The sequence below is a fragment of the Dipodomys ordii genome, unplaced genomic scaffold (assembly GCF_000151885.1).
Source record: "Dipodomys ordii isolate 6190 unplaced genomic scaffold, Dord_2.0 Scaffold39, whole genome shotgun sequence".
Lineage (NCBI taxonomy): Eukaryota > Metazoa > Chordata > Mammalia > Rodentia > Heteromyidae > Dipodomys > Dipodomys ordii.
The window spans coordinates 8642186-8703966 of NW_012267255.1; the positions used below are offsets into that span (position 1 = coordinate 8642186).

At 44.2% G+C, this 61781-nt stretch overlaps 2 protein-coding genes across 3 annotated transcripts; one reads left to right on the forward strand and one right to left on the reverse strand.

Annotated features, from left to right (window-relative positions):
- Window positions 1-5209: 5209 nt before the first annotated feature.
- LOC105987096 (dimethylaniline monooxygenase [N-oxide-forming] 5-like) lies at window positions 5210-18772 on the reverse strand. Its single transcript, XM_013018252.1, has 8 exons — window positions 18638-18772; window positions 17766-17954; window positions 16944-17106; window positions 15430-15572; window positions 12229-12428; window positions 10299-10654; window positions 7574-7646; window positions 5210-5683 (listed from the first exon to the last, which is right to left on the reverse strand). Exons 1-8 carry the CDS (start codon window positions 18770-18772, stop codon window positions 5338-5340), a joined length of 1605 nt encoding a protein of 534 aa, XP_012873706.1. The 3' UTR covers window positions 5210-5337.
- Window positions 18773-27678: 8906 nt separating this feature from the next.
- Window positions 27679-59140, forward strand: Chd1l (chromodomain helicase DNA binding protein 1-like). Of its 2 annotated transcripts, XM_013018357.1 has the most exons (23): window positions 27679-27787; window positions 28395-28507; window positions 31539-31645; window positions 32548-32662; window positions 33661-33692; window positions 34847-34928; window positions 36221-36383; window positions 36988-37143; window positions 37760-37849; window positions 39544-39640; window positions 41380-41453; window positions 42325-42435; window positions 44562-44676; window positions 45817-45970; window positions 46662-46827; window positions 49945-50096; window positions 51464-51627; window positions 52837-53042; window positions 54050-54148; window positions 55864-55934; window positions 57458-57572; window positions 58078-58186; window positions 58910-59140. In XM_013018357.1, exons 1-23 carry the CDS (start codon window positions 27679-27681, stop codon window positions 58986-58988), a joined length of 2679 nt encoding a protein of 892 aa, XP_012873811.1. In that variant the 3' UTR covers window positions 58989-59140. The 2 variants fall into 2 exon arrangements, with proteins under 2 accessions (XP_012873811.1, XP_012873812.1); XM_013018358.1 differs by lacking the exons at window positions 54050-54148; window positions 55864-55934.
- The last annotated feature ends 2641 nt before the right edge of the window (window positions 59141-61781 follow it).

Consider the following 61781-nt stretch of genomic DNA (forward strand, 5'->3'; position numbering starts at 1 on the left):
ACACACACAACCCTATTCACAGCTTACTTTCAGGTTGGTTTAAAACCAATAAATGATGATTTTTGTAACCTGACATGTTATAAGTAGAATAAAAGAGCTGAACTTACACACTAAACTATGTATCTTAATAAAGATATGTGTGTGTGTGTATGTGTGTGTTACACTCTATACAAGAACCAGGGCACTGAGAACAGATAAAGACCCTCACTGGCAGTGAGGGCAAAATCCCTTTGGACAGAGGTTATTCATCCCTCACCATGGCCTTGAGTAGTCACCCATAGGGCTATTAGGCACCATGTTGTGGCTCCTGGGCATCACTTCAGGGCCAACTGTCCCAGGAAGCATGCCTGTGAGCAGCAGATTTATGGAGCCCCACATGTGGGGAACAGGCACAGAGTTGGAGCAGCTAAAGGGTGAGTAAAGAACCCACTGTTTGTCAGTGTATTTGTACTAATAGAATGCTGTCTTTAGTTTGTTCAGATCTAATTTGTAGCTACGTAATTCAGTCATCCCCAAATGCACAAACACTGCATCAAAGTGATTTGCCATCACGCACCTGCCTGGCATGGTAGTAGTGCATTTCCTCCTGGGACTCAGTACACCTGGCATCCATGCTTCTTTAACTTCTCCACAAAGTAAGAGCAGAGTGAAACTTAATTGGACAAGAGAACAGAATCACACTGGACCTAAAGGCAAGACCCTGATGTCTCTTTCATGTGCTGTGTTTTATAGACATTCATGAAAATCCAGTACAAGCTGAACACCCTGCCATTCATTAATGTCAATTCTAAGAAGATCTTGTCATGTGGACTTTATTTCAGGAAGAATGGAAGAGAAATCACAGTGTAGACCTTACTACAATAGCTGACAGCTAAAATTTCCTGAGCTTATGTCTTGGGGAATACTCCTGTGAGGACTAAGAGATTACAATAAAATTTGGCTAACTAAAAAAAAGTCAAGTAGAGAGCCAAGCACTTGTAATCCTGACTACTCAGGAGAATGAGATCTGAAGATCAGGATTCAAACTCAGCCCAGGCAGAAATGCCAACGAGATTCTTCTTTCTAATTAACCACCAAAAGGCCAAAAGTGGAAGTATGGCTCAGTGGTAAAGCACTGGCCTTGAGCAAAAAGCCAAATGACAAGGTAAGATCTTGAGTTCAAACCCTAATACCAGCACACACAAAAAAGTAGAATGCAGTAGTAGGTGGTAGATTATCCAAATGACCCATTAGTCTAGAGTGCGGAAAACAGTTTCTTTATTAAGAGCATGAAGATAGCTGCTTAGAGAAAAGCAGTAAAAACTCACAAGTTCTTGGATATATCAGTGAAAAGCAAGTTAAAGGTCTTGAGTATCTACATGTCTTATCTGAAGTTACCTACAATTATTGTAAGATGATTATTTCTCTTATCTCTCGGCATACATACAATTAATTACAATATTAAAAACTACTAGAATAGAGCCTCTCATAGACAGTTATATTTTATAGGCACTGACTTAGGGTCCCCACTGAAACATTTGATGAACCATAACCATTTATTTATTCAGCACAAACCACATGTCAAACATGCTGGCTAGTACCTATAAAAGAAGACACAAAAAGAATCTGAGAGCAGATGCTAGAGGCTCACATTTATAATCAAAGCTATTCAGGAAGCTAATAGCTTAAGATCCTACTTAAAAGGCAGCCCACAGACAATTACTAGAGACTCTATCTCCAATTAACCAGCAACATCCCAGAAGTGGAGGTATAGTTACAATGGTAGAATGTCAGCCTTGAGTGCAAAAGCTAAAGGACAGCAGGCCATGAATTTAAACTCCAGCTCATGAAAGAAAAAGAAAGAAAGAAAGAAAGAAAAAAGAAAAGAAAGAAAGAAAAAAGAAAAGAAAGAAAGAGAGAGAGAAGGAAAGAAAGAGAGGAAGAAAGAGAGAAGAAGAGAGAGAAAGGAAAACAAGAGAAAGAAAGAAAGGAAAACAAGGAAGGAAGGAAGGAAGGAAAGAAGGGAAAGAGGGAAGGAGGAAGGGAGGAAGGGAAAGAGGTAAGGAAGGAGGGAGGGGAAGAGAAAGAAAAAGAAAACCTGATCTCACAGTCTAGAACCTGCCACAGGAAAAAGTGATAGATAAAAAGGAGAAGGGAGATGGGCTAGTAGAAATGAAAGATAGACTTCACTGTATGGGAAAAGGAAGAGGATTAATGCTTGTGGAAGAGAAATGAAGGTTGGTGTTTGGGCAATATGAAGCTGAGCGTTCAGTCTTGTCAGGGGACCTGAAGGCATCTCTGGTGAAGCTAGAACTTTGACCACAGTCCATCTAAAAATAAGCCATAATGACAGCAAAGAGAAGCACCGCTAGAATGAATCTGCTCATGGTTATCACTGAGGATGAAGAGTGACTCCTTTCCACTGCTCTGGTCATCAGAGGCTTTCGTACTCGATCGTCTGTGGTTAAGATCGTTTCTCGAGCTCGGTCCCACTTTCCAGGACCCTGGAGACGGTACTGGACAGGAGTGCAGGGTCCAAATAGGACCTTTAGTGCTAGCCTGGGGTCAGTGAAGGCCAGAGACCAAAGGTCAGGCCTGACACCCACACACTCAGCCATCTCTTCCATGGTATCTATGTAGTCTCCTTGAATGGTGTGGCGCTGGCTGTCCACATACCTGAAGGAGAGAAGACAGAAGCCTTGAACTATCAACAATTCAACCAACCAGCCAGCCAACCAACCAATCCATGCTCTTTGAGTATCTGCTGGTTGACTTGATTTTGGACAAGGAACTGTGGAAACTACAGAAGCCAGTTGTCACCACTTTTAAGGATCTTATGATGGACAAGAGGAGATAAGAGAGACAGATGAAACAGAGGAGGAAACAAGGCTTTTGGCCCATTCTATGGGTTTTGAATGCTATGTAGAAATGATAAAGAGAGTGTAGTTAAAAGAGAGCTGCCATAGGTCCTACAAGGATAAGACAAAAACAAGAGTATGCAAAGTCAGGTGAACAAAGCCAGGAGAGCTGCCTCATGCCTATAATACTAGCAACTTGGAAGGCTGAGATCTGAGGATTGCAGTTCAAAGCCAGACTGGGCAGGAAAGTTGGTGAGAATCATATCTCCAATTGACCACAAAACAGCCACAAGTGTAGAGCTCAAGTGTAGAGCACCAGCTTTGAGCAGACAAGACCAAGTGAGAGCCTGAGGCCCTGAGTTCAAGCCCCACTCCTGACCCCCATCAACTAAAAGTCAGGGGAGCTACAAAGTGAAAGGTGGGCAACATGGACATCGAATATGAGTGTAGACCATTTGTAGGTGTTGACTATGCACTGGACGGCAAAATCAAACACAGAAGAGCCAGCCCAGCACGTCCAGAGGCAGAAAGCTGGGCCAAAGGTTTTCTGGCATGAGATCTTGAATTGTTTTATGAGTCAATGACAGGGGCGGGAGTGTCCACAGAGCAGGCCCTCCAAGGCCAAGGTAAACTTGGAAGCCTGAAAGGAAGTGGGGGATGACTTATTCTACAAGCAGATGTAATAGTTATAATAGTTATATCAAGGCATAGTTATATAATAGTTATATCAAGTTATATCAGATATAATAGTTATATCAAGTGCAGATTTGTAGAGCTAAGAGGACATTTGATAGGTGGAAATGTGCTTAACAGTGAAGGAGTGTGATTTGGGAGATAATCAGAGACCTCCTTCCCTCCCTCCCTTGTTTCCTTCCTTACTTCCTTCCTTCCTTCCCTCCCTTCTCTTTCTCTCTTTCTCTCTCTCTCATATAGTACTGGGGTCTGAACTCAGGGCCTTATGCTCTCACTTAGCTTTTTCTATCAAGACTGGCACTTTGCCATTTGTGTCACATCTCTTTTTTGCATTTTCCTCATTAATTATCAAAAAGTAAGGAGACTAGGTCTATGTTTCCCCTAGATTATTGGCTCTTGATTCCCCAATTGTTTCACTTGATGATTTGCTTTCTATTAGGTTTAAGTGTCCTCATCTGGTTTGCTTTGCTTTTTTGTTAGGTTTGATTCCATACGCCTTGTGTGGTTTTAGCCTATATAAGTTTTGGGCTAGCTGCATTTATGGCTGCTGCTTTTTTTTTGTTTTTTTTGGGGGGGGGCCGGTTGTGGGGCCTGAACTGTGGGCCTGGGCGCTGTCCCTCAGCTCTTCAGCTCAAGGCTAGCCCTCTACCACTTGAGCCACAGCGCCACTTCCGGCTTTTTGCTTATGTGGTGCTGAGGAATTGAACCCAGGGCCTCATGCATGCAAGGCAAGCACTCTACCACTGAGCCACCTTTCCAGCCCAAAGTCTGTCATTTTATAGTCACTGACCGTAAGTCAGTGACTATAAAATGATGAACTATCATCATTATTTATTCAGCACAAATCACATGTCAAACATGCTAGACATGTAAAAGAAGATTCAAAGAGAACCTGAGAGCTGGATACTGGTGGCTCACATCTGTAATCAAAGCTATTCAGGAGGTTAGTATCTAAAGATTTCAGTTCGAAGACAGCCCATGAAGACAAATCCTAGAGACTCTATCACCAATTATCCAGCCAAGCCAGAGCAGAAATATATCTCAAGTAGTAGAACTGGTCAGCCTTGAGTGCAAAAGCTAAGGGACAGCACTCAGGCCCTGAGTTAAGCCCAAGTACCAGCACAAAATAGAAAGTGGGGAGGACGGAGGGGACGGAAGGGAGAAAGGAAGGGAGGGAGGGAGGGAAGGGAAAGAAAGGAAGGGAAAAAGGAAGGAAGAAAGACAGGGAAGAAAAGAAGGAAGATAGAGAGAGGAAAAAAGGAAAGAAGGAAGGAAGGAGGGAAGGAAGGAAGAAGAGAAGGAGGGCAAAGAAAGGAAGGATAAGATAAAAAAGAAAGAAAGACATCAGGAGACTGAGATCTTAGGATCACAGTTCAAAGCCAGCCCAGGCAGGAAAGTCTGTGAGACTCTTACCTCCAATTAACAACCAGAAGACCGGAAGTGGTGCTGTGGTTCAAATGGAAGAACATTTGCCTTGAGCTGCAGTAGAGCTCCGGGACAGTGCTCAAGCCCAGAGTTCAAGCCCCATGACCAACCAAAAAAAGAAAGAAAAGAAAAAAGAAAAGGAGAGAAAACCTGATCTCACAGTCTAGAACCTGCCACAGGAAAAAGTGATAGATAAAAAGGAGAAGGGAAATGGGCTAGTAGAAATGAAAGATAGATTTCACCGTATGGGAAAAGGAAGAGGATTAATGCTTGTGGAAGAGAAATGAAGGTTGGTGTTTGGGCAATATGAAGCTGAGCGTTCAGTCTTGTCAGGGGACCTGAAGGCATCTCTGGTGAAGCTAGAACTTTGACCACAGTCCATCTAAAAATAAGCCATAATGACAGCAAAGAGAAGCACCGCTAGAATGAATCTGCTCATGGTTATCACTGAGGATGAAGAGTGACTCCTTTCCACTGCTCTGGTCATCAGAGGCTTTCGTACTCGATCGTCTGTGGTTAAGATCGTTTCTCGAGCTCGGTCCCACTTTCCAGGACCCTGGAGACGGTACTGGACAGGAGTGCAGGGTCCAAATAGGACCTTTAGTGCTAGCCTGGGGTCAGTGAAGGCCAGAGACCAAAGGTCAGGCCTGACACCCACACACTCAGCCATCTCTTCCATGGTATCTATGTAGTCTCCTTGAATGGTGTGGCGCTGGCTGTCCACATACCTGAAGGAGAGAAGACAGAAGCCTTGAACTATCAACAATTCAACCAACCAGCCAGCCAACCAACCAATCCATGCTCTTTGAGTATCTGCTGGTTGACTTGATTTTGGACAAGGAACTGTGGAAACTACAGAAGCCAGTTGTCACCACTTTTAAGGATCTTATGATGGACAAGAGGAGATAAGAGAGACAGATGAAACAGAGGAGGAAACAAGGCTTTTGGCCCATTCTATGGGTTTTGAATGCTATGTAGAAATGATAAAGAGAGTGTAGTTAAAAGAGAGCTGCCATAGGTCCTACAAGGATAAGACAAAAACAAGAGTATGCAAAGTCAGGTGAACAAAGCCAGGAGAGCTGCCTCATGCCTATAATACTAGCAACTTGGAAGGCTGAGATCTGAGGATTGCAGTTCAAAGCCAGACTGGGCAGGAAAGTTGGTGAGAATCATATCTCCAATTGACCACAAAACAGCCACAAGTGTAGAGCTCAAGTGTAGAGCACCAGCTTTGAGCAGACAAGACCAAGTGAGAGCCTGAGGCCCTGAGTTCAAGCCCCACTCCTGACCCCCATCAACTAAAAGTCAGGGGAGCTACAAAGTGAAAGGTGGGCAACATGGACATCGAATATGAGTGTAGACCATTTGTAGGTGTTGACTATGCACTGGACGGCAAAATCAAACACAGAAGAGCCAGCCCAGCACGTCCAGAGGCAGAAAGCTGGGCCAAAGGTTTTCTGGCATGAGATCTTGAATTGTTTTATGAGTCAATGACAGGGGCGGGAGTGTCCACAGAGCAGGCCCTCCAAGGCCAAGGTAAACTTGGAAGCCTGAAAGGAAGTGGGGGATGACTTATTCTACAAGCAGATGTAATAGTTATAATAGTTATATCAAGGCATAGTTATATAATAGTTATATCAAGTTATATCAGATATAATAGTTATATCAAGTGCAGATTTGTAGAGCTAAGAGGACATTTGATAGGTGGAAATGTGCTTAACAGTGAAGGAGTGTGATTTGGGAGATAATCAGAGACCTCCTTCCCTCCCTCCCTTGTTTCCTTCCTTCCTTCCTTCCTTCCTTCCCTCCCTTCTCTTTCTCTCTTTCTCTCTCTCTCATATAGTACTGGGGTCTGAACTCAGGGCCTTATGCTCTCACTTAGCTTTTTCTATCAAGACTGGCACTTTGCCATTTGTGTCACATCTCTTTTTTGCATTTTCCTCATTAATTATCAAAAAGTAAGGAGACTAGGTCTATGTTTCCCCTAGATTATTGGCTCTTGATTCCCCAATTGTTTCACTTGATGATTTGCTTTTCTATTAGGTTTAAGTGTCCTCATCTGGTTTGCTTTGCTTTTTTGTTAGGTTTGATTCCATACGCCTTGTGTGGTTTTAGCCTATATAAGTTTTGGGCTAGCTGCATTTATGGCTGCTGCTTTTTTTTTGTTTTTTTTGGGGGGGGGCCGGTTGTGGGGCCTGAACTGTGGGCCTGGGCGCTGTCCCTCAGCTCTTCAGCTCAAGGCTAGCCCTCTACCACTTGAGCCACAGCGCCACTTCCGGCTTTTTTCTTATGTGGTGCTGAGGAATTGAACCCAGGGCCTCAGGCATGCAAGGCAAGCGCTCTACCACTGAGCCACCTTCCCAGCCCCAATGGCTGCTGTTTTTTGAGACAGAGTCTACCAGTAGTCCCCCGGCTCTCCAATAAAGGCTCATAATTCAGCCTTTTAAGTGGTGGCTTCTCTGTTTCTTTATAACACCAATAAAATGATCTCATGGACTTTTCTGCCCAGGCTTTGAACTGTGATCCTCAGATTTCAGTCTCCTGAGTAGCTAGAATTACAGACATGAGCCACCAGTACCTAACCTGTAATCCTACATTTTCCTCAGAAGTTTCTTTACCTTTTTGCCATTTCCACTTGAGTCTTAATTATTTCTGCCATCATTTCACTTTTGGGGGGCAATTTCTTTAGCCCTAAAGAGAAAGATGAAATTCTGACATATACAATTTCCTGGGGAGGAACAATGACCCTTTTAACAATTAGTACACTGTAGAAAATTCTAAAAATAACAGATACTTTTCTGTAATCAAAGAGATTATAGTTTACTTGATCACCTTATCCTATCAGGACTGAAATATGAGATAAGTTGAGCAATGATCCCAAATCTAAATTTCTTTCTGTGTGTGTGTGTGTGTGTGCGCGCACGCACGTACTCGTGCACATGTGCACGCATATGTCAGTACTGTAGTTTGAACTCATGGCCTTAAACTCTCACTTAGATTTTTCACTCTAGGCCTACCATTTGAACCAGAGCTCCACTTCCAGCTTTTTGCTGACTAAATGGAGATAAGAACTTTGTGTACTTTTCTGGCTGTACTTGTTTCAAACTTAGATCCTCAGATCTCCACATCGTGACTAGCCTGAGCTACAGGCCCAACAACAAGTGTTGTTGATTTTAACTATTGAGAAAGAAAATGAATTTATCAATCACGTTAGTACTAAGGTCAATGGAAGATAATCCTCCTCCTCTAACCCTTTTTACTTGATAAAAGTTGGAAAGTAAGATCAAGAACAACTCTTATTGACAATCTTCCCAGATAAATTCTAGCACTGACATACAAATGTAGGAATTTCCATGGTAGGAATTTTATGCCAAAGACACAACTAGACAAACAGCCAATTGTATTTCAGTAAAAATAAAACAACAATAACTACCTTACAGTTAGCCTTATAACCACATATGTACGCTCCATGTCATGCAGAAACCTTTAGAAACATCTGATGCATTTTTTTATTTTTTATTTTTTGGGTATGGTCGTGAGATCTCATTACCTGCGAAGGAAGTGATAGAATTGGCTGCTTTAGTTTTTGGAGCATTATTGTTCTCTGCTTTGCTGGTTGCCCTTTCTTAGGCACACCCAACCACCATGCTAGTGTGCTCTTCTAAACCACAGGACTCCAAACTAAACTCTCAGACAGAGCCTTTTGAGCTGGGTTCTGGTGGCTCATGGCTATAAACCTCAGGGTATGAGACTTGAGGTTCAAAGCTAGCTCAGGTGGATAAATCTGAGAGACACTTCTCTCAACTTGACCAATGAAAAGTCCAGTAACATTGGCTCACACCTATTATTAACTCTAACTACTCAGGATGCTGAGAGCTGAAGATCATGGTTCAAAGCATCCTAGACAGGAAAATCTATGAGACTCTTATCTCTAATAAACTACCAAAAAAAAAAAAAAGCTGGAAATGGCACTGTGGCTCTAGTGGCAGAGCGCTAGCCTTGATGAACACAGAGAAGCTCAGTGACAGAGCCCTGCCCTGAGTTCAAGCCCCAGGACTGGCAAATTAAAAAAAAAAAGCCAGTAGAGATATGGCTCAAATGAAAAAGCACTGAATTCAAGCCCAGCAAAAAAGTAAATCAATCAATCAATCAATAAATGCCTATGCATTTCTTCTTATCTTATCATTTTAGCCAAGGAAAATATTACTTATATTTATAAATCAGGGAGGAAATGGGGAAATTAGATTGAGATTCATCACTGAGAATGCTCAAGAAACCCACTTTGGGATTTGATTTCCAAATTACTTCTCAAGCCAGAATCATAAGCCATTACATTATGGAAGAAGTGGTCCATCTTCTAGTGGTCAGAGGCAGATAATTCATTTAAAAACCTACTGGGCACTGGAGGCTCATATCTGTAATCCTAGCAACTCAGGAGACTGAGCTCTGAGCACTATGGTTCAAAGCCAGCCAGGTCAGACAAATACACAAGACTAATCTCCAATTAACCAGCAAAAAGCTGGAAACGAAGGTACAACTCAAGTGGAAGATAGCCCTCTACTGTGAGCATAAAAAGCCAAGTGAGAACAAATGTGCATGGCCTTGAGTTCAAATCCAGTATTATCATAAAGTGAAATAAATGTGAAAAGTTAGATTTATTTGAAACTTTTAGAAGCCCAATCATTCTGCTGATGCACAGAGTCCACTATCCTAAACCTGTTTTCTTGTGTATTCCTAGCTTAAGGAAGGACCACAGAAGGCAGAGAAGTAAGGAATTGAGAGATGAAGAGTCCACATTCTGGAATAGTCTATACCCAGGTTTTTAATTTTTGGCTGAAATTAGTTCACATCATGTTTTAGTATTTGATGTTATCTATATTAAAAGACTGGGGGTTTTTTGCTTCATAAATAATACCAATTTTCTCCAATCTAGAATGTACATTGGAGTGATCCGGGTACCTCAGACTTAGGAAATGCACATTGCCAGGGATGGGATCCAATCATGCCTCCTTGGGAAAAATTTCCCAGCTGATGTGGGGATATGTACAAGTGATTGATATAAATTGCTACTCCATATTAATATAGGTTGTTGGTTAATGACACATTAACAATTTAAATGGTTAATGCTTGTGTTAATAAATTATTCCTATAAATTGTTAATATTACCTATGAATCTAATTGTTTACTAAATTTTAAACAAATTTTAAACATAAATTTTCAGTACTAATTTTGTGTCGAGTCTTAAAGTCATGTAGACTGCCTCTAGCCATTTAAAAGGAAGTACACCAACATAACTAAACACATCACCAAATAATGAAGTAGTCAGTTTGTGTCTCCACTTACCTTTGAACACTTGGGTGGCCCAGCGCGCTTGGAGTTCTGCAATGGGCATGATGGCTCCCCAGGGCTGGATCAAGCCTATGATTGCAAGTGTTGGTTTTTCCAGGTGAGGAGGAAAAACTTTCTTATACAGGAAGACCTTATTTTTGACCACTTTGATAGAATCATCCTTAAGAAAAGGAAAGGCAAAACTATAGCCTGTGGCAAAGATGACAACGTCAATGTCCTCCTCCCTGGAGCCATCCTCAAATATGGCTGCTGTCTCTGTGAATTCCTTCACATTTCCTTTCACTTTCACCAGGCCAGAAATGATACGACTTGGCAGCTCACCATTTACCGTGGCATCCTGACCCAGAGCTCTGTGAGTGGTAAGAAGGATAAAGGGAAGGAGAAATGAGTGACCAAGAGAGAGAAATGAGGGACACAGAAAAGGGGAGAGGAAAACAGAAATCAGTACCATGGCTGGTGCCATTGACTCATGCCTATAATCCTAGCTCGTCAAAAGGCTAAGATCTGAGGATCATGGTTTGAAGCCAGCCCAGCAGATATGCCTGTGAGACTGTTATGTCCAATTAACCAGCAAAAATCCAGAAGCAAGCCTGGTGCAGATGGCATATGCCTGGAATCCTAACTATTCAGGAGGCTGAGATTTGAGCACTGCAATTCAAAGCCAGCAAGAAAATCCATGAAACTCTTCCCTTCAATTAACTCTTGAAAAGCAGCACATGGTACAGTGCTAACATTAACATTGAGTATAAAAGCTCAGGAACAGTGCTCAGGTCCTGAGTTCAAGCCCCAGACCCAGCACACATACACACAAAAAAGCCAGAAGCAAAGGTTTAGCTCAAGTTCCTGAGCACTATTTTTGAGCAAAAAGACCAAGTGAGAGCTTGAGACCTTGTGTTCAAGCTCCAGTATTGGCGTGTACGCGTGTGCACACACACACACACACACAAGCACAAAATGAGTACCATGTCAACTCAATTCTGATTGGTGAAGGTGATTAAACGCCACTGGTTCCCCTCAATCTGTCATGGAATTTGGGAAACATCGACTTTATACAAACTTGGCACAGATCAGAATCTCAAGGCCAAAGCTGGAGTATGGAGACATGGAAAGGGAGGGCAGTAGAGGGGGTGAAGGAAGAGTTTTATTTGAGGAGTGGCCATTTGAAAAGGCCATACACCAGTAGCTTTCACCTGCATATCAACAAGTCTGGCAGAGCTAGGTGATCAAGCTTCTATACAGTCCCATTTCCAGTTTCTGTCTCATCTCTTCTCTCATGTTTAGGCATAGTAGATGCCTTGTTCGCAGCATGATAGTGAATGAATGATGGAATGCCCACTATCACTTTTTCAGTTGTTGTTGGACATCACAGAGGAACTGATATGTGAGGAAATGATGGATGCCAAGGAGGATGGCAGATTGAAAGCACAACCTCTAGAGGCGCACAGCTTAGCTTTCTGTGTGTTTGACATGGTAGAAATCTGAGTTCAGGTTCTGGGGGTTTCTTTTTCCATTTTTTGGTGGCACTAGGGTTTTGAACTCAGGGCCTCATGCTGGCTAGGCAAGTGCTCTACTGCTTGAGCCACTTCCCAGCCCTTTTTGCTTTAGACAGGGTGCATTTGCACGGGGCAGCCATGGACTGTGATCCACCTACTTACACCTCCCTGTAGTTGGGATGACAGGCTCATGCCACTATACCAAGCTACATGTTGAGATGGGGTTTTGCTAACATTTTGCTTGGGTTGGTCTTGAAATGTGATCCTCCTGATCTCAGACTCTTGAGTAGCTGGGATTATATGCATAAATTCCCATACCTGGATCTGTAGTTTTTCTGTTTTTCTTTTAAATATGGACATTGTAGTTCAATTGATCATCCTGTCTGCCCAGGCCATCACCATGTCTCCCTCCTCTTGTTCTGAGAGCTTACCTGTGTTTAGGTTTCAAGCCAAACATTTTGTGGTCAAATTGTTGGTTCATGCGCCTTTCCAAAAATGAATTTGCTACTGATAGACCCAAGATCTTTAACAAAAACACGTAAAATCGAGAGTTCAGTTGCATGTCAAAGGGATATCCATTTTTGCCTACACGACTGAAGATCCAAGCTCCTCTCCTGGTGCTGAGGAATACCTGCGACAGGGGAGCAAGATTTGTTCTGTTATTCAGGCTCATAGTCTACCTAGCACTCTGGATTTATTGAAGATTAAATTCAAACTCACTCATCTGGCTTCCATGATCTTTGAAAAATTGTTTTAGTATTTTCCATTTTAAGCATGAACCTTACAGTTAGAATGGTGGCTTGACTGTTCACAAATATGTTGTTGTTTTGTCTGTTAAGAGCTTTGAACTCAGAATTTTGGCACTCTCCTTGAGCTCTCCTGCTCAAGGCTAGCGATTTACCACTGTAAGTCATACTGCTACTTTTGGTTTTCTAGTGGTTAATTGGAGATAAGAGTCTCGTGGACTTTCCTGCCCTGGCTTGAAGCTGAGATCCTCAAGATCTCAGCCTCCTGAGTGGCTCAGATTACAGACCTGAGCAACTGGTACCTGACAATGAATATGTCTTCAAAAGATCTGCAAATTTGCCTCTTATACAACAATTCCTCTTGCTTCCTCATCCTTTTGTGATCCAGATCAAACCTTCTCCACCAGGGCACCAATGATCTTTCCAGGCTGACAAATGTCTCTACATTGTCTGAAACTCCCTAGCACTCACCGCTGATGGAACTCATTAAAAATCATGGAACCCTCTGGGTCCTAGCTGATCACATCTGTAATCCTTTCTATGCAGGAGCCTATGAGCTGAGATCTGAGATCTAGTTTGAAGCTAGCCCAGTAAGCAAAGTCCATGAGGACTCTTACACCAATTAACCAGCAAAATGTTAGAAGTAGAGGTATGGCTCAAGTGGTAGAGCCCAAGGCTGGAGTAAAAAAGCCAAGTAAGAGTGCAAATCCATGAGTTCCATCCCCAGGACCAGCATGAAACATTTTTTAAAAAATATTTTTTAAAATGTATAAAATAGTGACATAAAATAATACATCACAAGACTGTTGTGACAATTAGTGTGGTGTTAAAAAAAGTAAGTGTGGGGCTGGGAAGGTGGCTCAGTGGTAGAGTGCTTGCCTTGCATGCCTGAGGCCCTGGGTTCGATTCCTCAGCACCACATAAGCAAAAAGAAAAAGCCGGAAGTGGCGCTGTGGCTCAAGTAGTAGAGCGCTAGCCTTGAGCTGAAGAGCTGAGGGACAGCGCCCAGGCCGAGTTCAGGCCCCACAACTGGACCCCAACCCAAAAAAAAAAATAAGTGTGTTATATGGGAAGTACTGGCTCAATGCTAACTGGCTGTCATTCTTAGTCAGTTCCCATCTATGTCTTATTTAAAGCAAGGAATACCTGGGATGTTGTAAAAATCTATATAATCAATATAATCTTGGATGAAATGCATCTGAAAAGAGAGGGATATTTTCTCTTCCCAAAACTATTATTCTCCAAGAATTATACTAGAGTCCCCTGATACGCTGAGATGTATAGATCCACTGAAATTTATAAACAACTTCTCATATGACACAAAGAGGGACCCCAGCAACCAAGCCTCTCCGGCCTGCGCGGGCATTGATGGTGCTGTTCCTGCTACCTGGGGACAGCTCTGCCATGCATTTTCCTGGGCCTCTCACAGACAAGGCTGCCTGACCTCCATCCTCTTTGGATGCTTTCTTTCTTGGCAATCTACAGTACTTGGTGCTCAGTTGCTGTTCGTTTAGCACTGATCACTAACAAACCAGATATTAAAGTGATATTAAACCAGATATTAAACCAGATATTAAAGTGATATTAAAGAAGGCTCTTACATAGGTTCCCATACACAGTGCACAACCATCTAGCGGAACAACTATACACGTTTTTATTCTTTCTCGTTTATATAATTCTTTCCTATCAAATATGTCTAGAGTTAATTCATGAGGTAACATGTAATTGCTTTTATGGAAATAGATGCCATTATTGATGAGCAGTTGTTATTGGTGCACAGTTGCTATGTCTCCGTCATTTAAAAAGATTAGAGCATTTGCTTCTATTTGGAGAAAAAGGAGTAGTGGGGCTTCAGCACAAGGCCTCATGCTCTTTCCTGGCTTGAGTCTCATGCTTTATCACTGGAGTCATTTCTCCTCTTCTGTTTTTGACTAGTTAAGTTGGAGACAAGAGTCTTGTGGACTTTTCTATCCTACCAGGGTTGGCTTCAAACCACTATCCTCAGATCTCAGCCTCCTGAGTAGCTGGAGTTACCAGTTTAAGTATCATTGCTTTGCTTGCGCTTCTATTTAAAAAAGAAATAGTTTGAAGAATTTATCTTGTAGAGATGTACAGCATAATTCACGTAAGAACAATTTAACATTTACCTATTACTGTTAATCAAGTTAGAATTCAGTGAACACAAACCAAAATAAAATCATAGTGTGTCTTTGCCTAGCAATTTAGTGTGATGAGATTCTCTTTCCAGATGAAAATCTATGATACCGAAGCCAAGCCAAAATGAACAAAAAGAAACCCAAGGTGATAGAAATAGTTCTAGAATGAACGTCACACTGTGTTACCTAACTATATGCAAAGCCAGCACAATGATTGACTACAATGTGAATGCTCATCATGTTCTTGGAAATATCAGATTGCTTCCCTTTTCCCACTTTGAGAACCAGAGGAAAATTCCCCCTGACCTAGAAATGGAAAGTTCTCACTGAGACCTGTGTGCTGTCATTTACAGAACAGTGGGGCACTTCCGGGACCATTTAGCTGAACTGTGAAAATGACACCAGCCATTTCTCCCAGCCAGGGCATAGACCTCCACAGAGCCAAGCCTGACGGGACCATGAAAGCCCTCTGCAGACATCAAGGAATCCTTCAGCGTAAGGCTAGCTGAATGATAGAGAGAGACCTCCCTGGTAGTTAGGGCTCCACCATCAGACAATACCAATGTCAGAGTCAGAGAAGCCATACTCTGCCTGTTCTACTGGCACTGGGGTGGTAGGGAAGGGCTGTGTGCAGCTCTCCCTGCCCTTTGTGGGGTGCCCTTTGTGGGGTATGCTTCCCTTCCTTGATGAGGGTAAAGCAAAGTTAAGTCACACATTTCCTGATTCCAACCTGCTTGGCAGTGTGGCTGATCTCCACAGCCAGATCCCCTCCGGAATTTCCAATGCCAATGATGATGACTCTCTTTCCCTTGAACCCTGCGGGGTTCTTGTAGTCTCGACTGTGGAAGTATTGTCCCTGGAATCTCTCAATTCCTGCCAGACAAGGGAGAAGCATTATTGGGAGACATCCTATAGGATGGATGTTGTGTGTCATCTCAGGAAGCTTCAAGCTTGGGTTTTCCATGTTTTTCTCTCTTTGGCTACTCTCTTGCCTTCCTGAATATTTTTAAAGGTATTTTCTGCTCTCTTTTCAGAATTTTTTTTTATTTATTTCTGCTCTCAGAGGAAGTAATTTCCTTATTGCCAGTAGTTTGTATTTTGGCTTTTTAGGTCCACTGGCCACACAGCCTCAGAAATCCCCAGTCTCTCTGGTCTTTTCATTCCCTGAAATGTCTGTCCCCATTTCTCTTTTTTCCTTGCTTTCTTACTTTCTTTGTGGCTTAAGGCTGGTACTTTACCACTTGAGCCACAACTTTGTTTCTACTATTTTTCAGGTTAACTGGAGAGAAGAGTCTCATAGATTGGTCTGACTGGGCTGGGCCTGACCTATGATCCTCAAATCCCAGCCTCCTGAGAAACTTGGATGACAGCTGTGAGCTCCCAGAGCCCAACACTGGTCTCATCTAAATCCCAGAGCCCAACACTGGCTACTCTGTATTGCACACTCTGACTGTACATACAATATGTATTAGGGCTGGGAAGGTGGCTCAGTGGTAGAGCGCTTGCCTTGCATGCATGAGGCTGTGGCTTCAATTCCTCAGCACCAAATAAGCAAAAATAAAAAAGCCGGAAGTGACACTGTGGCTCAAGTGGTAGAGTACTAGCCTTGAGCTGAAGAGCTGAGGGACAGCGTCCAGGCCCAGAGTTCAGGCCCCACGATCAGACCAAACCAAACAAAACAAAACAAAAACAATATGTATTAAAAATGAGAATCCAAGCCAAAGACTATAATAATTCAATGCCTCAAGCTCTGATTTCATCCTAGAAACTCAATGGTTCTGGTTATTTTCTTCTACTGCTGAAAAATTCTTAATTTAAACTAATGTTGCTCCATAGTTTTGTTTAGTTTAGTTTTTACTAAAGCCAAAGCCAGATGCTGGCGGCTCATGCCTGACCTGAACTCCTAGTTACTCAGGAGGCTGAGATCTGAAGATCTTAGTTGGAATTCAGACTGGGAAGACAAAGCTAAGAAACTATTATCTCCAATTAACAACCAAAAAGCCAGAAGTGGAGCTGTGGCTCAAGTGGCAGAGCATTAACCTTGAACAAGAACACCAAGAAAGCCCTTAAGGCCCTAAGTTCACATCCCAGTACCAGCACACATACATCAATAGAACAAATGTCACAGGTTGCATTCAGTTTAAGACCTTTGCTGCCGAAGACAGGAATGAACACAACTCCTCAGCCCCTCTGTATTCAGGTCCGGGGTGGTTTCGAGCCTCCCTTCCCCGTCAGGTTACTCACCAGGAAAGCTGTCCAGGGGCAGGTGAGCATCAGTGTGGTGGCCTGTGCAAACCATCACTCCATCGAAGACCTCCACCTGCTCTGTCCCCTCACACTCGGTGACCACCTCCCATTGGCCCGACGTACAGAAGTCAGGCTGCCTCTTCACGCTGCACAGGGCCGTCTGCAAAGTGACAGTCATGGGGGACTGCTGCCCTGGCTGTACAGCAGTTCCCATACCCTTATAGCCCCTGCCACTCCCTCTCACACCTGCAGAAGGCTGCTGTCACAGCCACCATGACACCACAGGCCCCTGTGCAGACATTTGATTTGACAATCTGCAAGGAAACTGATTCGGGGCTGATAGTAAGAAAACCTCTATGAGGCTAAGTACATTAGCTGCCAGGAAATGGGCAAGTTGCTAGGTCTCTTGTCTACACCTGAAGGCACTGAGCACTTAAGGGAAACTTTGGCCACATTCCATGCCATCTCCACACTCACTGATATCTTCTTACTCAGTGGTGAGCGATCGTGGCCAAGTTAGACAACCAGGAGATCTTAAAGTTCTTGTTCTATTGGTTCTACTCATGCATTTCACTAACATCAAAATAGAATGCAACAGAAACACTCTAGCAGCTGGCGTTCTATGCCTGCACACAAAATATATGGAAGACCTTCCTGATTATTGTTCAGACACAGAGATGACAAAGAATAGAGCCTTAGCCTGGACAGGAGAGATCCAGGTGGGTTTCCAACCAATATCTACACAAAAGCCCTGGCCAATGGAGTCACAGTTTTCATTTGAGAAATAACTTGAGATGCCCCCCTAATTCCCTAGCTGACCTTGAACCGGATATACTTGAGAAGGTCGAATTCTTTGGCATACATCCGGAAGTACTCCAGGACTTGGGAGTTGTGCATGAAGTTGGGGAAGTAGTCTGGAATGGGGAAGTCGCTGAAGCACATCATCTCCTTAGAGGTGTTGATAACCACTGACTGGTAAATACTGGCCCTGCCTTGCTCAGGGTTTTCCTGCGTTAAACAAGAAGCAAACAGGCCAACTTGAGAATTCATGACTTATAAATAATGAGTAAACATTTGGAAAAGCTTCCTAAATAAAATGCCCAGCAAACAAGTAAACAAGTAATACACACACACACACACACACACACACACACACCCTACACATGTACAGAATGAATAAAACCATGAAAGGATATCAGGTGCTCTCTGCCATCTTCCAAAGACAAAGAACTTTGGATTTCTGGAGAGAATGAAAGTTCAGAGCAAACAAAACAATTGGATTTTATATTCTCTGACAATCCTCCAAGCTGTCAAGATGAGGAGGCCTGTCATGGAATCATCTAAAGTTAACATTTAATGGGAAAAACAATAATATCCAAGATTGAAAGAGAGGGATTCCTGGAAGGATGTTTGAACAAATAGAAAACAATCCTTGCACATTAAAACAAAAAAAGAATAGGGTTTATTTTAGTATCACAAGGCTCAAGTAGTAAGAAACACTTCAAGAAAAGGACAGAGAGAAGGGGAGGGAGGGGAGAGGGAGAAGAGAGAGAAATAGAGAGCTAAGGGTGGTTGATCCAGGCCCCCCGGGCTGAATTCTAACAGCTCCAGTTGTGAATCCTGGACCAGAAGAGATGATCTGTTTTCCCCAGGCCCTTGACCAGGCGCACGCAAGATTGGGTGCCCTGTACCTGGAACCTCCAGAGTCCCCCGAGGTCGCTTGTCCTCTCAAAGCAGACAGGGTCCAGTCCTGACTCCAGGCAGCTCTTGATGGAGACAAGCCCGCTGGCACCCGCGCCGATCACCGCAATTCTTTTCTGGGCCATGGTGCCCGGGTCTCTGTGGCCAGGCGCGGTCAGTCTCCCTGGAAGAAGACACACAGTGCACACACGGATGGATGGACACTTCTCAAGGCAGACGTTGGCCCTGGCAGCCCCGGTTAAGAGAAGAATTCTGGGGGTAACCTGGTCCAGGTCTCAGTGGCTGGGCTGGGGCAGAGGAGAGAGAGAGCACAGGGCGGGCAGGGGCAGTGTTAGTGAGGCACAGGTTCTCATTCAGGGGATCTGCACCTTGCATCTGTATGCAGGACTGGTCGCTCCTATAAAGAAACACCCGCCCACTTCTCGGCACCCTTCCCATTTCTGTGTTGGCTGAATCTGCACTGGAGAAAATAAGGTAATAAAATAAATCCTGCACCTCCCTGCAGTACATCCCGTGCTCGCAGAGACTCTCTCACCTTCCCCGTGACTGCCTGTGTGTGTGATGCCAGAATGAACTCCAGCAAGCTAGGATCACTGTCCAGGGAGCTGCTGCACCTGCCAGCCCCTTGGGGACAGTCCCTCTCCCTCTTCCCCTTCTTCCCTCCTCCCTTTTCTTCCCTCCTTTCCTCTTTCTTTTTTTTAAATTCTTTCTTTCTTCCTCCCTTCCCCCGCCTCACCCTCTTGTTGTACTATAACTTGAGCTTGAGCTCAAGGCCTTGGGTTCTTGCTTAGCTTTGTTGCTGCTCTACCCCTTGCGTTTTTAGCTAGCTAACTGGACCATAGGTGTGAGCCTCAGTACTTGGTCTATATCTAAGCTCTTCCCCCAAGGAGTATTCAGTGCTATCCCCTGCATGTGGGATGCTTTAGCCCCATGATGTGGCCCTACAAGATGTCCCAACCCAAGCTAACAATAAGATCTGGCCTTGCTTCCCAAGGCCAGGTTTCCAAAGGACATCTCAAACCATCCAGGGTAGAGAATGGAAGCCCTGGCATCATTGGCTTTCAACAGGAGTTAGGCCTCATTTTGGTTCCTTTCACTTAGGGTGAGGATATCCAGCCATGACCCATGTGTCCATCCTTTCACCAAGGGGGACATGTAGTGACTGTTCATTAGGAAACTGAGTCATGAGGGTATTTGTGTAAAGAAAGAGCAGGAAATGACCCAAACAAACCAGATCAACTTTAATGGGGGAGTTAAGAGGGATGCCATGGTGACTGAGAGTCAGGAGACACAATGCATGCTGGGAGGCAGGAGGAGGGACTTATGTAGGGTCCTGGGTGAAGGTGGATGGAGGGCACAAAAAATTTTGGGATGGGCTTTGCAGGTTTGTGGTTTTGGCCTGAAGTAATTTTTTTAAATTTTTATTGTGATTAAGAGGTTACATAATTCCCCAAATTTCACAGTATTGTGGGATAGTGATGCTTAGTTAAAGTCACAAACACATTCTAACTTCCATGGAGCAAATTGTCTATCATGGTCTATAACAATTATGAGTTCTATGAGCTATGCAATACACATTGCAAAATAACATACATTTGCAATACACATTGGGTGGTATGTACATTGCTTTTGTTTTGCATAGCGTCAGCTGTTCCCTCTTTCCCACTTGTTCCCTCCCATCACTGCCATTGAGTTGCTTAGTTCATTTTGATCAATGGTCAGTGCAGCTGATGCGTCCCACTGTTGAATGTTTTCCCCTGATTCCTTCTAATTCTGTGTCGTCCTCCTGGTTTCCCTCTGGTGTGCACATATATACCATATATGTGATCAGCATCATGGGGTTATTTAGTAGTGATTCGACCAGATGAATGGAAGTCCTTTGTTTCTTGAGTCTTGTTAATTTTGTTGTATCACCTAACATTTTGGATTTAACATCCACTTATCAGGGAGACGATGTGCCGTTTGTCTTTTTGCTCTTGGCTTACCTTGCTCAACATGATTTCTTCTAGCTCCATCCATTTCCCTGCAAATGCCATTATTTTGTCATTTCTAATGGCTGCATAATATTCCATTGTGTATAGATACCACAATTTTTGTATCCATTCATCTATGGTGGGACATATGGGTTGTTTCCATATCCTGGCTATTGTGAACAGTGCTGCAATAAACATGGAGGTTCATGTGTTCTTGTATACTGGTTCCTGTTGTTCAGGATGGATGCCTAGAAGTGGTATGACTGGGTCATAAGGGAGGTCAATATTTAGCTTTCTAAGGACCCTCCAGACTGCTTTCCAAAGTGGTTGTATAAGTGTACATTCCCACCAGCAGTGTAATAGGGTTCCTCTTTCTCCACATCCCCTCCAGCATTTGTCATTGGCTGACTTGAGGATGTGGGACATTCTGACTGGGGTAAGGTGGTATCTCAGGGTTGTCTTTATTTGCATTTCCTTCACCACCAGGGATGGTGAACATTTCCTCATGTGTTTCTTTGCCATTTTTATCTCTTCTTCTGAGAAGTCTCTCTTTAGTTCCCTTGACCATTTAGTAATTGGTTTGTTAGGTTTGGGAGGGATTGGTTTCTTGAGTTCCCTGTATATACAGGATATTAACACCTTGTCTGATATATTGCTGGTAAATATTTTTTCCCCAGTTAGTTGGTTGTCTTTCTAGCTTGGTTGCTATAGCTTTAGCTGTGCAGAAACTTTTTATATTTAGGTAGTCCCATTTGTCGAGTTTCTCTCCAATTTGTTGTGATCCTGGGACTCTGTTCAGGAAGTTCCTTCCTGTGCCTATAAGTTCAAGTGTCTCTCCTACTCTGTCCTGCAGTAGTTTCAGAGATTCAGGTTTAATATTAAGGTCTTTAATCCATTTTGAGTTGATGTTGGTGCATGGTGATAGGCTGGGATCCACTTTTAGTCTTCTGCATGTAGCCACCCAGTTTTCCCAGCGCCAGTAGTTGAAGAGGCTGTGTTTCTTCCGCTGTATGTCTTTGGCTCCTTTGTCAAATATCAACTGACTGTAGGCGTGTGGTTTTATTTCTGGATCTTCTATTCTATTCCATTGGTCTTTGGGTCTGTTTTTGTGCCAGTACCATGCTGTCTTTGTTATTGTGGCTCTATAGTAGAGTTTGAGGTTCAGCATCAAGATCCCTCCCATGTTGTCTTTTTTGTTTTGGCTATTCTAGGTCTTTTGTTGTTCCATATGAATTTTTGGACGGTTTTCTATATTTCAGAAATATACATCATTGGGATTTTAATAGGAATTGCATTGAATTTGTATATTAATTTTGGCAGTATTGCCATTTTCACTATATTGTGTGCCTATCCAAGAGCATGGAATGTCTTTTCATTTCTTAGTGTCTTCTATAATTTCTTTCTTTAAGGTTCTATAGTTTTTGTTCAATAGTTCTTTTACATCTTTGGTTAGGTTAATTCCTAAATATTTTACTTTTTTGGGGGGGGTTATTGTGAATGGTGTTGCTTCCTTTATTTCCCTCTCTGCTTGTACATTGTCAGTGTACAAGAAGGCCACTAATTTTTGTGGGTTGGTTTTGTATCCTGCTACTTTGCCGAAGTTATTTATAATTTCTAAGAATTTGGGGATGGAGTTTTTTTTTTGGTCCGGTCGTGGGGTCTGAACTCTGGGCCTGGGCACTGTCCTTCAGCTCTTCAGCTCAAGGCTAGCACCCTACCACTTGAGCCACAGCACCACTTCCAGCTTTTTTCTTTTTGCTTATGTGGTGCTGAGGAATTGAACCCAGGGTCTCATGCATGCAAGACAAGCGCTCTACCACTGAGGCACCTTCCTAGCCCCGGGGATGGAGTTTTGGGGATCATGAAGGTATAGTATCATGACATCTGCAAAAAAGGATAGTTTAACTTCTTCTTTCCCTATGCAGATCCCTTTAATGTATTTTTCTTGCCTTATTGCCCTGGCTTAGAGTTCCAGGACTATATTGAAGAGTAGTGGAGACAGTGGGCATCCTTGCCTTGTTCCTGATTTTAGGAAAATTGGTTGTAGTTTTCCCCCATTAAATATAATATTGGCTATCGGTCTGTTGTATATGGCTTTTATTGTTTTAAGGACTGTTCCTTCTATTCCTATTTTCTCCAGAGCTTTTAACATGCATAAATGTTACATTTTATCAAAAGCCTTTTCTGCATCTATGGTGATAATCATGTGATTCTTGACCTTGGCTCTGTTGATGTGTTGGATTACATTTATTGATTTCCATATATTAAATTATCCCTACATCTCTGGGATGAAGTCTACCTGGTCATAGTGTATGATTTTTTTTAATGTGTTTCTGGATTCTGTTAGCTAGAACTTTGCTAAGGATCTTTGCATCTGTGTTCATCAAGGAGATTGGTCTGTAGTTCTTTTTTTTGGTTGGGTCTTTGCCTGGTTTGGGGATGAGTGTGATGCTGGCATCGTAGAATGAGTTTGGGATACCTCCCTCCTTCTTTACTTCTTTGAAGAGCTTGACGAGTATGGGTATTAGTTCTTCTTTAAAGGTCTTATAGAATTCTGTTGTGACTCCATCTGGGCTTTTCCTTGTTGGAAGACTTCTGATTGCTTCCCGTATCTCGTTGTAAGATATTGGCTTATTTAATTGATTTACTTCTTTGCTCAGTTTGGACAACTTGTATTTCTTTTTCTTTTCTTTTTGGTTGGTCGTGGGGCTTGATCTCTGGGCTTGGGTGCTGTCCCTGCACTCTTCAGTGAGCACTCTACCGCTTGAGCCACAGCGCCACTTTCAGCTTTCTAGTGGTTTATTGGAGATAAGAGTCTCATGGACTTTCCTGCCTGAGCTGGCTTTGAACTTCAATCCTCAGATCTCAGCCTCCTGAGTAGCTAGGATTACAGGCGTGAGCCACTGGCGCCCAGCCAACTTGTATTTCTCTAAACATGCATCCATTTCTGCTAGGTTTTCTTTCTTTAGAGAGTATAACTTTTGAAAATAGTCCTTTATAATTGTTTGGATATCTTGGGTGGCATCCCTGATCTTGTTACTTTGGGTTTTCTCTCTTCTTTTCTTAATTAATCTTGCTAAAGGTCTATCAATTTTATTTATTTATTCAAAGAAACAGCTTTTTGTTTTATTAATTTTATTTATAATTTTCTTATTCTCTATCTCATTAATTTCCACTCTTAATTTGATTATCTGGCTCCATCTAGTAACTTTAGGTTCCATTTTTTCATGTTTTTCTAGCTGTTTTAATTGCAACATGAGATTATTTACTTGGTCTGTCTCTATTTTCTTGATGTGGGCACTGAGGGCGATAAATTTGCTGCTCAGGACTGCTTTTTCTGTGTCCCACAAGTTTCTTTGTGATGTGTCCTCATTTTCATTGAATTATAGGAAGTTTTTAATTTCTTCTCTAATTTCTTCTGTTACCCAGGTATTGCTTGGCCTGAAGTAATTTATGCAGGCCTGGTTCTGGGAATCTGTTTTGCAAACCCACTGAGCAGGCCGGGTCTCAGTCAGGTGTGGTTGGCTTCAGGGTATTCATCCCCTAGTTGCCTGGGTTGGATGGAAGGGAGGGTTTCCACATTGTGAGGTTTCAGATTCCAATCACTGTCATCCTTGTTTCCACAATTCATTAAATTCTCCTCTCAGCCCTGCTGCCTGACAGGCACGGCCATGCTATGAAATTTCCACTCACTTGCTTCGCCCATTCTTGCGAAGTGCGTCTCCCAGTCATTTTATATCATCAGGGTTACTCATAGGCCCATAGACCCATGGCCAGGCTGGACTATACAGTAAGATCACTTCACACACACACACACACACACACACACACACACACACACACACACACACACACACACCAGTGGCTAGCTAGTCAGGAGGCTGAGATCTGATGACTGTGACTTGAAGCCAGTCCAAGAAGAAAAGTTGTGGACTCTTATCTCCAGTTAACCAGTAAAATGCTGGAAAGTGGAGCTGTGGCTCAAGTGTAGAATGCCAGAGAAAGCTAAGCAAGAAAGCAAGGGCTCAAGTTCAAGCCTGAGTACCAGCAATAAAACAAACAAGCAAACAAAACCAAAAAGCCACAAAATAAAACACACACATACATACATCTATATCCATCTATATTATTTTTTTCCCTTCCTTCCTTCCTTTCCTTCCTTCTTTTCTTTCTTTACCTCTGCCACATTTTCCTTATCTAGTTGTCCACTGATAAGAGATCTACACAGATTCCATGTTTTAGATATTGTAAACAGTACTGCAAAGTGCATGGTAGTACAGGTGTCTCTTTGATATATTGATCTCCTTCTTTTTGGATATATACAGAGTGCTGAAATTGCTGATAGATTTATTTCTAGTTTGGAAGAACCACCATTTTTTAATTAATTTTTTATTGTGAAAATACAGTGCAGAGGGGTTACAATTACATGAGCAAGGTAATGAGTACATTTCTTTTTTTTATTATTATTCTTTCTTTCTTTCTTTCTTTTCTTTGTTGGTCGTGGGGCCTGAACTCTGGGTCCGGGCACTATCCCTGAGCTTTTCAGCTTGAGACACAGTGACAGTTCCGGCTTTTTCTGCTTATGTGGTGCTGAGGAATCGAACCCAGAGCCTCATGCATGCAAGGCAAGCATTCTTACCACCAAGCCACCTTCCCAGCCATGAGTACATTTCTTATCAAGCATTGTTGCCTCCTCCTTTGTTTCCCCTTACCATCCCTGCACCATTTTGTTTTCTGTAATAACTATACTATTTTACTTATCTCTATACATTTAAAATCCTGTGTGTATGTGTGTGTGTGCGCGCACATGTGCACGTGCGTGCACACATGCGCGTGTGTGCGAGTACTAAGAGTTGAACTCAGAGCCTCAAATGCTCACTTGGCTTTTTCTGCTTAAGGCTGGCACTTTACCACTTGAGCCACACCTCTACTTCTGGCTTTTTGGTAGATAGTTGGAGATAAGAGTAACAGAGGAGGGTCACATACTGAAAATTCTGAAGGTCCTTTATTGAAGCCAGTGGTCAAGAATGGCTACCATCCAACACAGAACTCCTGGCTCTGAGGGGAAATTAAGTGGGATTTTTAAAGGCAGAAACTGCAAAATTTACATATGTTTAGTTAGTACCAGGGAGATTAGGTACTGACTAGGTAAGGCTCAGTCTACAAGGAGATGGCAGCATGTATCTCTTAATTTAAACAAAAATGACAGTTAAGAGGTTTGTGACCTAGGTAGGGTGCAAAACAGGACATCACAATTTAACAGTTTACTCTCGAGATGTATTTACTCTCTCACTCCAGATTTTCCCTTATCATGCAACTCTGCATGGCCCTTTGCTATAAAACTGGGGTCAGGGGAAGGCTAGGCATTTCACTGGGGCTAGATTAGGTATTCCAGAGTCTCACAGACCTTTTTGCCTGGCTAGCTTTGAACCTCAAACCTCAGCTCTCAACCTCCTGAGTGGCTAGGATTAAGACATGAGCTACTAATGCCCTGCTTCAAGTAAAAGTTTTATGTTACTTTATTTGCATACTTGAAGTCTCTCAGCTACTTTTCTTAGCTTTATTTTTTATTTTAAAAAAATTAACTGAGCTGGGTGCTGGTGGCTCATCTCTCTAATTCTAGCCACTCAGGAGGCTGAGAGATGAGGATGGTGGTTTGAAGCCACTCCAGGGACTCTTTCATGAGACTCTTATCTCCAATAAACTACAGAAAAAGCCAGAAGTGACTCTGTAGCTCAAGTGGTAGAGTGCTAGCCTTGAGCAAAAGCTCAGAGACAGCGCCTAGGCCCTGTGTTCAAGACCCAGGAATAAATACTAAGTAAATAAAAATTATCTGTATATAGTTATACAAAGATTTTTTTTTTGGTCGGTCATGGGGCTTGAACTCGGCCTGAGCGCTGTCCCTCAGCTCTTCATCTCAAGGTAAGCACTCTACCACTTGAGCCACAGTGCCACTTCTGGTTTTCTGGTGGTTTACTGGAGATAAGAGTTTCAGGGCCTTTCCTGTCCAGGCTGGCTTTGAATCACGATCCTCAGATCTCAGTCTCCTGAGTAGCTAGGATGACAGGCTTGAGCCACCAGCGCCCGGCTCAGGCTCGCTTTGAATCATGATCCTCAGAACTCAGCCTCCTGAGTAGCTAGGATGATAGGCTTGAGCCACCAGTGTGGCACAAAGGGGTTTTAATCCAATATGCCAAAGCATCTTTATCAATGGCACCTGTTCCATCACTCTCCCATCTCTCCCAGTCTCACCCATTCCCTAAAGTTGCCTGGGTCCATTTTCACGTATGTATATTGAATATTATGTCTGCATTCATTTATTTGTCCAATTTGTCTGGTTCCTTCGGAGTCACCCCTTATGTCTCAGCTTCCTGGAACTTCGTGAAACTGTAAGTTAGTTGCTCAATGGAGATACACTGTTGGACTCCTCCCTGTGTATACCATAATTCTTAGCTATATTCTAGATTCCAGATAATAATAATGACAATAAATCAACTGTCTACTAACCTTGTAGCTAAGATCCTATCTCAGATATATATGTGAAGTTAAGAAATATAAAAGAACTGCTATATTTCAGTAGCAGGTTGCTGACACTGTTGCTTTAGCAGGTCTGTTCAGCAGATTAGCATCTAGAGCATAAGAAATAGGTCACACTGGAGACCAGAAACCCAGTCCACTCACAGGAGGTCCCAGGCCAGGGGTCTTGAAGAATGGCATCAAGTGTTCCTATCTATCAGAAAACACCTAGTAGGAAAACTGCAGCGTGAACGTCCGTGCGGATCCCTGTGCATTCCACAAAACCATCAGTGCATTTAGGGAAAACATCCGTTTAAGTGCTCGTTAGAGCAGAAAAAGAACCCCTTCCAGCATCTGTCCTCCATGAAGTCCTGAACGCGCCTGCCCCCCATTCAGGGCAGAGAAACTCCACTGGCAGCGGCCCAGGGAAAGGGCAGGAGAGTGGGGACAGGGAGGGGGCGTGGCCTGAGCGGGAGGGGGCGTGGCCGGACGAAGCGGGAGCCGCGAGGGGCGTGGCCGGGCGCGTAGCCTCTCGCAACCGGATGGCGGGCGAGCAGCCGGGCTTCCTTCGGGCTCTGCCGGCTGAGGGCCGGTCGGTGACGGTGCGGACGCGGGTGCGGGCGCCGGACTTGGAGCAGTGGGGCCTGGCCGGTGAGTTGCCCGTCCCGGCTAGGGCAGGCGTGGAGAAGCGTGGCAGGACCCCGGACGAGAGGCCCGGGAGTGCCCGCGGCTGCCGGCGGGAAGGAGCCTCCGGGGAGAGGGGACGGCGGGGATCCCGCGGGGGGAGGGCGTTCGCTGCGGGCCCCCCTCGGCCTCCTGGCTGCGCGGGTGAAACTTCCCCAACTCCTCTCCCACTTTTTGGCGCGTCCCCTAGGGCCGAGCACGCGCAGGGACCCCCGAAAGGCCGGGAGGGGCGCTGTGGCTCTAGTGGTGGAGCGCCAGCCATGAGTGAGAAAGCCGGAAGAGGGCTGAAGAGGGCTGAAGCCGGGCGCAGGGGGGCGCGCGCGTGCGCACACGCACTCGCGCGCGCGCACACCCACCATTATAAGAAAAGCAAAGCTGCAGGGCTGTGATCACGGGCGGCCTTCAGTAAATGTTTACATACCTCGAACTTTCCAACAAAACATCCATGTGGTCAGTGAGGTTGAGAGTTTTGGGGGACACTGAGGCCCGGTTCTCGTCCAGCCTTACAACCAACCTAGTTTGTGAATCTGTGGCTCCACCTTGCACCTTGACAAGCTGTGTCTTTTATTTCTAGGGATTCATCTCCGACCTTACCAACTGGAGGGGGTCAACTGGCTGGCCCAGTGCTTCCACTGTCAGAATGGCTGCATCCTGGGGGATGAGATGGGTCTGGGTAAGACCTGCCAGGTACGGCACTGCAGAATGGGCACGCTTGGTTTCCACTGAAATACCTCCTGGCCAACTCCTTACTGTCTGTAGCTACTATCTGCGACACCTGTTTTGTTTTTAATAGAAAACAGTTATATTTGCTATAGAAAATAACATATGTGAAATGCCTATAGGTTTTTTATTAGCCACATCCTTTTTTGGGGGGAGGGAGAGGTTGGTCATGGGGTTTGAACTCTGGGCCTGAGCACTGTTCCTGAGCTCTTCAGCTCAAGGCTAGTGCTGTACCACTTTGAGCCACAGCACCACTAAGCCTGTAAGTTTTTGAAAGATCAAACCTTCGGGAATGAAATTTTTAAGTATCTCTTCTTGTTCCACCCAGGCTGCTTCCTTCTTTTTTCAGACTGCTTCTGTTTCTTAGCAGCAAAATTTGTGTCAGTGAGAAAAAGCAAAATAGGGATTCCCACCTCCATTTCCTTTCCCTCCTCTCTCTTGCCTCTCTCTCTCTCATATGTGTGTGTACTGGTCCTAGGGCTTGAACTCTGCCTGGGTATTGTCCATTAGCTTTTTTGCTCAAGGATAGCATTCTCCTACTTGAACCACAACTGCAGTTCTTGCTGTTTTGATGGTTAGAGATAAGAGTATTATGGGATTTTCTGCCTGGGCTGCCTTTGAATCTTCATCTTCTAGGTCTCAACCTCCTGAGTAGCATGGCCACTGATGCCAAGCTTTAGTTTGGGGGTGTTTTTGAGTTGTATATCTAACCTGCAGAAGATGTGCCTAGTTAGAAGCATAGTAGAAGAGTGGAAGTATAGCCTGGCCCAGGATTTTTCTGTCTCTTGACAATAAAATATATAAAAAGAAAATACTAAATATATATATAAAGTATATAAAAATAAAAGTAAAATATATCTGCACAAAGATCAAATTGACTTTGATCTCCTTAGTGATGCTATGGGGTTTTTGTTTTGGTGTGTGTGTGTATATGCTTGAACTCAGGGCTTTGTACTTTCTTAAAAATTTTTATTGTATTTATAAAGGTGATGTACAGAGGTGTTATGTTACATAAGTCGGGTAAAGAATGCATTTCTTTTTGAACAATGTCACCCCTTTCCTCTGTTTCTCCCAGTTTTTCCCTCCCATCCCTACCCACAAGTTTTATAGTTCATTTTCAACATAGTGTCTGGTGCATAAGGGTACTTTTGCTTTTTGCTTGGCTCTTTTGCTTAAGGCTGGTGCTCTACCATTTGAGCCATACCTCCACTTCCAGCTTTTTGCTGGTTAATCAGAGATAAGAGTCTCATAGACTTTTTCTGCCCTGTCTGTCTTTGAACCACATCCTCAGATCTCAGCATGCTGAGTAACTGAGTGTGAGCCACCGGCTCCTAGCAATGCTATATTTTGTTAACTGGATTACTTCTAATATGAATCTTCTTCCTCAATAGGAGGTGAGCTGCTTCCCATTTCTCTATTGTGGTAAAGACTTGCAGAGAAATTGCCCTATGTTTTCCAAAATGTCTTGGCATCTGTTGGCTTTACATATTTATAATTTAGATCTAACTTCCCCATATGAGAAAAAACATACACATGACTTACTTCATTTAACACTTTTTTTTTCCAGGTCCTTCCCATTTCCCTGCACCTTACATAATATTATCCTTCCTAATTTAGGATGAATAAAATTCCATTGTGTGTATCTCTCTCTCATATTTTCTTGGTCTTCTTACCCATTGTAGGGCATCTGGGCTGTTTCTATAACTTGGTTGTGGTGTATAGTGCAACATTGAAGATGGTTGTGCAAGTGTCTTTTCTGTATCCTGACTTGTAATCTTTTGGTTAAAAACCAAGAGTGGGATCACTGTATCATAGTTCTATGTATGGTTTTTTTCCTCTTTTATTTCTTTCTTTCTTGGCCCTATCACTTTTTTTTTTTTTTGCCTCAGGGCTAGTGCTCTGCCTCTTTGGCCAGAACTCCTCTTCCAACTTTTTGGTTGTCACCTGGCCATCTCTGAGGCTCATCAGCTTTCCAGCTTGGATTGGGTTTGAACTTAAATTTTAAGCTCTCAGGCTTCTAAGTAGCTAGGAATTTAGGAGGAATAATGAGCAGACAGAATGTTGCATATTTTTGATTTCAAGAAAATGATTCTCCTTTCCTCAAAATGAAGGGGCTTCACATCTGGATGCCTCAGAAATCCCATGCTGGAGTTAGGGAGATGTTTCATTTATTTAAGAGTCCTAGCACTTCAAGTGTCATAGGTTGATTCAATAGTAGTGATAAGGAAAGGACCCCAAAGTCAATGCTGTGTGCATAAGTGCTCTTTTCCCATGCAATAGGAGATGCCCAGGAGGAAGGGATTATAAAATCCCTTCAAAACCCAAACCATGACGGAAAACTAATGGAGTCAGAGAAGGCTGAGGCTGTGGAAACATTGGTAGAGACACTGAGACTTTCTCCTGCTACATTGTCACAGAACAAAATTGGGAGCCTGTGTCTGGTTTTTATCTATGAGTTACATTGCTATCCTGAGTTCTATTCCTTCGTGACTCTTTTCATTGCATTAGAGGTTCCATTACATAAATATTGAGCCTCATTGCTTGCTAACTACTGAAGTAATTGCACACTGTGCATTGCTTTGGCAAGTTTATTGAGGCAGGAATGGATTACTCTCCTAACGTTCAGGAGACTGTGTAACTCCCTTACAAAGCAGATTGTGTGTAGGAATCTGTGTTCCTTGTGGTTGTGGGGACTTTGTGGTTGTTCCTCCTGGGAAGATGTGGTCAAAATGGATGCATTGCTAGGCCGTGAAGGTTCACATCTGTAATCTTAGCTGCCCAGGAGTCTGAGTTCTGAGGTTTGTAGTTGAACGTCAGGTTGGGCAGGACAGTCCATGTGACTCTTATCTCTAATTAACCATCAAAAACTGGAAGTGGAGCTGTGGCTCAAGTGGTAGAATTGTTAACCTTGAGTGAAAAAGCTAAGGGACAGTGCTCCATACCATGACCTCCAAGAAAATCAAGCTGAAAAGAATTTTGATGTCTTCTTTTCTTCCAGACGATTGCTCTCTTCCTGTACCTGGCAGGAAGGTTAAATGATGAAGGACCATTTCTCATTCTTTGTCCCTTGTCTGTCTTGAACAACTGGAAGGAAGAGTTGGAAAGGTAAAGAGTAGACGTAGCTCGAACTTTATGGATGATATTTTCCTGGATGATGTATACAATATGATGAAACAGTACCTTACCATAATCAGTGAGGTTATGTATGCCAGAAAGCTCTGGACTAATACATGGTAGGTAACACTGAGGATCTGACAGAGGTGGAACAGTGTCTTTTATGATTACTATTCAGTTTTTGTATGTATATATTCATGTAGTCACTGATTCAATTCATTCATTCAGTCCAAGGACAGAACCTAGGGTTTACCATTTGATTTTGTTTGCATATTGTTTTGTGATAGTGTCTTGCTAACTGCCCAGCCCGACCTGGAACTCATGATCCTCCTGTTTTTTCTACTGAGTAGTTGTGATTACAGATTTGTTACCACCATACCTGTTACTATTTGGCAATTTAAAGATCAGTACCCATTTTTAGTAGGATAAACAAAGCCTGGCATGGTGGTGCAAACTTGTCATCTCAGCGCCCCAGGAGGACTGGGAAAAGTGTGTAAGACACTAGCTCAAATAAAAACACACAATGTAAAAGGGCTGGGGCTGTAGCTTGAGTGGTAGCGCACTTAGCTATTGAGTGCAAGGCCCTAGATTCAAGCTGCAACTCCAGTACTTCCAAATTGGGTGTGTTGGAGGGGGGTGGGTTAAACATTTTTTTCTAATGACAGATGAAATAACTGACAAAATGAGCTTCACTTTCAGCGTCAGCACTAGGCCCTCTCAGACCTCATCCTCCTACCTGCTGTGCTGGGGCCTTTCCTTGGGTTTAGGTTTTACTCTAGTTGGGAATCCAGGACTCTGTGTACAGGACCTCATGAGCTTGGCACATTGCAAAAACTTCCATGAAAGGTACCCTACCCCTGCCCTGGGAGTCACTCACCATTTCTTGCATCTAGATTGGCTCCCGATCTTTCCTGCATCACCTACGCAGGTGCTAAGGAGGAGAGAGCCCACCTTCAGCATGGCCTGAAAGAAGAGTCGCATTTTCATGTGCTGCTGACCACCTATGAGGTACCTACTCCAGGCCCTCAGAAGCTTGAAGTTTGACTTTCAATAATATACATCCTTTGGGAATAGAGCCTGCTGAGTCTCGTTCTCAGAGAGGGAAGAGAAGGACTCGTGTTTTCCCCCTTGTTCTCCTGATGGCTCTTGCGGGCACCCCAGGGTGGGGGCCCTGGAGTGCCTCTTGGCCGAGGGGGAGGAGGGCAGGCAAATAGGGATGGGATGGGGGCACTCTTAGCTCTCCTCACCTTTCTTTAAATTTTATTTTTCTAGTCATATTTTAAATCCTTTTCTTTCTTTCTTTCTTTTTTTTTTTTGTGTGTGAGTATGTGTCAGTACTGGGGTTTAAACCTCTTACTCTCACTTAACTTTTTTTGCTTAAGAGTGGTGATCTATTATTTGTACCACACCTCCACTTTTGGCTTTTTGGTGGCTAATTAGAGTCTCACAGACTTTGCTGACTGGGCTGGCTTGGAACTGCAGTCCTCGGAGCTCAGCCTCCTGAGGAGCTAGGATGACAGACATGAGGCACTGGTGCCTGGCTTTAAAATCCTGCTATTTAAGCTGAGACTGGATCATTATAAACAAGACTTTCCACTTAATTGTGCCTCAGTTCTATTCATAGACTTAGCTACTTAAAAATTATGAAAAATTTTGTTTTTCTATGAACAGGAAAGACTTGGTTGAATACCATAAGTTAAGTTCGACAGGAAACAAGAAGCTAGCTTACTTACCAGAATTAATTAATACCAGCACTGTGCCAGCAGCTCATACCTATAATCCTAGCTATTCAAGGAGCTGATATCTAAGGACTGAAGGTTGAAGCCAGCCTGGGCAGGAAGAGAGACTCATCTCTAATTAACCAGCAAAAAGGCAGAAATTGAGCTGTGGCTCAAGTGGTAGAGCATCAGCCTTGAATGAAGCCCCACATTCAAGCCTCAGGACCAACACACACACACACACACACACTGATTAATATTATCCTTAAATTGTCTTTAATTTTTCAGATTTGCTTGAAAGATGCCTCATTTCTGAAATCGTGAGTAGGTTGTGCTACCTCAGAAACTTGAATCTTTATTTCCTGCTCTGATACTTTGTGTCTTCTATGTCCACACTGTATGGTCAATGAGGTCCTGTGGGGCAAGGCCAGAGTCTCAGTTTCCAGATTCTTATCTTTTGCTCTGTGGTTATGTACTTGTTTTATGTCCTTGTTATGTACTTGATTTCTGCAAACTTCAGCTTTATCTAGCCAATGGGGAACTATTAAATTTCTTATTAGGAATGGCTGGCTTAGAGGTTGAGATTAAACGGAAGGGCTGGTGGTTAAAAAGCTACAAGATTTTCTTTTCTTTTTTTGTTTTACTGGGGCTTGAACTTTAGGCTTAGGTGCTGTACTTTAGCTTTTTCTGCTCAGGGTTGGCACCCTACCACACTTGAACAACATGCCTTCAGCCCCGTTTTTTGGTGGTTAATTGGAGAATTGAGGCTCATGGACTTTTCCTGCCTGCCCTGATTACAGGTGTGAACCACTGGTGCCCACTGGTTTCTGCATTTTTTTTAATACCGTTTTTACCTCTTTTAAAAACGGATGTACAAGCCGAGTGCTGGTGACTCACGCCTGTAATCCTAGCTACTCAGGAGGCTGAGATATGAGCATTACAGTTCAAAGCCAGCCTGAGCAGGAAAGTCCGTGAGACTCTTATCTGCAATTAACCACCAGAAAACCAGAAGTGGCTCTGTGGCTTAAGTGGTAGAGCACTTGCCTTGAAGAGCTGAGGGACAGCGCCTGGGCCCAGAGTTTAAGCCCCACAACTGAACCCTTCCCCAAAAAAGGGTGTACAATGTTCAAAGCTTTTTTTTTTTTCTTTTTCTTTTTTTAATTTTATTTTATTTGTGAACATACTGTACAGAGGGGTTACACTTGCATGGGCAGGATAATGCGTACATTTCTTACCAAGCATTGCCACCTCCTCCTTTGTTTACCCTTCCCTTCCCATCCCTTCCCAGCCTCCCCCCTCCCCCCATCCCAATCCTTCTCCTTCCCCCCTCCCCCCCCCCCCCCCCCCCTTCCCCCCCCCCCCCCCCGCACCGACGTTGTAAATCTCGTTTTGGACATGACAACTTGTTCAAAGCTTTTTTATTACGATTATAAATGTTTTATTTCCAACTGAAAGCTTGGATTTTCTCTCCCAGCTTTCCTTGGAGTGTTCTTGTTGTGGATGAAGCTCACAGACTGAAGAACCAAAACTCCCAGCTGCACAAGACACTCACAGAGGTAACGTTGTAGGATATTGTTTCTTGGATTTTTCAATCAAGGCTAGCACTCTACCACTTGAGCCACACCTCCATTTGTGGCTTTTTGGTGCTTAATTGGTGATAAGAGTCTCAGACTATCCTACCTAGGTATCTTCATACTTTGATCTTCAGATCTCAGCCTCCTGTGTAGCTAGGATAACAGGTGTGAGCCACCAGCACCTGGCTGTTTTTCCTAAATTTTTAATTCTGACTAAATTTTTATACTAATGAGTATTTCATTACGTACCAATAAAAGTCTTATTCTTTTTGGGGGGGGGTCTGTCATGGGGCTCAAACTCTGAGTCTGGGTGCTGGACATGAGCTCTTAAGCTCAAGGCGAGCGCTCTATCACTTGAGCCACAACTCCACTTTTGGTTTTCTGGTGGTTAATTGGAGATAAGAGTCTCATGGACTTTCCTCCTGGGCTGGCTTTGAATTGCAATGTTCAGATATCAGCCTCCTGAGTAGCTAAGATTACAGACATGAGCCACCTTTGCCCAGCTAGTCTTCTTATTCTTACTGTCCTTATTTCTTTCTCAAAATTCTAAGGAATCCATCCATTTTTGACTGTGTATGGCACAGTGTCCAGAAACTTCAAGAAGTCTTGATGTCTTACATCTGATGTATCATAAAGTTTTGCAAAAGGGAGTAGGTAGGGTCTAGCTCTTGCTTGTCATTCTAAGGCTGTAGTGCTAGCTTCTTAAACACCAGGTGTGCATGCCTGTGTCTTAGGTGCTTGTTAACAGTTTGAATCCCCACATAGACTGAATAGTAGTAACCGTATTGAATACCATGTGAACATGCCCAGGTTCACAAATTGGACATCCTTCCATCCTTATAGCAGCACCTTCTTGACCCGATTGTTCTCCCTTCTTAACTTTGAAACCATAGAAGATAATTTCTACATTAAATAGAGCATTGCTGGGCACCGGTGGCTCATGCCTGTAATCCTAGCTGCTCAGGAGGATGAGATCTAAGGATCATAGTTTCCCACCACAGGTGGGAAAGTCCATGAGATTCTCATCTCCCAGTTAACTAGCAAAAAGTGATAATGGAGGTAAGGCTCAAATGGTCAAGTGCCATCCTTGAATGTGAAAGCTTAGGGAAGCTCCAGGAGTCCAAGCCTCAGTACCAGCATTGAAAAAATAAAATTACATCAGGCAACTTGAACTTGAGCCTCCAGATTCCATTGTTCCATGTGGCTCTTTGTTGGATCTCTCAGTCTTGCTTGCCTGTCAGGGACTTCTCATTTTGTTTATTTGTGTCATTGAGTTCTCAGTGGTCTTCAGGATCCTATTGACCGGAACACCCATCCAGAACAGCCTCTCGGAACTCTACTCCCTCCTCAGTTTTGTGGAGCCTGAACTCTTTTCCAGAGAGCAGGTGGAAGATTTTGTTCAGCGTTACCAGGATATTGAGAAAGAGTCCACATCAGGCAAGTTTCTTTTTCATTGTTTTGTTTTGTTTTGTCAGTCACGGGGCTTGAACTGGGTATTGTCCCTGAGCTCTTTTTCTACCACTTTGAGCCACAGCACCACTTCTGGTTTTCTGGTGGTTCATTAGAGATAAGCATCTCACAGACTTTCCTGCCCTGGCTGGCTTGGAACTGTGATCCTCATTCTCAGCCTCCTGAGTAGCTAGGATTATAGGCATAAGCCACCAGTGCCTAGCTGCAAGTTTCTTTTCTACAAATCATCTCCAGAGGGTCTCAGCAGAGAAACTGCCCTGATTTATAAGAATTACTGATAGAGTAAATAGAACTGGTAACCAAGGGTGTCTGCCTGAAACAAGGCAGGTGCTAGAGCTCCAGTTGTCTGTTCTCCTTCCCTCCCTCCTTCTCTTCCCTCCTTCCTTCCTCTCTCCTTCTAATGCTTTTTCAACTTGAATTAGCTTTATAGGGATATAACTAACAGGTGCATGGGTACTATGAAAAATAACTATCCAGCATGCAGAATGAGTGTGAAAATGAGACACTAGCTAAATAATAAACTGCTGTATGTTCTCTAAGTAGTTCATGAGCTTGTGTTTTTATTACACAGCAAGTGAACTACACAGACTCCTGCAGCCATTTCTGCTGAGACGAGTGAAAGCTGAGGTCGCTGCTGAACTTCCCAGGAAAACAGAAGTAGTGATTTACCATGGCCTGTCAGCCCTGCAGAAAAAATACTACAAGGCCATTTTGATGAAAGACTTGGGTAATCAGAAGGCCTTCTTCCTGTTGTTTTTGTAGGGGTGGGCAGTGCTGGGGCTTGAACTCAGGGCATTGTCATTGTCCCTGAGTTTTTGTTTTGTTCAAGGATAACACCCTACCACTTGAGTGCTACTTCTGGCTTTTTGGTGATTAATTGGAGATTTGAGTCTCACTGACTCCTGCCTGCGGTGGCTTTGAACCACGATCCTTAGATCTCAGCCTCCTGAGTAGCTAGGATTACAGGCATTAGCCACTGGCACCAGCCATTATTAAAACAATTTTGTGTATGTGCTGGTACTAGGGCTTGAACTCAGGACCTGAGCACTGTCCCTAAGCTTTTTTACTCAAAGGCTAGCAATCCAATTGAGCCATACTTCCACTTCTGGTTTTTGCTGGTTAATTGGAGGTAAGAGTCACAAGAGACTTTCCTGTCCAGGCTGGCATCTAAACGTGATCCTCCAGTCTCAGCCTCCTGAGTAGCTAGGATTACAGGGGTGAACCACCAGTTCTGACCAGTGGCAAAGTATTTTAAAAATTACTGAGACTTGGTTGTCAGTTATGGGTAGTTTGATTTACCTATCTTTTTGTCTGTCTGCCTCCCTCTCTGTTTAAAATGGAAGATGCATTTGAAAATGAGATGGCAAAGAAAAAACTCCAGAACGTCTTGTCCCAGCTTCGAAAGTGTGTGGATCATCCGTACTTGTTTGATGGTGAGTGGTGCCCTTTCCCCACCATTTGTTGAGAAAGTTCTGTGGCCAGAATTGTAGTACAATTCTTCAAAAAAGTTGCAAGAGCCAGGCATCAGTGGCTCACACCTGCAATCCTTGCTTCTCAGGAGGTTGTGATCTGAGGATCATGGTTTGAAGCCAGCCTTAGCTGGAAAATCCAATCTTTTCTCCAGTTAACCACCAGAAAAGCAGAAGTGGAGCTATGGCTCAAGTGGTAAAGCAGTAGTCTTGAGCACAAAGAACTAGGGATAGTGCTCAGACCCCGAGTTCAAGCCCTGTAACTTTAAAAAAGAGTTGCTTGAGCCAGGAACTGGCACTTTTTTGAGCTCCACACCTCTACTTTCAGCTTTTTGCTATAGCTAATTGGAGATAAGAATCTCACAGACTTTCCCGCTCCAGCTGACTTTGAACCCTGATCCTTAGATTTCAGCCTCCTAAGTAGATAGGATTACAGTTATGAATCACTGGCACCATCTCTGAGTCTGCTTCTCAGTTATTTTTTTGTTCCTTTTTTTGTGTTGGCCTTATTGAGGTCTAAACTCAGGCCTCACATTTCCTAGGCTACTTCAGAGTCATACATCAGCCCCTTTTGCTTTAGTTATTTCTCAGATAAGGTTTTGGGCTTTTGCCCAGGCTGGCCTTGGACCAGAAGTACAGGCAACTGCCAACACTACTGGCTTTCAGTTTTGTTTTGTTTCATTTTTTTGTCAGTGCTGGAGTTTGAACTCAGGGCCTGGGAACTGTCCCTGAGCTAGTGCTCTACCACTTGAGCCACAGCTCTACTTCCAGCTTTTTCTGAGTAGTTCATTGGAGATAAGAGATTCACAGATTTTCCTGCCTACGCTGGCTTCAAACTGCAACCTTTTGATCTCGGCCTCCTGCGTGGTTAGGATTATAGGTGTAAGCCACTGTTTCCCTGGCCTACTGGCTTTGTTTTTTGAAATAGGGTGTCACTAACTTTTGTCTAAACTTTGTCTTAAGACAAGAGCTTCCTGTCTTCAACTTCCAAGTAGCTGGAATTACAAGTGTGAACTCTCATACTCAGCCCCTTGGATTTATTTTTTTAGAATGAGAAGCTCAAGATTTCATTTCTGAATATATTGGCTGTTAGCATCTTCCTGTGCCTCAGTTTCCTGAAGAATGAATTTGGGTTGGGTTTGTTCTTTAGATTAATATTTATTAGGCTCTTTTGGTTAAGCTCTGTGGTTGGTATCAAGCAACAGATGATCATGCATATAATTATCAAATGCCTCCAGTGAAAGAGACTGGAGCATATTATGCATCAGAAAGGGGTATGGATGATGCTGTAGCCTGAATATTGACATGGGTGAGTGTGTGTGTGTGTGAATGAGTGTGTGTATGTATACACATGCATGCACTGGTTCTGGGACTTGAATTCAGGTGTGGGCACTCTCCCTTAGCTTTTTTGCCCAAGGTTCCCACTCTACCACTTGAGCCACAGCTTCACTTCTAGCTTTTGGGTGGTTAATAGGAGACAAGAGTCTTATAGATTTGTTTGCCTGGGCTGGCTTTGAACCTGGCTCCTCACATCTCAGCCTCCTGAGTAGCTGGGATTACAGGCATGAGCCACCAGAGCCTGGTAAATAGTGGCTTTTCTATTTGAGGAGTCTGGCCTGACCTATGGTACATTATTGAGACTGGGTTCTCTTCCCCAGGTGTGGAACCAGAGCCTTTTGAAATTGGAGAACACCTGGTTGAAGTTAGTGGAAAACTTCACCTACTGGACAAGCTGCTGGCATTCCTGTATTCCAGGTCATCATTAGGTTTCTGAGCTAGTGACTGTCCAGACTTGAATCATGAGAAACTTAATGATTTCTTCCTTTCTGTTTTTGTTGTTGTTTTTGGTACTTAGCTCTGGAGCTCACACTCTTGCTTGATTTTTTTCAATCAAGGTTGGAGCTTTACTGTTTGAGCCATACCTAAAGTTCCAGCTTTTTGCTGGTTAATTGGAGATAAAGGTCTCTTGGATTTTTCAGGCAGGGATCTTCAGATTTCAGCCTCCTGAGTAGCTCGGATTACAGGTGTGAACCACCCACCACAAGGTGTATTTAATGATTTCTTGGGATTGACTGAGTCTTCCTTTTTACAAGAGCCTGACCAAAAGCCGGGCGCTGGTAATCCTAGCTAGTCAGGAGGCTGAGATCTGAGGATCGCAGTTCAAAGCCAGCCCGGGCAGGAGAGACCGTGAGACTCCTATCTCCAATAAACCACCAGAAAACCAGAAGTGGCGCTGTAGCTCAAGTGGTAGAGCGCTTGCCTTGAGCTGAAGAGCTGAGGGACAGTGCCCAGGCCCAGAGTTCAAGCCCCACGACCGACAAAAAAAAAAAAAAAGAGCCTGACCAAGGTTCTTCCTTCTTTACCACTTTTCTCCCACACTTTCCATGATCACCCTGTTCTTTTCCTGAATTCATACAGGACTTGGGGTTCTGATCCAGCACTGGCAACACCTGCCTCTCTTGGCTACCTAGTTAACTGGAGTGTGTTGACCTCAGCACTCCAGCTTATCATTTAGCTCCACAGGGATGGTGTCTTTTGTGACTAACTGCTGGCAGCTTGCAGTGAATCAGCAGACAGGCTCCCAAAACAGCCTTTTTGTTAGCCTTCGGGGATTGATTTAAACGTAAGGGGAACTTGGGAGTCTCTTTCCCAGAGACTTGAATTGGGCACCAAAAGACCAAGTTTAGCCAGGCAGTGGTGGCTCACATCTGTGATTTAACTACTCAGGGGGCTAAGATCTGAGGACCAAGGTTCAAAGCCAGCCCAGACAGAAAACTTCATGAGACTTTTTAATCTCCAATTAACCAGCAACAAAAAAATACAAGTAGAGATATGGCTCAAGTGGTAGAGCACCAGCCTTGAGAGAAAAAGCCAAGCGAGAATGCTCAGGCTCTGAGTTCAAGCCCCAGTACTGGCACCAAAACAAACCCCCCTTCCCTCCCCCCAAAAAAGAAGCCCAGATTTAGTGTTTGGTGATTGGGTGTCATGGTCTTGCTAGTCACTGGCGGGAAAACTGCATTTAGGAAAACGCTCGAGGATTGTACACTACCAGTTATGGCCTCAGACACCTAAACTTCAGAATTGGCAACAATTTCCAACTTTCAGGATGTACAAGTTCAATGATCACATGTTGACTGTATTTTATTGGTCTTATATATCTATATAGCTATCCTAAGAATTAAGTATTGAAGAGTTTGAAGCCAGGCACTGGTGGCTCACACCTGTAATCTTAGCAACTCAAGAGGCTGAGATCTGAGGATCACAGTTTGAAGGCAGCCCCGGCAGGAAAGTCCGTGAGGCTCATATCTCCAATACATTAGATTAAAAACAAAAAACACAACCAGAGTAAAGCCCCAAGTTTAAGGTATGGCTCACCTCCACCTCTGAGTTAATAGTGTAAACGCTTGGCTCACCACCGCCTCTGTGTTAGTAGTGTAAGGTGTGGCTTGCTTCTGCCTCTGAGTTATTAGTTCCTACTTTGTTTTTCTTCCCAGGGGCCATCGGGTTCTGCTTTTCTCTCAGATGACCCAGATGTTGGATATTCTCCAAGACTATATGGATTACAGAGGTAACTCCCCTTAGATACTCATTTCCTAAACTTTTTTTAGGCAGCTCTATGAAGAATAACATGGGATGGGTAGGAATTTTACAAAAGTAAGCAGCTCACAAACACTGTTCAAAACTAAAAAGAGGAGTCTGAGGTGGTGGCTTACGCCTGTATCCTAGCTACTTTGGAGGCAGAGATCTGAGGATCAACATTCAAAGCTTGCCTAGGCAGAAAAGTCTGCAAGACTCCATCACCAATAAACCAGCAAAATGTCAGACTGGAGGCATGGTTCAAGTGGTAGACCATCAGTGAGGGGCAAGAAGGCCAAGTGAGAATGGGAGGTCTGATACAGAAGCACACATAAAAAGAACTCTCGATGCCAGTTGCTGGTTGTTCATGCTCCTAGATACTTAGGAGTCTGAGATCTAAGGATTGCGGTTTGAAGACAACTTAGTCAGACAAACCTGAGAGACTTTTAACTACCAAAAAGCTGGGAGTGGGGAATGTGGCTCAAGTGGTTAGAGCACCCGCCCCGAATAAAAGAGGTAACTAAGAGCAGCAGGCCCTGAGTAGTAGCCTCTGTAGCATCACAAAGAAAAAATGCAAGCTGCTGTAGCATATGGACAATCAGGGCTGGGAAGAGCGGCAGCTGAGTGTTCGCTTCATAAGTGCCCATGACTAACTGCGCGTCATTTACAAAAACAAACCCTGAGTTTGCTTATAAGATGAAGTCTCCCTCTCAATCTTTTCCATAGGCTTTATTAAAAGTAGAGGCTTGCATGTCAATGGGGTGTTTGGTTTTGACAACGTTTTCTTTTTAATTCCCCAAGGAGTTCTTAAAGAGTTAAGATTTCTCTCTTATTTTCACACACCTCCTCCCCTTTGTATAAAGGCTATAGCTATGAGCGTGTGGATGGCTCAGTGAGAGGAGAAGAGAGACACCTGGCCATTAAGAACTTCGGACAACAGCCCATTTTCACTTTCCTCCTGAGCACAAGGGCAGGTAGGTTACTGGCAGTGGGACAGCAGGTAGTACCCTTAACATTCCCAACAGTCCGTGTATTTTCCTGTCAACCTCCTCATGGTGAGATAATGGGAATTTATGATTCTTCTAACCAAATAACTACCAAAAAGGAAGGGACTGAGGGTCATTGCTGTAGTTTGTCAAGGTTCTGGCATTCGGCATGGCGGCTTTTCTTTTATCAACCCATCGAGGCTCGTCTCATCTGAGAAGTGGGTCTTGAGGCGTGGAGTGAGTAGTTGGAAGGGAGATTGGTCTGCTGTGACACTGGCCTAGCTGTATCCTAGAAGACTCCTGGGATTTTGTGTCATTTTCATCCACATTCAGAGTAGCCATGAATCTAATTGGGATATTTTTTGGTTGCTTTTCCTCCAGGAATACCTTGCAGGTGTGTTGTCTACATTTCCAATCTTATTTACCAACAACTATAATGAAACCACCGGCTCTGTAGAAGAGTCACATGTCTCCATACAACATGCATCACAGATAATACGCATGGCATTGGTAGTGCTTTAGTATGTATGTACAGTGCCATGTATAAGCAAGTCAGCCAAAGTCAGTCTGGGGAGATGAGGAGCTTGGATCCGGCAGACCAGAAGTTACATAAGCTTGGTTTCTCTATCTCAAATCCTGTGGAATAGATGTGGAGCACAAAAGGGATAGGTGTCCTTCCTAAAAGCAACCAAGCCAGGCCCCTCACGCTTCTGATCCTTACTCCTCAGGAGACTGAGATCTGAGGATCACTGTTCACAGCCAGCACAGCTGAACTGGCCTGTTGGCTATTCCTTTTTTGCTATAGTTTTGCACATTTTCCTGTTTAACAGGTTTTCCCCCACTTTCAAGTGTTTTTCTGTGATTGACTCCTATTGCCACTAGGTGGCAGTGATTGCTTATGAATCTTTCCCAAATGGCTGCCTAGAGCTTGTTGATGAAAGTACCAATGCCAGGTGCTGGTGAATCAGGCCTGTAATCCTAGCTACTCAGAGGCTCAAATCTAAGGACTGCAGTTTGAAGCCAGCCCAGGCAGAAACGGCCATGAGACTTTTATCTATCTCCAGTTAACCACCAAAATCTAGAAGTGTGTGTGTGGCTCAAACAGTAGAGCTCACGCCTTAAACAAAAAAGCCAAGCAAGAGCATGAGGCCCTGAGTTTAAATCCCAGTATTAGCACAAAAGAAAGTATTCTGAGGGAGATAACTTGATTTTATTGCCTAGCTGTAATTTGCAAGTGTGATCAAACGCTCTAGTATTACTAATGACCCAGTAGGCATCTTACATTTGGAGCTGTTTTCTGAAAGAACATGTCATTTGTTTGTTTATTTTTGTGTCAGTATTGGAGCTTGAACTCAGAACCTTGCACTCTCGCTTGGCTTTTTGCTTGAGTCTGGTGCTCTACCACTTGAGCCATACTTCTACTTCCAGCTTTTTTTTTGGTTAATTAGGGATAAGAGTTTCACAGACTTGGGCTGGGAAGGTGGCTCAGTGGTAGAGCACTTGCCTTGCATCCTTGAGGCTCTGGATTCGATTCCTCATAAGCAAAAAGAGAAAAAAGCCGGAAGTGGCGCTCTGGCTCAAGTGGTAGAGCGTTAGCCTTGAGCTGAAGAGCTGAGGGACAGAGCCTAGGCCCAGAGCTCAGGCCCCACGACCAGACCCAAAAAAAAAAAAAAAGAGTTTCACAGACTTTACTGCCAGCTTTGCTCAAAAATCATACTGATCCTCAGATCTCAGCTTCCCGAGTAGCTAGGATCACAGGTGTGAGCCACCAGCAGTTGGCCTTTATTTTATTTTTTTGCAAACTGATCTAGCAAAATTCAACCAAAGTTCTCAGGCAAAAGAGATTTTAAGAGTTTCTCGGTACTAACTTACAAATCCTCCTTGCTCCTTTCTCCTGATGCCCACATTCTGTTAGATTTAATAATGATATTGTCCCGGGTCCTACAGTGTGAGGCCACACATACCACACTGGGCTCTGGAGTAGGATGGGCACCACCGTGAAGCCAGTCCGCTTGACTGATGGCAGTTCATCCATGTGGCCCAGCCCAGCCCACACCTTTCTTCCAGTTCCTCCTCTCTGTGCCCAAGTATACTCCTTTATCCTTTGCTTCCAGGCGGAGTTGGCATGAACTTAACAGCAGCAGATACCGTGATTTTTGTTGACAGCGACTTTAACCCTCACAACGACTTGCAGGCAGCTGCCAGGGCTCACCGGATTGGCCAGGACAAGTGAGTGAGCTGAGCATGGGCATTTCCCCGCTGGCGTGGCTTGCCTGGGAAGGAGGGTGAGGAGCACAGTCCCGGTGTCAGGAGATGAGAGGCCTCCAGGCTCAGCCCAGAGTTGCTTCCAACCCCTGGGCTTGAGTCAGGAGTCAGCTTGTCCATCCACACTTACTTTCCTAAAAATAAAAAGGTGCAGTTACAACAGGATTGGAGAGAACCTTTAAGTCAGGACCTAGCTCAGGTTTAAAATGGGCTGAGAGCCAAGTGTCAGTGGCTCACATCTATAATCCTAATTACTCAGGAGGCTCAGATCTGAGGATCCAGGTAGGAAGCTAGCTTAGGCAGACATCTGTGAGACTTGAATTAAACAGCAAAAAATTGGAAGTGGAGGCATGGCTCAAATGGTAGAATACCAGCCTTAAGTAGACAAGCCAAGACCTTAATTTTAGACCCAAGTACAGTGCAAAAAGAAAAGGAAGGGAGGGAGGGAAGGAGGGGATGAGAAAGAAAGGAAGGACGGAAAGAAAAGAGAAGAGAAGGTAGGGGGTGAGGGGTCATGAAACTTTGTTAGAAAGATGGCTGTGACGTGCAGACGCTGTGTATCCCCCTGCCAGATCTCTGTGGCCACAGAGGCAATAGCTCAATGCCAGCCACCCTTTCATCCTTCTTCTGACCTCGAGAACCTGAGGACAGGTCCTTTCCGCATGCTCAGTGCAAATGGATTGTGGCCTTGCATCTGCTGTGTACTGTGCTGTACCCCCAGCCAAACCACGTTCTTCTTTTTGTGTATGTGCCACTACTGGGACTTGAACTCAGGGCCTCATGCTCTTGTGTAGCTTTTTGGGCCAGGGTGCTTTTCCACTTGAACTCCACCACCACTTACTGGCTTTTTGCTGGTTAGTTGGAGATAAGAGTTTCATGGACTTTCCTGCATGGGCTGGCTTCAAGTGAGATTCTCAGAATTCAGCCTCCTGGGTAGCTAGGATTACAGGTGGCAGCCATTGTCACCCGGCGATCTTGTCCTTTTAATTGTTCCCTGTATACGCATGGTGTTTGGTTTTGCTTCCTTTTATGTATACTTATCTGGCTCATTTTTCTCCAATTTGTAGATGCTCATCTTATCCACTATCACTGACTTCCGTGCAGGTCTGTTAAAGTTATTCGACTGATTGGCCGAGACACTGTGGAAGAAATTGTCTACAGGAAGGCAGCCTCCAAACTGCAGCTCACCAACAAGGTCACAGAAGGAGGCCATTTGACTCTAGGAACCCAGAAAGCTTCCGCAGATGCAGACCTCCAGGTAGGAGTCAACCAGGAGCACACACCTGTGGGTGCTCCCTGTAATCCTAGCTACTCAGAAGGCTGAGAGTGGGGATCATGGTTTGAAGCTAGCCCAGGCAGGAAAGTCTGTGAAACTCTTGTGTCCAATTAACCACCAAAATAGAGCTGTGGGTTAAGTGGTAGAGTGCCATCCTTGAGCAAAAAAAGCTTAGGGACAATGCCCAGGCCCTGAGGGCAAGCCCCAGGATCAGTACAAAAGGAAGGGAGGAGAGAGGAAGGAAAGGGCAAATGCCAAAGGGAATGAGGTAGAGTACTGGGAGCAGCCTTCTCATTTGAGGAGGTTTAGCAGTGAAAAAGCTAGGATAGAGTCTCTAACTGTGGCTTTTGGGGAGGCCTGTGAGAAAGAATTGTTATTAAGAAGTGTTGTTATTCTTAATTGCTGTTATTCTTACATAAAAAAACGGAGGCTTATAAATTAGTGTTGTGTTGTTATGGAGACTTGTCAAAGCCACAGCTCTGGTCATTCATCACCTCTGCTTCTGCATGGTCGAGTGATTAAAGTGATTGGTGCCATCTTGCTGGAGGAGGGGAAAGGCGGGCTGCCCAGAGAAGGACCGTACCTGGGTTCTTTCAGCCACTTAGCAGATCACTCATAAGCTGGTGCTTTTTGTTCTTAAGAACTAACTGGACTCTTGTTTTCTCCATTGAAGTTAAGTGAGATTCTCAAGTTCGGCTTGGATAAACTTCTGTCCTCTGAGGGGAGCACCATGAGTGACATGGACCTGGAGTCCATCCTAGGAGAAACCAAGGATGGCCAGTGGGTCCCAGATGCCCTGTCTGCTGAAGGAGGAGAGGCCAGAGAGCAAGAGGAAGGAAGTGAGTTGCGACCAGACAGAGTAAATGGCACAACCTAGGCATGAGCTAGGGCGCGAGACCCCTGAAACACCCTACGTACTGTTCCCACTATCTCTCCCTACCCTCTTGCCATCTTGGGCTGTGTGTGTGTGTGTGTGTGTGTGTATGTGCGCTCTAACTTGACTTTTCTAATCTTGGGCAGTGTGTGTGTGTGTGTGTGTGCGTGCGCTCTAACTTGACTTTTCTAATCTTGGGCAGTGTGTGTGTGTGCGTGCGCTCTAACTTGACTTTTCTAATCTTGGGCAGTGTGTGTGTGTGTGTGTGTGTGTGTGTGTGCGCTCTAACTTTTCTAATCTTGGGCAGTGCGTGTGCGCACATGTGCATGTGCGCGCTCTAACTTGGCTTTTCTACTCAGTCTTGGTGGTAAATTGGAGATAAGAGTTTCATGGACTTTTTTACCCAGGCTGTGCATGGATCCCCAATCTTCAAATCTCTGCCTCCTGAGTAGCTATGATTAATTACAGGCATGAACCACCAATGTGGCTGACTTCTGTTTCAGAAAATCTTTACTGTCGTTGAGGGTTTCAGGTGAGGGAAGAAATAGATACATATGCTCACTTTTTTTAATGTTACATTTAGTCACCTTAAATACCAAAGCTTACATCCATTTCTATTCACACCTAGATTAATCTCACCTTTTTCTAAGGTTTACTAGAACAAATAAAATTAGTGTTTTCAGAAAAATAATTGCATTTCCCATTCAAACCAACTGCCTACTTTGTTGGTGTTTTTTTTTTTGTTATTCGTGGATCTTGAATTTAGTGCCTGGGTGCTGTCTCTGAGTTCTTTTTTTTTGGGGGGGGGGTCCGGTCGTGGGGCCTGAACTCTGGGCCTGGGCGCTGTCCCTGAGCTCAAGGCTAGTGCTCTACCACTTGAGCCACAGAGCCACTTCCGGCTTTTTTCTTTTTGCTTATGTGGTGCTGAGGAATCGAACCCAGGGCCTCGAGCATGCAAGGCAAGTGCTCTACCACTGAGCCACCTTCCCAGTCCTGTCTGAGTTCTTTTGCTCCAGGTTAGCGCTCTACCACTTTGAGCCAGCAAAAAGCTAGATGTAGAGGTTTAGGGCTCAAAAGAGTGCCAGTGTCTGGCTCAAGCAACTCTTCTTTTTTTTTTTTTTTTAAAGTCATGGGGCTTGTACTCAGGGTCTGGGTTCTGTCCCTGAGCTAATGCTTTATCACTTGAAGCCACAGCTCCACTTCTAGTTTTCTGGTGGTTAATTGGAAATAAGAGTCTCACACTTTCCTGCCTGGGCCACCTTTGAATTGGGATACTCAGATCTCAGCCTCCTGAGTAGCTAGGATTACAGGTATGAGCCACCAGCGCCCGACTATATTTTTCTTCAGACAAACCAATTACTTGAAAAGAACTCTCAGCTGAATTAAAATTTGTATTGTTTTCTTTTGAAATATTTTTTAAAAAATGATCTTTAGGTAGTTGTACAAAAGGGTCTCAAACCAATCTGTCAAGTTTATGAGTACACCTCATCTTGCACATTGTTGCCCCTTCTCTTGTCATCCCCAGTCTCAACCCCACCCATCCCCTCAAGTTACCTGGTTCCATTTTCACATGTGGACATTGAACATTATGGGATATTGTTTGTGATGGATGAGTCTGGCTTCCTATGTGGTAGATGGGCTCCAGCCTCCTCTTGGCTACAAAATTAAGATGGAGAGCACAGTGAGGATATTACAAATGAATATGAAAGACTAGAAATTAAAACAACCTCTGCCGAAACTAAATCAAAAGCAGGATTGCTTTATCTTGGGGAAAAAAATCCACATTTTTGAGCAGAAAAGTTCATGCAGTCTGCAGCTACATACGTTGATCATATCTGACACTTCTCAGCTCTTTATTTTTTTTCTCACTTGTTGATAGAGTGCCTCATTGCAAGCCCCCTGCTGATTTAATTAGCAAATGCCAATTAGAATTACAGCTGGTTAGATTTGGGTACAAGTGTGGAGCAATTGATCTCTTGAGAATGAAAATGTTTTGCTTTCATTTTCTCCAGGGAAAACATACTTACAGCTAATTTCATAAGGCTGGGGAAATAAATTATTTGGTAACATGTGTTATTAAATACACTTCAGTTTCGACTCATTCTCTTACCTATCTCTGGTTGCTGGTCTTGGCTGATTGTCACTTGATTCACAGTCTTGGCAGATTACCCAGCTTTATGGAGCCTCTGTGTCCTTGTCTGGAAAACGGTGCTTTGCCTTCTTACCTGATTGCAAAAATCGAGTGGGATAATAGGGGTGAATGCGCTGTTTAAGATCACACTATAAGCTCAGAGCTGGTGGCTCACACCTGTGGCTCACACCTGTAATCCTAGCTACACAGGAGACTAAGATCTGAGGACTGAGGGTTAAAGCCAGCCCAGGCAGAAAAGTCTGTGAAACTGTTGTCTCTAATTATCCACCAAAAAAGCTGGACATGGAAGCATGGTTCAGCTGGTAGATACCAGCTTTGAGGGAAGAAGCTAAGGGACAGTGCCCAGTCCCTGAGTTTTAGCTCCATGACCAGCACATACACATAAAACAGGCAAGAAACTGTATGTCCAAGGGATTGTTTTTGTGGTGATGCTTTTTTTTTTCTTCTAGATTGCTCATTTGCCCCTTCAATATATAGGAACAGGGGAAAGTGTGCTTGATCCAAAAAGTAGAGATTGTATAAGAGAATGCTAAGCTCATTGAGATTTGTGCTGAAGAATAGCCTGGGGGGGAGGGAGAGTACAGACCACAAATTATAAATGGACCAAACTCTGTCTTTGGAGGAGTATGGATCTCCATGGACACCCTGAGCATGATGGGAAAGGAAGTCACAAGCTGGTCTCAGCCTGTTCAAAACATGGTGGTTATCTATTAGCCCTACCTACTGCTTTGAATATTGTTTTGGCTTTAATTGGACATATAGTCTCTTAGATTTGTATGCCTGGGCTGGCTTCAAATCATGATGCTCAGTTCTTAGCCTCTGTGTAGCTAGGATTATAGGTGTGAGTCACCAGTACCTGGCTATACCAGTGCCCAGCTTGTTTTTCATTGTCTTAACATTTCTCTCTCTCTTTGTGTTTTATGTTCTTAGAAAACCATATGTACTTATTTGAAGGCAAAGATTATTCTAAAGAGCCCAGTAAAGAAGACAAAAAGTCATTTGAACAACTGGTAACTCTTCAGAAAACTCTTATGTTGGAGAAAATGAGTCAAGAGGGACGGTCACTCCGAAAGAAAGGCACTGTAAGAACTATTAATTTAATGTAATAGTATAAATTCTCCAAACTGTCATCCTAAGAGAACAAAAAATGAAGCTAGGATCATTTTAATCTCTTACGGTAATTTGTTGAGAAATGAGTGTTGACTGAGAAAAATTATCTGGGTCCTAGAGCCATGTAAACTATTCTCATAATAAAACATGAACAAGGTTAGGTGCTGCTGGTGGTTATCCTAGCTATTCAGGCTGCAGATCTGAGGATCAGGGTTCAAAGCTAGCCCAGGCAGACAAATATTAGAGACTGTTACCCAATTAACCACCAAAAAGCCAGAAGTATTGTGGCTCATCAAGAACTCAGGCTTGAGCAGAAAAGCTAAGGAAAAGCATGAGGCTCTGAATGCAAGCTGGGTGCTGGTGGCTCACACCTATAATCCTAGCTACTTTAGGCGGCTGAGATCTGATGATCACAGTTCAAAGCCAACCCAAGCAGGCAAGTCCATGAGACACTTATTTCCAATTAACCACCAGAAAACCAGAAGTAGAGCTGTTGTTCAAAGTGTTAGAGTAGTAGCCTTGAGCAAAAGAGCTGAGGGGACAGTACCTATGCCCTGAGTTCAAGCTCCACAACTGACAAAAAGAAAATCAACAAATTGAGTGTATTGTATACTTAATGCTGATAAAAGCTCCTATGGTCCTTCCTCTAAGCTATAAAGTCTCATGACACCCCACTGTTGGAAATTGTGACCTTACTTCATAAATGATGTGTAATATTCTAGATTCTACCTATCATTAAGATAATCAAGGTGATGAACTATTCCATATTTTGTGTGTTTTGGGGGGTTACTCAGGCTTTTTCTTTCAAGGCTGGTGCTCCACCAGTTGGGTCACACCTGTACTTCTGGCCTTTTGCTGCTTAATTGAAGGTAAGAGTCTCAGACTTTTCCTGCTGAGGCTGTCTTTGGAATTGTGATCCTCAGATCTGAGCCTCCTGAGAAACTCAGATTACAGGCATGAGCCACTAGCGCCCAACAGAACTCTTTGTTTTAAAAGGAATTGCACAATACATTTGTAGAAAAGATTTGAATGAAACTTGACTAAATTTGAAAATACCACAATGCAGAATATGCTTTCCATCCAGGAAAAAGGCCCCCCAAAACAGTACTGTTTAGAAGTGCCTCATTCCTAATGAAATCAGTGGAAATGATTGCGCTAGCCATGGCGCTGGCTGTCTGGCACCTTGTGGTCACCATGCGTGTGAGGTGGAACAGTTATTCCTGCCACACGGTGTGGCACAGGGACAGCACGCAGCATGTTGCTCCGTGCAGGGCGCTGCAGAGGTGAGTGACACTCACAGCACCTGACCTTCCTGCCTGTGGTCCTTGCTCTTCCTCAGGTTCTGATCCCTGGTCTTGTGGAGGGGACCTCCAAGAGGAAGCGAGTTCTGAGCCCAGAAGAACTGGAGGAGAGACGGAAGAAAAGAGAAGAAGCAGCAGCCAAGAGAAAGAGACAAGTAGAGGAGAGGAGGAAGGCAAAGAAAGAAGCTGAGCATAAGAAAAAGTATGTCTGCATCCTATGCCAAGCTGACGACCACGGTGTGTTAAGGGGTCACTATTGTATAGTTCGACTCTATAGCTGAATGTCACATTAAAAACCTAGAAAATTCAGGGCGTTTGTTGGTGGCTCATGCTTGTCATCCTAGCTGCTCATGAAGCTGAGATCTGAGAATCATGGTTTTAAGCTAGCCTGGGCAGAAAGGTCCATGAGACTCTTACCTCCAATTAACTAACAAAGAGTGGAAAATGGAGGTGTGATTCAAATGGTAGAGCACCAGCTCTGAGTAAAAAAGCCAAGAGAGAATCCAAAACTCTGGGTTCAAGCCTTCATACTGGCACACTCACATATATACACCCCACAGAAAATGTTCATCAGAAATGGCTGTAACTATTCATATCAGCATATGTGTGAAAAGATGAACTTTCTTTTTTTTTTTTTGCTGGTCCTGGGGCTTGAACTCAGGGCCTGGGCATTGTCCCTAAGCTTCTTTTGCTCAAGGCTAGCGCTCTACCACTTGAGCCACAATGCCACTTCCGGCTTTTTTCTGTTTATGTGGTACTAAGGAATTGAACCCAGGGCTTCATACATTCTAGGCAAGCACTTTACCACTGAGCTACATTCCCAGCCCAAGATGAACATTTTTTCTACTTTAGAGAGATGTCCCAAGTGCAGAGATGATGTATTCTGTTGAAATAATATTTTTGTTGTTTGCTCTGTTTTTATCAGTCATGGGACTTGAACTCAGGGTCTGGGCTCTGTCCCTGAGCTTTTCCTCTCAAGGCCTAGCACTCTACCACTTTAATCCATAGCTCTACTTCTAGTTTTCTGGTGGTTAATAGGAGATGAGTTTCACTGGGACTTTTCTGCTTAGGATGACTTTGAACTTCGACCCTCAGATCTCAGCCTCCTAAGTAGCTAGGATTACAGGCACCCAGCAAATAAAAAATATTGAAAGGTTTTATTGTAGCTGAACAAGACGTCATATATTTGAACAGTCATTTTTCTTAGAATCAGAGACATTTGGTGGCTGCTCATTATTGAAGTGCAGTCAGGAGGCTGTTAGGCTCATCAGTGACTTACATATTTACAAATGAGCCAAAAACTTCAGGCAAGTTTCTAATTGCCTCTCCACTTGGCTGTTACGGTTTGTAAATAGCGGTGCAGAATGTTCTAAGGGCGCTGGCTGATTCACTTTTTCTCCGGTCTCTGAAGGATGACCTGGTGGGAGTCCAGTGGTTACCAGTCCTTCTGCCTGCCCTCGGAGGACAGTGAGCCAGAGGAGCTTGAGGATGAGGTGGAAGAGGATTCTTCTGACCTGGATTATGGAGACCCAGACTCGACCTCCATCAAGTACATCAGTGGAGATGTCACCCACCCTCAGGCGGGGCCAGAAGACGCCCTCATCGTGCACTGCGTGGGTAGGTGACGGGGCCCAGAACCTGCCGGTGCCCAGAAACAGGGCGACAGGCAACATAGTGACAATGGTAGTGATCCAGGATCGTATTGTTCAATCAGAAAAGCAGAGTTCAGAATCAAGACACAGATTTGACTCTTGGCTTTTTCCTTCCACCCAATCTCTCTGAGCCTCAACTTCCTCAGCCATATAATGGGATAACATCTGCTTCATTTTCTGCACAGTGTGTGTGTGTGCGCGCGCGTGTGCGTGCGCACGCGTGCGTGCATGCTGCTACTGGGGCTTGAACTCAGGACCTTGCATTCTCTTTGGCATTTTTTGCCCAAGGTTTGAACCACACCTCCACTTCCCGTTTTTTGCTGGCTCATTGGAGATAAGTCTCATAGATTTTCCTGCCTAGGCTGGCTTCAAATTATAATCCTCAGATCTCAGCCTACTGAGGAGCCAGGATTACTAGGTCTGAGCTACCAGCTCTCAGCTTTTCTGATCAACTTTTACAAAACAGTCTCTATCTGTACCTCTGTGCTGTTCTTTCTCCTCTTTCTCCTCTTCCTTTGTTGCTGCAGATCACCACCTGTCATATTAACATGAGTTTTTAGTTGCCTATGACATTAGAAAAGAAGCTGCATGGGGCAGAGACGGGATGTCCTTTGTCCACTGCTATCTCTGCTGCTTATGCAGTAATGCCTGATGTGTAATCCACTCCACAAATCCTTACAGTATGAATTGTCAGAAAGGGACTGAAAGGGGAGGTTCCACCTCTTGCCCGCCCTTCTTCACTTGCCTCCCAGAAGTCACAGACATATTAGAGATTCTGCTCACTAATTTTTGACACACTCCCGGTGGGATGGCTAGTTGTATCTCCCAGAAAAACTTCTACATATTTGGGAAGTCCAAATACGACATTTGTAGATCAGCTCTGTTTTCTATAGCCTATTTTGTGTGCTTTTGGGCATCTGAATTGTCAACTGGACTTTGTGTAGATGAGACTATTCTCTTCTCTTCTGTCAGATGACTCTGGCCGCTGGGGCCAAGGTGGTTTATTCACAGCTCTGGAGGCACGGTCTGCTGAGCCAAGAAAAAGATATGAGTTGGCTGGGAAAATGCAAGGTAAAGAGGCAAAGCAGGACAGTGGGTCCATGGGTCAGGGCTGGAATAAGGCAGGAAGGGACACACCACATCCTATTAGATGGGTAAGGAATCAGAAGAGCCGCTTAAGGCCTGAGTTCTGACATCCATTAGTGATGTAACTTAGAGATGGTCCCCTGCTCCTCTCTGTGACTCTTTCCTCGTCTATGTTTGGCGAGTGGTATTTGCCCCACCTACCCTGATGGAATAGTAGTGAGGCTCATGAATGTGTATGAGTTCTGAAAAATGTCCATCATCGCATCTGCTTTTAAGTCTTAGAACAAAGATTGCTTCCAGCTCAGCCCATTTTCCTAAGAGAGAGTCTCTTGGAGGCCTCAAATCTATGTAGAGAAACAACACACGTTATTTAAGTGCTAAGGGTAGATTGGTAGATGGAGCCTGGGGGCAGGAAGGTGTGTTAATGGGAAAACCACAGCCAGGTCCTCTGCTTCCTGGGACAGAAGTCAGGCTGCTTAGGGCCAGGGGAAGTTGTAACACTGAATAGATAGCATCCTTTGGCACAGAACAATGGAAAGTCACCCATTTGGGCATGTAGAAATCGCAGTATAGAAAGAGGTAACATTATCATCGTGATTATATGGTACCCTCTAGATTTTTCCTATTAGGTTTTAGTGCTGTTTTGATTTGCATCTCCTTTCTCCTGATTCTTCTGTCTAAAATGGAAAGGAAAACACTCAATGCTCAGGGCTTAGCAAGGTGGACAGTCAGCCCAGAACTGGATGCTGACTTGGCAGCTGGAAAAGCAGAGAACAGGAGAGAGATCTAACCCAGAGTTGCATCCGAAACAAGAGGGCAGAGAACAAGGTAGAAAACACTTCCTCAAAGGAAAAAAGGCAACAATGAGCTGCTAGATGACCTTGAAGATACAGTGTTTGAAGTAAGGGTTGAGTAGCCTTTTTCCAAAATGCATGGGACCAGAACTATATCAGATTGGAAGGAAGAAGGCTGTTGAAATATTTGCACATATATAATGAGATGTATGTGTAGAGATGAGATCCAAGTTTAAATGCAAAAGTCACTAATGAGTTGGGCACTGGTGGCTCATGCCTGTAATCCTAGCTACTCAGGAAGCTGAGATCTGAGGATTGCAGTTCAAAGCCAGCTCAAGCAGGAAAGTCCACGAGACTCTTTTCTCCAATAAACTACTCAGAAAAAGCTGGAAGTGGCGCTGTGACTCAAGAGTACTAGCCTTGAGCACAAAGAGGCTCGGACAGTGCCCAGGCCCTAAGTTCAAGCCCCAAGATCCACAGAAATGAGAGAGAGAGAGAGAGAACCAGAAGTGGAGTTGTGGCTCAAGTGGTAGAGCATAGCCTTGAGTAAAAAAGCTAAGGGACTGCTCCAGGCCCTTTCAAGCCCTAGGACAAGTGTATATACACACACACACACACACACAGATTACAGCAAAATAGTCCTTAGTGGGAGATGCTGAAGTGGGGGTAAGAACAGGATCTGACCCAAGGTCAGCCACAGGACTTTGGGACACGTTGCCTGTGAGGTAAGAAGAGGCTGGCTATGTAGACGTAGTAGAGGGTGGAGCAGGCCCTCTTTTCTGCAGTAGGGTCCAGGGGAGTGGACACAGTGGGGAAGCACAGAAAGATCCAGAATAGACCCTGCTCCATACAACTTGATGGATTTAATGTTTTTGTTGTTGTTGCTTCTCTGTTTTTCTTCCTCAGATTTGAGTTTGGGGGGTGTCCTTTTATTTCCCATTGATGATAAAGAATCAAGAGACAAGGGGCAGGATTTGGTAAGTAAAAAACAAAACTAGGGGCTGGGAGGGTGGCTCAGTGGTAAATGCTTGCCTTGCATGCATGAAGCCCTGGATTTGATTCCTCAGCCACCACATAAGCAGAAAAAGCTGGAAGTGGCGCTGTGGCTCAAGTGGTAGAGCCTTGAACTGAAGAGCTGTGGGACAGCGCCGAGGCCCAGAGTTTAGGCCCCAATAACAAGAAAAACAAAAACTACACACACAGGAAAGTCAAGACTTTCAGAACAACTTGCTCTGAAACCTATCTGGTCTCTGACATGCGACAGAGTCACCATGCTGCAGTGGTATGGGCTTGTGAATGTGTTTCCCACAGTGCTAGAGGCCACAAGATCTCGGGCAGGCCTTCCCTGCGGCCTCTCCGTGCTCATGGATGGCTGCCTCCAGTGTGCTCACACCATCTCTGCACATGAGTATCCCTGCTTCTTCCTGTGTGAACAGGTTTCCTCTTCTTAAAGGTTCATGCCTGGAATTCTAGCTACTCAGGATCACAGTTCAAAGCCAGCCCGGGCAGGAAAGTCCACAAGACTCTTATCTCCAGTTAACTAGCAAAAAGGTATAAGTGAAGCTGTGGCTTAAGTGGTAGAGTGTTAGCCTTGAATGGAAAAACAACAACTGCATAAGAGGATCAGATCCTGAGTTCAAGACTCAGTATTGCAGACTCCCTAAAGAAAGAGAGAGAGAGAGTTTTCTGTTTGGCCTTAAGCAGAGAAAGAAGGAAACAATCCATTCTTCTCTCCTTTCTTTGCTCATACCAGAAATCTTTTGCACCACAAGTATCTCCTGCTTACTTGTCATTTGGAATATCTGTAGTAAGTTTTATTTGCCATGTCTACTTCTTTTTTTTTTCTCATACTGGGGCTTCAAGTTAGAGCCTCTTGTATTTATCCTGCTTGCTCATGTCTGGCACTTCCACTTAAGCCATACCTCCAGCCTGGCTTTTTGTTCATTAATTGGAGATGGAGTCTTAAGGACTTTTCTGCCTGGGCTAGCTACAAACTGTGATCCTCTAGACATTAGCCTCCGAGTAGCTAGGATTATAGGTATGGGCCACCAGTGCCTGGCTCATATTTGAATTCTTACCTTTAAGAGTATTTATATATATATATATATATATAGTGTGTGTGTGTGTGTGTACATGCGCACACTTGCTGCTACCAGGGCTTGAACTCAAGGCCTCACGTTCTCACTTGGCATTTTTGCTCACAGTTGACTCAGTCAACTTGAGCTGTGACTTCAGCCTGGCTCTTTGGGGATTAGTTGGAGATGGAGTGAGGCAGGCTTTCTTTTCCTTCCTTGATTGGCTTTGAACTGTAATCATTCAGATATCAGCCTCCTGAGTAGCTATGATTATGGGCATGAGCCTCTAGCACCTGGCTAGAAGTGTGTATACACACACACACACTCCAAGGGCCCCACAGAACTGTCTCTCCACCATAGGCAGGTCAGTAGGTTAACCATGGCTGCCTCCTATCCATGGCTGCTTATACCGTTGTTCTTCCCAGTTGGCCTTGGTTGTAGCTCAGCACCGAGATCGCGCCAACACCCTCTCTGGCATTCGGATGGCAGCCCTAGAAGAGGGCCTGAAGAAGATCTATGTAGCAGCAAAGAAAAAGAAAGGTGAGCTCTTCCGGTGTTTCGGTACCTCTCGTGGGAGTGGCGCAAGTCCATGACCCCCTGACTTGTGTGAAGGTCAGAACCATAGTGCGTTGCTGTCTACTTGGTTCCTTTGGAAATCCTTTGTACCACCAATATTGGGAGCACGTCCATCCACTGGGGATTTTACCATGATTTTATTCTTAGGTGCCAGTACTGGGCTTGAATTCAGGGCCTACTGGTCAAAGTTTTTTTTGTTTTTTGCTTTTTGCTTTTTTTGCTCAAGGTTAATGCCCTACCAATTGAGCCACAGCTCCACTTCTGGGTTTTTGAGTGGTCATTGGAGATAAGGGTCTCATGGACTTTCCTGCCTGGGCTGGCTTTGAGCTGCGATCCTCAGATCTCAGCTTCTGAGTAGCTAGGATTGCAGGTGTGAGCTCCAGCACCCGGCTCCTATGTATATTATTTTTTCCATCCATTGGCTTTTGAGGGGTGAAGACACCATGATCTCTTCTCCTTTTTTGTATAGCAAGTGTTCATCTTCCACGCATCGGACATGCCACCAAGGGTTTCAATTGGTACGGGACCGAGCGCCTTATTCGGAAGTATTTGGCTGCCAGAGGCATTCCAACGTACATGTATCCTTTAGTGATCTTCATAGTTTCTTCACCCAGACCAAGAGAGAAAGTGGGCTTTGTCTCCTGAGACTGCTGTTCCATCTAAGGCCTGGTCCCTTCCTTCTGTGTTGCCATACACAAACTAAGATGCAGCCGGCACTGGTGCCTAACACCTGTAATCCTAGCTCCTCAGAAAGTTGAGACCTGTGGATCATGGTTCAAATCCAGCCGAGGCCAGAAAGTTCATGAGACTCTTATCTCCAATGAACTAATAAAAAGCCAGAAGTAGAGTTGTGGCTCAAGTGATAGACCAACAGTGTTGAGCAAATAAAGCTTAACAAGAATGCAAAAACTTGAGACCACATCTGAAAGAAACTAAAGAAAACAATGAAGGCATGGCACAACTGTAGAGGACCTGTTTAGCAAATGTGAGACACAGTGCAAACCTCAGGACCACACACACACACACACACAAAAACCCAACAAACCCTTGAATTACTGCAGAACTTAGTAGAGCAGTCATGTCGTCATGTCTTGTATGCTTATACAATGGAGGCAGAAGCTGAAGAGGTCTGGGATAGCAGACAACAGAAATAGCAATGAGTCTTAAGAGCATGGAAGTGTTTATGGTGCACAGGAAGGGAATCCAGAGGTTGTCTATAGCTTTAGCCATTATTTGCATAGTCAAAAAGCAAAAACAGCGGTTTAAAGTGGAGACCATGCTTCCTTGACCGCCCTTATCAGATACTACTTTCCTAGAAGTAGGGCTGCTGGCATCCATTCCCCGTCCTTCACTTCCTCCTCCACCCAGCCACTTCCCTAACAGCCAACTTGGTGCTCCACACTGAGACTCCCACACAGAGTGACTGTCATGGAGGACCCCAAGAGAGAACAAGGATGGAGTTGGCCTCTGGGACTGTTCCATTTCCTGGGTTAACGTTTGTCCTCCCTGAACTCAGGCAGGGAGGGAGGGGAGGCGGGTGGGGGTGGGGGGGGAGGCCGCTGACTCTGATCTGTACCTGTAATACAGGAATGCACTATTTTGGCCTTAGTTTACATAACTTGGTGTAATAATAAATTTCCTATATCAAATAGTTTCCGTCTGTATCTGGTTTTCTTACCCTTGAGCAGGCTAATTTTTTATGTGTATGTATGTGCCAGAACTGAACTCAAGTGCCAGCAACTTGAACTCAGGAGCTGTGTGTTGTTCTTTAGCTTTTTTTGCTCAAGGCTGGCACTCTACCACTTGAGCCACATCTCTACTTCCAGCTTTTTTCTAGTCAGTTGGCACTAAGAATCCCACGGACTTTCCTGGAGGCTGGCTTTGAACCATGATTCAGATCTCAGCTTCCTTGAGTAGTTAGAAACAGACGTGACCCATCAGCACCTGGTTTGGAACTGATTTCTTCAGTGAGAGGTGGTATGGATTAAGGAGAGGGGAGAAGCAATGGAACAAAGAAGAATCTCTATCAGTTGACTCATGCCTTCCAAAGTAAGATTCTTTATTTTATTTTTGTGCTGGTAGTTGGATCTGAACTTGGGTTCTGGCACTCTTGCTTGGCTTTTTTGCTCAAGGCTGGCACTCTACCCCTTGAGCCACAGATGTATTTCTTGTTTTTTGGAGATCAGAGTCTCATGATTTTGGAGATCAGAGTCTCATGATTTTCTTGCTCTTGCTTAGCTTCAAATATGATCTTCACATCTCAGCCTCCTGAGTAGCTAGGATTACAAGTACGAGCCACCAGGGCCCAGCCAAAATGAGATTCTTGATCTAGACACACAGAGTGTCTGCCTGAGTTCAAGCCCAGTATTGGCACCTAAAAATAAAATCCTGATAAAGTAGCCCACTGCTAGCTTCAGGGCCTAGTCTCCGAGCCTTAAAGACGGTCAGTATGACATCTGAAAAACTGCAAGATTTTTTTTCCCCACTGGCCAAATCCAGTTCAGCTTGCATACAAGGAACTGACAAGAGACTAGAGGAGACCAAGAGCAAAGAACCACTGGAGCCTTCAAGGAGAATCAGGGAAGTGGTAGCTGTGCACGCTTTGGTATGTGAAATCTCAAAAGTTGAACAACTCCCCTCTGCTCGGCTAACTTGAGCTGTGCGGGAGGTCCTCGGTATTCTGAGTGTGTCTAAGCCTCTTTAGCAGCCTTGCCCCGGGGCCAGGAGACTTGGTGGGGAAGAGGGTCCCCTTAGCACTTGGCTTTTGTGGTTCTGCTGGACTCCCAACGGAAGGTGGTACCCCACCTTTCAACAGTTTAGCATCTGTGCTGAATGAAGATCTCTTACACTTCAAATTCATGATTCTTTTTTTTTCCCGGTAGACTAGGTACTGCCCCTGAGCTTTTTTGTTCAAGGCTAGCACTCTAGCACTTGAGCGACAGGGCCACTTCAGGCTTTTTTGGTAGTCAGTAGGAGATAGAGTCTCACATACTTTCCTACTCCAAACATCCATGATCCTCAGATCTCAGCCTCCTAGTGGCTGGGTTTGTATGCATGAGCCACCAGCACTTCAAGGCAAACTCTAAAACTCCTGAGCTCATTTAACCAGTCTGCCTTCCTTAGAGAGCAGGGATTAATTGCTACTTTCATTTCATATTTTGTGCAGCTTGTCAAGTGCCTTCAAGTGTACAGGAAGTCCAGCCCTCTGTCGTGCAGTGTAGCGCTGGGTCCTGGGGTTCCCTCCCTCTTTTGCATTTGTGTATTTGCACCTGTTTCCTTGACCTCAGTCATCCCATGGTTCTGGAGGAAAACAGGATGTTGTTCACTAGAGCTGCATCTTTCTTTGGCTTTAAGCTATCAGTCATGCAGATGAGGACCCAGAAAGCCACTGAAAAGAAATGACATTTGCAGGCAACTCTCTTCTTTCTTTCTTGGTCCTGCTTAGAGTTGTCTTGTTGGCAGGCAGCCGCCTGTGAAATGTGCACATTTCAAAGCAAATGGCTCCAGGAGCTCATAACTGCCAAACGTGTGTGGATTTTAATAGCCCATTTTCATTAGCCTTGTGTGAAATCACCTGTCTCTGTGTTGTTACCCAACTTAATTGTCAATTATGGTGATTAAGCTTGGCTCTCACTTCCATCACCACTAACAGTTAGTGTTATCTCTGAGGCTGAACTAAGGGGGGAAAATGATTGTTGTAGATGCAGGCGAATATTTTGGCATCAGCGGATAAAGTGACAGTATTCCCCTGGCTGAACCAAATTTGAGTCTAGCTGTCATTTCCAATCTGCCTTTTAAATGTCTTAAGGCAAATCACCTTTCTTTGGTCTCTTGGTTTCTTGACATCAAAGGAATTGGTACCCAGCCCCTTCCACTTCTTCATGACAACCGGTAAGACAGTAGGTCAGATTTTATTTTTCTTGGTAATGGGGGTTGAATTCAGGGCCTGGGTGCTGTCCCTGAGCTTTTGTGCTCAAGGCTATCTCTCAAACACTTTGAGCCACAGCTCCACTTCCAGTTTGGGGGTGGTTAATTAGAGATAAGAGTCTCACCAACTTTCCTGGGCTGGCTTCTAACAGTGATCCTCAGAGCTCAGCCTCCTGAGTAGCTAGGATCACAGATGTGAGCCATCAGTGCCCAACTTTTAGGTCAGACTTTTTTTTTTTTTTTTTT

What these genes read in the sequence shown, in the direction of transcription:
- LOC105987096 (XM_013018252.1), bottom strand. Translation starts at nt 18,772, where the DNA reads ATGGCCCAGAAAAGAATTGCGGTGATCGGCGCGGGTGCCAGCGGGCTT. An exon ending in TCAAGTATATCCGGTTCAAG is followed by an intron (nt 17,107 to 17,765) that starts GTCAGCTAGGGA and finishes GTCACTTTGCAG; the next exon opens with ACGGCCCTGTGCAGCGTGAA. An exon ending in GCCCCTGGACAGCTTTCCTG is followed by an intron (nt 15,573 to 16,943) that starts GTGAGTAACCTG and finishes CTTGTCTGGCAG; the next exon opens with GAATTGAGAGATTCCAGGGA.
- Chd1l (XM_013018357.1), top strand. Translation starts at nt 27,679, where the DNA reads ATGGCGGGCGAGCAGCCGGGCTTCCTTCGGGCTCTGCCGGCTGAGGGC. An exon ending in CACTCCGAAAGAAAGGCACT is followed by an intron (nt 50,097 to 51,463) that starts GTAAGAACTATT and finishes GCTCTTCCTCAG; the next exon opens with GTTCTGATCCCTGGTCTTGT. An exon ending in AGCAGCAAAGAAAAAGAAAG is followed by an intron (nt 57,573 to 58,077) that starts GTGAGCTCTTCC and finishes TTTTTTGTATAG; the next exon opens with CAAGTGTTCATCTTCCACGC.